General features: G+C 46.4%; 3 protein-coding genes and 1 non-coding gene across 7 annotated transcripts; 1 reads left to right on the forward strand and 3 right to left on the reverse strand.

The window, feature by feature from the left end:
* Positions 1 to 18,831: 18,831 nt before the first annotated feature.
* Positions 18,832 to 19,362, reverse strand: LOC109731751 (SKP1-like protein 1). 4 transcript variants are annotated; one of them, XM_040388573.3, is made up of 2 exons: positions 19,138 to 19,362; positions 18,832 to 19,071 (listed from the first exon to the last, which is right to left on the reverse strand). In XM_040388573.3, exons 1-2 carry the CDS (start codon positions 19,357 to 19,359, stop codon positions 18,832 to 18,834), a joined length of 462 nt encoding a protein of 153 aa, XP_040244507.1. In that variant the 5' UTR covers positions 19,360 to 19,362. The 4 variants fall into 4 exon arrangements, with proteins under 4 accessions (XP_040244507.1, XP_040244506.1, XP_040244505.1 ...); XM_040388572.3 differs by having other exon boundaries at positions 19,126 to 19,362; XM_040388571.3 differs by having other exon boundaries at positions 19,120 to 19,362.
* Positions 19,363 to 25,219: 5,857 nt separating this feature from the next.
* Positions 25,220 to 25,358, reverse strand: LOC120965705 (small nucleolar RNA Z247). Its single transcript, XR_005758732.1, has one exon. It is a non-coding gene; the product is annotated as a small nucleolar RNA Z247 (small nucleolar RNA).
* An 8,213-nt stretch (positions 25,359 to 33,571) lies between these two features.
* LOC109731750 (protein ELC) lies at positions 33,572 to 34,831 on the forward strand. The gene has a single exon (XM_020290928.4). It carries the CDS (start codon positions 33,662 to 33,664, stop codon positions 34,610 to 34,612), a length of 951 nt encoding a protein of 316 aa, XP_020146517.1. The 5' UTR covers positions 33,572 to 33,661; the 3' UTR covers positions 34,613 to 34,831.
* A 4,759-nt stretch (positions 34,832 to 39,590) lies between these two features.
* On the reverse strand, positions 39,591 to 44,048 carry LOC109731762 (calcium-dependent protein kinase 8). The gene is made up of 8 exons (XM_020290938.4): positions 42,967 to 44,048; positions 42,382 to 42,505; positions 41,932 to 42,075; positions 41,698 to 41,850; positions 41,383 to 41,498; positions 41,063 to 41,230; positions 40,737 to 40,970; positions 39,591 to 40,099 (listed from the first exon to the last, which is right to left on the reverse strand). The coding sequence occupies exons 1-8, from the start codon at positions 43,480 to 43,482 to the stop codon at positions 39,950 to 39,952; spliced, it is 1,605 nt and encodes a 534-aa protein (XP_020146527.1). The 5' UTR covers positions 43,483 to 44,048; the 3' UTR covers positions 39,591 to 39,949.
* Between the last annotated feature and the right edge of the window lie 28,041 nt (positions 44,049 to 72,089).

Consider the following 72,089-nt stretch of genomic DNA (forward strand, 5'->3'; position numbering starts at 1 on the left):
GTTCTCCAATACCTGGCAGGTTCTTTGGGAAGATGACCGGAGATATGATCCTGTGATGGTTCCTTCTCTTTGGGTGTCCACCGCCCGTGCCCCAGGAACCGCGAGTGGCCTAGATTCTTCTGTAGTATTCGATCTTTATTAGCTACCTAGCCAGTGATGTATTCGAGATTATATATATTATTCGAGACGATGTACTCGAGATTATATATCATTCGAGACGATGCATATTATGTACTATATGATTCAGTTTTTCCTTATTGATTGCATCCATGCATTGTAATTTGACTACTAAATTGTTTTATATTTCTTCTGTATTAGTTAAGTAAAAGCTATGGCGGACAATACCGACAGAGAGAGAGAAGAGGAATTGTTCGAGATCATACGCAGCCCTCGCAGGCTAGATGATCTGAATGAAGCAGATGACGGCTCCCAATATCTGAACAATACCGGGGAGGGTGATGATAATATATTCGATCTCGACGACCGAGCTGATGAAGTCATGAACTATGATTAGGATTATGATGACGCAGACAATGTTTATGATGACACAGACAATGTTGATCTTGAAATAACAAAGACTACCGGCAAGGTATATTTATATAAGCAGGCATCTCGTGATCATCACATGTTTTTTTATTTGAAGATATATTAACGAATCGATCTTTCTTCTTTCAGCCCTCCGGATCGAGCAAATCTGCTTCTACAGACAGCAGGACAAAGCGAGGCCCGGGCAAAAAGTTGAAGGAGGGTGTAAAGTACAACATCGACTCCATCAAAGCTAATGGCGAACCCCTCACGCCTAAGAACATTGCGAACAAGTGGACTCGTCAGTGCGGAGTTCTTGTGAAGGACCAACTCCCGATCTCCATTCAAGAATGGAAAGAGCCAAAAACTAAACGTCCAGATGTTACTTGGGTCGACGACAGAGCAAAACAAAATCTTTGGGAATCTCTGATGGAACATTTCACCCTACCAGATTATTTCACTGATGCAGATGTGCAGAAAGTCAAGGACGCTGCTCTTAAGAAGATGGCAATTGCATTCAACACCCACAAGAAAACTGTATGGGCCAACTACCTCGCTGCAGAAAGGAAGACTCCAGAATTCAAGGGAACACCGGAGAAGCAAAGAGAACACTGGCCCGCTTTCATGAAATTCAAGGAATCAGAATTATATAAGGAACGGTCGAGAAAAAACAAGGCCAATGCCGCAAAAAAGACACAGTTCCATAGGCTGGGGCCAGGTGGCTACGCGGTGGCAATGCCTAAGTGGGATAAGTCTGAGCAAGAGATGGAGGATGCAGGGGTCACTCCGGTATTAGGAGCTGGCCCCCCAGGTGCAGAACTTGGTTCTATGCGCATGGGGGGCGTTGGACCTGAAGACAGGCCTGGTTTCGAAGAAGGCAAGTCTAAAAGGAGCCGAACAAAAGTTACTTGACGCAATGGAAGATGCTCGAAAGGGGGTGTTCATGCCCAACAGAGAGAACGACGAGCTTATGCGCGCCCTGGGAAATCCTAAACACCCGGGAAGAACACGAGGCAAGGGCGTTATTCCCTGGTATGAGGGCTTTTCGGAATGGAACGACGACTACAGGACCCGTGCAAGAAAGAAGATGGAGGAGGAGAAGAAGAGGAAGCTGGAGGAGGAGCAGAGGAAGCAGGACGCAGAACGCCTTCAAGGCCTAGAAGCAAGGCACGCGGACTTGGCACTCAAATTCCAGCAGCAGCAGCAGATCGACTCACTTAGCCAGGAAAGGGGGTCTCAACAGCGGCAGCAGCAAGCGGATGATCGTCCAGCATTGGACAGCACTGTCCCATCCATGCCGAGAAGCAGCGTTGGTTCCGCCCCGAGCGACGCACTGCTGGATACATACCCTGTGGATGACATCATAGAGAACACTAACTGTGAGCTACACTTCAAAATGAAGAACATATCCATGAAGGTGGCGGACGCCGTTGCTTTTACAATTACCCCCGAAGCAACCTCCATTGCACCCCGATTCCAGCGGGCTATGCTCGTGTCTTGGTTGATGATGTGGTGGACCCATATTCGGGGCTACAGCTTGACATTCCTGGAGGTGACGACGAGCACACACTAGGAGAGGCCATACATCGTATCATCCTATGGAGAAAGGATTGCATCATCCTTCGAAGTCCACCGACACCGCGTCTGCCAACTCCTCCTCGAAGTCCGCCACCGAGTCAGCAGACTCCCGCTCCTCCAAGTCCACGAACGCGTGAGCCGACTCCTCCTCGAAGTCCACCACCGTGTCAGCAGACTCCCGCTCCTCCAAGTCCATGAACGCGTGAGCAGACTCCTGCTTCAAGTCCGGCACAGCGTCAGGCCACTCCTCCTATTTCAAGTCCGACACCGTGTTAGGCCACACCTCCTGCTTCAAGTCCGGCACAGCGTCAGGCCACTCCTCCTGCTCCAACTCAGCCATGTCAGCCGTCTCCGCCGCCTCAGCAATCGCAGAAGAGACACGCCGTAGCTATGGTGCATAGCGGTACGAGTCGAGGTAGTACAGGAAGTACAGGCGGAGACAAGCGATATACATATGGTCCAAGCAGCCTCGCTCCTCTTCCTCAGAGGCCTTACGACATGACCGAGGAGCAAAACAATGCCATAGTGAAGGCCAAAGTGGGCGCCCATTTTGGACCAAAACCGGCACCGCCGTCGAGGGAGAAAGTGCCTGAGGAAAAGATTGACCACTGCATTCGTATGGCTAGACCACCAGCTCCCAAGCCTGTTGACTCAGACTATGAGCGCCAAATCAGGAAGGCACATCGAGCACGGCTACAGAAAGAAGCGAGCTCGAGCTCGAGCCAACAAGCAGCTGTCAAAAAAATGCGGGAAAACCGTTCCCCAGCTGGGAGAACAGGCGGTGCAATCGATCCCCCCCCCCCCCCCGCTTGTTGTGCCAAAAACACATGAGAGTACGCGCGCCCAATATTATTGTGGGCAAACCGTTTACGTTCCCTAGCTGGGCAATGTGGTAATAACCGAGGATCATATAATGCAGGCTGAAATGCTCAAGATCACTGTTGGACAACTCCTCGATATCGAGCCCATGCCTCCGCTTAGAGAGGAGGAAATAAAACGGAAATATGTCCGGGGCCAACCTTTGGTCAAGCTAGACGAGGTCAAGAACCTCCCAACGAGAATGTATGAATTGCATCAAGGTACATGAACATTACCAGGATTTCCAATCGAGAGTCCCTCATGGTGAAAGTCGAGGAAGATCATTACTTCCATAAGCTAGCTGTATCCGTTGAGTATTCAGAACTATTTCAGTTATTCAATCAAGATGCACTCGACAAATCTCTCGTCAGTTGCTATTGTCTGTAAGTGATTTCTTTCTGTAATTTAAGTCTCAAGCTAGTTTTAGTGCTCATTGATCGATCATTAACTGTAATTATCCTCACTATATTCTTTTCTATGGTATTATGCAGGATGAAGATCTATGAAATGAAAAAAGTTGGACGCTATGGCATTGGGTTCATTGACCCAAATACCGTTAATGAATACACATGGAAATTGGAATGGTATAGACAAGATGTAGAGAATAAAATGCTAGAGTTCTTAAAGCGCCTCAATACCAATGAAGATATACTACTTCCTTACAACTTCGAGTGAGTCACACTGTCTTGTACTGCAAATTATGTTTTTGCTTACTAGCTAGATGTTAATAAGTGTATAGGGTTTAGGGTTAGTTGATTAGTGTTATGCACATGCCCGCTTAATTTATACATGCAAACGTATGCGCATGCAGGTACCACTGGATCTTGTTAGACATTAAAGTTGAAGTATTGGACTCACTACTTAAAAAAGAAAGTGACTACAGCATCGTGAAGGGGATAGTCAACATGTAATTTCAATCATTATTAACTATATCTCGGCCTATTTAGTTCATCATTTCCTGATATGAACTATTTAATAACCCCTTTATTAATTTTCTTTGCCGGCGGGCAGGGCTTGGGCAAAGTTCATCAAGGTGACTCCAGGCAAATTGCGACAAAAGCTGTTTTGGTATCGACCCAAGGTAATAATTAAGTAGTACTAGCTAGCTACCATCTCTTTAATTCTTGTTTCAATACCATTAATTAATTATCATGCTTGATTAATTATTACCTGATTAAATTCAATTCTCGTAAAGGCCCTGAAGCAGGCGCCGGGGACTGATGTGTGTGCATTCTATGTTTGCGAGAACATTCGCATGATGGCGTCCGAAAGGAGCAGATCTGATAGACAGCAATGGGTACGTTTCACAGAACACTATTCACAATTTTTACATGATTATCGATATTGATCTCCTTCTTAACAGTTCCATGACGTGCGGGAGAAGCTCCTATCAACGAAGCGCATACGAGCACTTCAAGAGGAAATAGCGGGATTTTTGTTCGACCAGGTCATAGATCCCAAAGGAGAATTCTATTACCCGCTACCGTCCCATGAACCACTTGTCATCATGCTCCGAAGGCACCAAGGCAACATGTAGGAGAAATTGTATATATATATATACATGTGTATGTGTGAATAATTAATGGTGGTGGTTGTGAGACATTCGATGATATATATTTATATATATATGTGGTTCTACGAGAAAATCTATTTATATATATGCATAACGTGTACAATATGTAGTATCGTAAAATACCAGCAAACAAAAAAGAATTAAATGGAAAACAAAAAATTAATGGAAAATAAAACCAAAACCCCCCGAAACATTTAGTATCGGTTGGTGTTACCAACCGGTACTAATGGTCTACCAGCACCCGGGCCTGGCTCATGCCACTTGGTGGCACTTTAGCGCCTGTTCGTGCCGAACCGGTAGTAAAGGGGGGGCCTTTAGTCTCCACTCTTTAGTGCCGGTTGTAGAACCGGCACTAAAGGGCCTTACGAACCGGCGCTAAAGCCCGGTTCTGCACTATACCTATATGCCGCAAAGATCATAGAACCATCATTGTTCCGCAGTACCATTCCAGTAGAAGCGCGCCCATCCTGGCTCAAAAAAGAACCATCAACAGAAAGGGCTACCCAACCAGCTGGAGGGCGAGGCCATAGTACAGGTGTTGACAACCGTTTGCTGCTAACCACACGGCCTTCATCTGAAATTGGCATCTTCCCTTTTATTATTTCTTCCGTAGTAAATTTTCTTGCCAAATGAAGCGACTTGTAATAGCTATCCAAATAGTCAACTGTAGCATGAACCGGGGTCTCACCCTTTCCAAGAGAAATGTCATTCCGTAGCTGCCATATTCGCCAAATGGTCATAATCACCAAGTCCCTAGTATGTTCTGAACACTTTAATAGCAGTTGCAAGAACCAATCCTTCCCTGATTCAATTAATAGAGCATCATCAGGTAATGGCCAAATCTTGCGTAGACCTTCCCAAACTTGCCGAGCATGCATGCATGTTATAAGGGCATGAAAGCTACTCTCTTTCTCCTTGCCACATACCGGACAACAACTACGTGTTGGTATATGGCGTTGAACCTTGCCCAGATTAGTAACTAATGCCCCGCTCGCTGCCTTCCATGCTAATACGCGCATCTTTAGAGATAACCGAGACTTCCATATAGAATTCCAAATTGTCCGGTGGCCATCCGGCCTGTTACTACTAGCACACCTGCATGAATATCATCGTCTGATTCTATAGCTAGCTTGTACGCCGATTTAACCGTGAAAATACCGTCAGGTTCAGGATACCAGCCAATGAAGTCTTATCTGTTCCTTGAAGAGGTACGGATTTTCAGAATCTCCATAACATCCATCGGCCGGAAGTGCTCCTCGATCTGATCCACCATGCATGCTCCATTTGAGTCCAAGAAATCGGACACTCGATTAAACCGGCAATTCCTCTTAGGGGTGATAGGACGAAAGTCATATCGTCGAGGAGTCCATGGATCTCTCCATGTCCTCACTGATGTACCATCCCCAATACTCCAAATAATACCCCTCTTAACAAGCTCTAGTCCATGCGCAATACCCTTCCAAATTGCCGATGAGTTTCCAGTAAATATTGTATCCAAGATGCTGCCATGAGGATAATATTTAGCTTTTAATATGCGTGCACATGACTATCGAGGAACTTAATCAGTCTTCAATGTTGCTTAGCTAGCAATGCTTGGTTAAAAGCGCGCATGTCCCAGATCCCATGGCACCCTTACTCTTCGGTAGCCTCAGTTTATCCCAACTTAGCCAAGCCATCTTCATTTTGCCTCTTTCCACACCCCACCAATATTGCCTCATCTGAAGGAAATATGCCCTAGAGACAATAATAAAGTTATTATTTATTTCCTTATATCATGATAAATGTTTATTATTCATGCTAGAATTGTATTAACCGGAAACTTAGTACATGTGTGAATACATAGACAAACATAGTGTCACTAGTATGCCTCTACTTGACTAGCTCGTTAACCGAAGATGGTTGAGTTTCCTAGCCATGGACATGAGTTGTCATTTGATTAACGGGATCACATCATTAGGAGAATGATGTGATTGACTTGACCCATTCCGTTAGCTTAGCACTTGATCGTTTAAGTATGTTGCTATTGCTTTCTTCATGACTTATACATGTTCCTATGACTATGAGATTATGCAACTCCCGTTTACCGGAGGAACACTTTGTGTGCTACCAAACATCACAACGTAACTGGGTGATTATAAAGGTGCTCTGCAGGTGTCTCCAAAGGTACTTGTTGGGTTGGCGTATTTCGAGATTAGGATTTGTCACTCCGATTATCGGAGAGGTATCTCTGGGCCCACTCGGTAATGCACATCACTTAAGCATTGCAAGCATTGCAACTAATGAGTTAGTTGCGGGATGATGTATTACGAAACGAGTAAAGAGACTTGCCGGTAACGAGATTGAACTAGGTATTGAGATACCGACGATCGAATCTCGGGCAAGTAACATACCGATGACAAAGGGAACAACGCATGTTGTTATGCGGTTTGACCGATAAAGATCTTCGTAGAATATGTGGGAGCCAATATGAGCATCCAGGTTCCACTATTGGTTATTGACCGGAGACGTGTCTCGGTCATGTCTACATTGTTCTCGAACCCGTAGGGTCCGCACGCTTAAAGTTTTGATGACGTTTATATTATGAGTTTATGTGTTTTGATGTACCGAAGATAGTTCGGAGTCCCGGATGTGATCACGGACATGACGAGGAGTCTCGAAATGGTCGAGACATGAAGATTGATATATTGGACGACTATATTCGGACACCGGAATGGTTCCGGGGGTTATCGGATATTTATCGGAGTACTGGGGGTTACCGGAACCCCCCCCCCCCCCCCCCCGGGAACTAATGGGCCTTGTTGGGCCCTAGTGGAGAGAGAGAGGGGCCGGCCAGGGCAAGAGGCGCGCCCCCTCCCCTTGAGTCTGAATAGGACAAGGAAGGGGGGGCGGCGCCCCCCTTGCCTTTCCCCTCTCCCACTCCTTCCTTCCCCCTCCTCCTTGGACTAGGAAAGGGAGGGGCAAACCTACTTGGAGTAGGTTTCCCCCTCCTAGGGAGCGCCACCCCCTTGGCCGGCCCTCTCCTCCTCCCCCCTTTATATAAGGAGGAGGGGGCACCCCATAGATACAACAATTGATCTCTTGATCTCTTAGCCGTGTGCGGTGCCCCCCCCCCTCCACCATAATCCACCTCGATAATATCGTAGCGGTGCTTAGGCGAAGCCCTGCGTCGATAGAACATCAACATCGTCACCACGCCGTCGTGCTGACGAAACTCTCCCTCAACACTCGTCTGGATCGGAGTTCGAGGGACATCATCGAGCTGAACGTGTACTGAACTCGGAGGTGCCGTGCGTTCGGTACTTGATCGGTCGGATCGTGAAGACGTACGACTACATCAACCGCGTTGTGCTAATGCTTCCGCTTTCGGTCTACGAGGGTACGTGGACAACACTCTCCCCTCTCGTTGCTATGCATCACCATGATTGTGTGTGTGCGTAGGAGAATTTTTTAAATTACTACATTCCACAACAGTGGCATCCGAGCCTGGTTTTATGCGTAGATGTAGTATGCACGAGTAGAACACAAGTGAGTTGTGGGCGATACAAGTCATACTGCTTACCAGCATGTCATACTTTGGTTCGGCGGTATTGGTGGATGAAGCGGCCCGGACCGACATTACGCGTACGCTTACGCGAGACTTGTTCTACCGACGTGCTTTGCACACAGGTGGCTGGCGGGTGTCAGTTTCTCCAACTTTAGTTGAACCGAGTGTCGCTACGCCCGGTCCTTGAGAAGGTTAAAACAACACTAACTTGACGAACTATCGTTGTGGTTTTGATGCGTAGGTAAGAACGGTTCTTGCTCAGCCCGTAGCAGCCACGTAAAACTTGCAACAACAAAGTAGAGGACGTCTAACTTGTTTTTGCAGGGCATGTTGTGATGTGATATGGTCAAGGCATGATGCTAAATTTTATTGTATGAGATGATCATGTTTTGTAACCGAGTTATCGGCAACTGGCAGGAGCCATATAGTTGTCGTTTTATTGTATGCAATGCAATCGCCCTGTAATGCTTTACTTTATCACTAAGCGGCAGCGATAGTCGTAGAAGCATAAGTTGGCGAGACGACAACGATGCTACGATGGAGATCAAGGTGTCGCGCCGATGACAATGGTGATCATGACGGTGCTTCGAAGATGGAGATCACAAGCACAAGATGATGATGGCCATATCATATCACTTATATTGATTGCATGTGATGTTTATCTTTTATGCATCTTATCTTGCTTTGATTAACGGTAGCATTATAAGATGATCTCTCACTAAATTATCAAGGTATAAGTGTTCTCCATGAGTATGCACCGCTGTGGAAGTTCTTCGTGCTGAGACACCACGTGATGATCGGGTGTGATAGGCTCTACGTTCAAATACAACGGGTGCAAAACAGTTGCACACGCGGAATACTCAGGTTAAACTTGACGAGCCTAGCATATAACAGATATGGCCTCGGAACACTGAGACCGAAAGGTCGAGCGTGAATCATATAGTAGATATGATCAACATAATGATGTTCACCATTAAAACTACTCCATCTCACGTGATGATCGGACATGGTTTAGTTGATATGGATCACGTGATCACTTAGATGATTAGAGGGATGTCTATTTAAGTGATAGTTCTTAAGTAATATGATTAATTGAATTTTAATTTATCCTGAACTTAGTCCTGGTAGTATTAGCATATCTATGTTGTAGATTAATAGCTCGCGTTTAGATCCCCTGTTTTATTTTGATATGTTCCTAGGGAAAAATAAGTTGAAAGATGTTAGTAGCAAAGATACGGACTAGCTCCGTGATCTGAGGATTTTCCTCATTGCTGCACAGAAGAATTATGTCCTTGATGCACCGCTAAGTGACAGACCTATTGCAGGAGCAGATGCAGACGTTATGAACGTTTGGCTAGCTCAATATGATGACTACTTGATAGTTTAGTGCACCATGCTTAACGGCTTAGAATCGGGACTTCAAAGACGTTTTTTGAACGTCATGGACCATATGAGATGTTCCAGGAGTTGAAGTTAATATTTCGAGCAAATACCCGAGTTGAGAGATATGAAGTATCCAACAAGTTCTATAGCTAATAGATGGAGGAGAATAGCTCAAGCAGTGAGCATGTGCTCAGATTGTCTGGGTACTACAATCGCTTGAATCAAGTGGGAGTTAATCTTCCAGATAAAATAGTGATTGACATAATTCTCTAGTCACCATCACCAAGTTAGTAGAACTTCGTGATGAACTATAGTATGCAAGGGATGACGAAAACGATTCCCGAGCTTTTCATGAGGATGAAATCGAGGAAGGTAGAAATCAAGAAAGAGCATCAAGTGTTGATGATTAACAAGACCACTAGTTTCAAGAAAAGGGCAAAGGGAAAGAAAGGGAACTTCAAGAAGAACGGCAAGCAACTTGCTGCTCAAGTGAAGAAGCCCAAGTCTGGACATAAGCCTGAGACTAAGTGCTTCTACTGAAAAGGGACTGGTCACTGGAAGCGGAACTACCCCAAGTATTTGGTGGATAAGAAGGATGGCAAAGTAAACAAAGGTATATTTGATATACATGTTATTGATGTGTACTTTACTAGTGTTTATAGCAATCCCTCAGTATTTGATACTAGTTCAGTTGCTAAGAGTAGTAACTCGAAACAGGAGTTGCAGAATGAACAGAGACTAGTTAAGGGTGAAGTGGCGATATGTATTGGAAGTGGTTCCAAGATTATTATGATCATCATCGCACACTCCCTATACTTTTGGGATTAGTGTTGAGCCTAAAATAAATGTTATTTAGTGTTTGCGTTGAGCATGAATATGATTGGATCATGTTTATTGCAATACGGTTGTTCATGTAAGCTAGAGAATAATTATTGTTCTGTTTGCATGAATAAAACCTTTATGGTCATACACCCAATGAAAATGGTCTGTTGGATCTCGATCGTGGTGATACACATATTCATAATATTGAAGCCAAAAGATGCAATGTTAATAATGACAGTGCAACTTATTTGTGGCACTGCCGTTTAGGTCATATTGGTGTAAAGCGCATGAAGAAACTCCATGCTAATGGACTTTTTGGAATCACTTGATTATGAATCACTTGATTATGAATCACTTGATTATGAATCAATTGATGCTTGCGAACCATGCCTCATGGGCAAGATGACTAAGACTCCGTTCTCCGGAACAATGGAGCGAGCAACAGATTTGTTGGAAATCATACATACTGATGTATGTGGTCCGATGAATATTGAGGCTCGCGGCGGGTATCATTATTTTCTGACCTTCACAGATGATTTGAGAAGATATGGGTATATCTACTTGATGAAACACAAGTCTGAAACATTTGAAAGGTTCAAAGAATTTCAGAGTGAAGTGGAGAATCATCGCAACAAAATAAAAGTTTCTATGATATGATCACAGAGGTAAAATATTTGAGTTACGACTTTGGCCTTCAGTTAAAACAATGTGAAATAGTTTCACTACTCATGCCACCTGGAACACCACAGTGTAATGGTGTGTTCGAACGTCGTAACCGTACTTTATTAGATATAGTGCGATCTATGATGCCTCTTACCGATCTACCACTATCGGTTTGGGGTTATGCATTAGAGACAGCTGCATTCATGTTAATTAGGGCACCATCTAAATCCGTTGAGACGACACCATATAAACTGTGGTTTGGCAAGAAACCAAAGTTGTCGTTTCTTAAAGTTTGGGGTTGCGATGCTTATGTGAAAAAATTTCATCCTGATAAGCTCAAACCCAAATCAGAAAAATGTGTCTTCATAGGATACCCAAAGGAGACTGTTGGGTACACCTTCTATCACAGATCCGAAGGCAAGACATTCGTTGCTAAGAATGGATCCTTTCTAGAGAAGGAGTTTCTCTCGAAAGAAGTGAGTGGGAGGAAAGTAAAACTTGATGAGGTAACTGTACCTGCTCCCTTATTGGAAAGTAGTTCATGACAGAAATCTGTTCCTGTGACTCCTGCACCAATTAGTGAGGAAGCTAATGATGATGATCATGTAACTTCAGATCAAGTTACTACCGAACCTCGTAGGTCAATCAGAGTGAGATCCGCATCAGAGTGGTACGGTAATCCTGTTCTGGAGGTCATGTTACTTGACCATGACGAACCTACGAACTATGAGGAAGCGATGATGAGCCCAGATTCCGTGAAATGGCTTAAAGCCATGAAATCTGAGATGGGATCCATGTATGAGAACAAAGTGTGGACTTTGGTTGACTTGCCCAATGATCGGCAAGCCATAGAAAATAAATGGATCCTCAAGAGGAAGACGGGCGCTGATAGTAGTATTACTATCTATAAATCTAGACTTGTCGAAAAAGGTTTTTTACAAAGTTAAAGATGTTGACTACGATGAGATTTTCTCACTCGTATCGATGCTTAAAGTCTGTCCGAATCATGTTAGCAATTGCCGCATTTTATGAAATCTGGCAAATGGATAACAAAACTGCAATCCTTAATGGATTTATTAAAGAAGAGTTGTATATGATGCAACCAGAAGGTTTTGTCAATCCTAAAGGTGCTAACAAAATGTGCAAGCTCCAGCGATCCATCTGTGGACTGGTGCAAGCATCTCAGAGTTGGAATATACGCTTTGATGAGTTGATTAAAGCACATAGTTTTATACAGACTTGCGGTGAAGCCTGTATTTACAAGAAAGTGAGTGGGAGCACTACAGCATTTCTGATAAGTATATGTGAATGACATATTGTTGATCGGAAATAATGTGGAATTTTCTGGAAAGCATAAAGGAGTGTTTGAAAAGAGTTTTTTTAAAAGAAAGACCTCGGTGAAGCTGCTTACATATTGAGCATCAAGATCTATAGAGATAGATCAAGACGCTTGATACGTTTTTTCAATGAGTACATACCTTGGCAAGATTTTGAAGTGGTTCAAAATGCAACAGTCAAAGAAAGAGTTCTTGCATGTGTTACAAGGTGTGAAATTGAGTAAGACTCAAAGCCCGACCACCGCAGAAAATAGAGAGAGAATGAAAGTCATTCCCTATGCCTCAGCCATAGGTTCTATAAAGTATGTCATGCTGTGTACCAGACCTATTGTATACCCTACACCGAGTTTGGCAAGGGAGTACAATAGTGATCTAGGAGTAGATCACTGGACAGCGGTCAAAATTATCCTTAGTGGAATAAGGATATGTTTCTCGATTATGGAGGTGACAAAAGGTTCGTCGTAAAGGGTTACGTCGATGCAAGTTTTGACACTGATCCAGATGACTCTAAGTCTCAATATGGATACATATTGAAAGTGGGAGCTATTAGCTAGAGTAGCTAAGTGCAGAGCATTGTAGACATAGAAATTTGCAAAATACTTACGGATCTGAATGTGACAGACCCTTTGACTAAAATTATCTCACAAGCAAAACATGATCACACCTTAGTACTCTTTGGGTGTTAATCACATAGCGATGTGAACTAGATTACTGACTCTAGTAAACCCTTTGGGTGTTGGTCACATATCGATGTGAAATATGGGTCTTAAGCACATAAAGATGTGAACTATTGATGTTAAATCACATGGCGATGTGAACTAGATAATTGACTCTAGTGCAAGTGGGAGACTGAAGGAAATATGCCCTAGAGGCAATAATAAAGTTATTATTTATTTCCTTATATCATGATAAATGTTTATTATTCATGCTAGAATTGTATTAACCGGAAACTTAGTACATGTGTGAATACATAGACAAACATAGTGTCACTAGTATGCCTCTACTTGACTACCTCGTTAATCGAAGATGGTTGAGTTTCCTAGCCATGGACATGAGTTGTCATTTGATTAACGGGATCACATCATTAGGAGAATGATGTGATTGACTTGACCCATTCCGTTATAGCTTAGCACTTGAACGTTGAAGTATGTTGCTATTGCTTTCTTCATGACTTATACATGTTCCTATGACTATGAGATTATGCAACTCCCGTTTACCGGAGGAACACTTTGTGTGCTACCAAACATCACAACGTAACTGGGTGATTATAAAGGTGCTCTGCAGGTGTCTCCAAAGGTACTTGTTGGGTTGGCGTATTTCGAGATTAGGATTTGTCACTCCGATTGTCAGAGAGGTATCTCTGGGCCCACTCGGTAATGCACATCACTTAAGCCTTGCAAGCATTGCAACTAATGAGTTAGTTGTGGGATGATGTATTATGGAACGAGTAAAGAGACTTGCCGGTAATGAGATTGAACTAGGTATTGAGATACCAACGATCGGATCTCAGGCAAGTAACATACCGATGACAAAGGGAACAACATATGTTGTTATGCGGTTTGACCGATAAAGATCTTCATAGAATATGTGGGAGCCAATATGAGCATCCAGGTTCCGCTATTGGTTATTGACCGGAGACGTGTCTCGGTCATGTCTACATTGTTCTCGAACCCGTAGGGTCCGCACGCTTAAAGTTTTGATGACGGTTATATTATGAGTTTATGTGTTTTGATGTACCGAAGATAGTTCGGAGTCCCGGATGTGATCACGGACATGACGAGGAGTCTCAAAATGGTCGAGACATGAAGATTGATATATTGGACGACTATATTCGGACACCGGAATGGTTCCGGGGGTTATTGGATATTTATCGGAGTACCGGGGGTTACTGGACCCCCCCCCCCCCGGAACTAATGGGCCTTGTTGGGCCCTAGTGGAGAGAGAGAGGGGCCGGCCAGGGAAAGAGGCGCGCCCCCTCCCCTTGAGTCCGAATAGGACAAGGGGGCCGGCGCCCCCCTTGCCTTTCCCCTCTCCCACTCCTTCCTTCCCCCTCCTCCTTGGACTAGGAAAGGGAGGCGCAAACCTACTTGGAGTAGGTTTCCCCCTCCTAGGGCGCGCCACCCCGACCCTCTCCTCCTCCCTCCCTTTATATACGGAGGAGGGGGGCACCCCATAGATACAACAATTGATCTCTTGATCTCTTAGCCGTGTGTGGTGCCCCCCTCCACCATAATCCACCTCGATAATATCGTAGCGGTGCTTAGGCGAAGCCCTGCGTCGATAGAACATCAACATCGTCACCACGCCGTCGTGCTGACGAAACTCTCCCTCAACACTTGGCTGGATTGGCGTTCGAGGGACGTCATCGAGCTGAACGTGTGCTGAACTCGGAGGTGCCGTGCGTTCGGTACTTGATCGGTCGGATCGTGAAGACGTACGACTACATCAACCGTGTTGTGCTAACGCGTCCACTTTCGGTCTACGAGGGTACATGGACAACACTCTCCCCTCTCGTTGCTATGCATCACCATGATCCTGTGTGTGCGTAGGAGAATTTTTGAAATTACTACGTTCCCCAACATCATCAACTTAGTAAGATCGTCACAAACTGATACAGGTAAGCGGAAAGCACTCATAATATATGTAGGGATTGCCTATGCCACTAATTTAATTAATATTTACTTATTACCAGAGGACAAAAACTGCTCACTCCAATCAACTAGTCTCTTCTTTAATCTTTCTTGAGTAGTTTCAAACCTTCCCTTATGCATTCTCTCTTCCGGAACAAGTAATCCTAAATATTTGGGTTCAAAAGCTTCACTTGTTATCTCCAGAATACGATTAACCTGCACCGACACCATCTCATTGCAATTACTAGAAAAGGATGGAACATTTTGAGGGGTTTATGAGTTGTCCCGTAGGTCATGCGTAAGTGCTCAAAAAACCTTTTACAATAGCTGCTTGCTGCCCAGAGGCATGAAAGAACAACAATGAATCATCGGTGAATAACAGGTGAGAGATCATAGGTGCCCGCCGACACACTTTCACTCCTTCCAGCAGCCCCTCCTCCGAAATAGCCTTGTTGATTAACAAAGACAAAGCATCAGCAACAAAGAGGAAAAGAAACGGAGACAAGGGATCACCTTGTCGGAGGCCGCGGGAGGGGATGAAGGGCTCCAATAATTTTCCATTCAGCTTCACCGAATAGTTTACCGACGTGACATACGCCATAATCCAAGAAATCTGCCGCTGTGAGAATCCCCATTACTAAGAGCCTTCTCCAGAAAAACTCAGTCCACCCGATCGTAGGCCTTTGATAGGTCTAGTTTTTATGCGCAACAAGCCGGTGAACTGGCTCCAACCTCCTGGATGAAATCCAAGCATTCAAATGCTATGATAGAATTATCTGTAATGAGCCTCCCTGGAATAAATACACTCCGGTTTTCCGAAATAAGTTCGGACAGAATAGGGCGTAGTCGGTTAACCAAGCGTTTTGAAATGATCTTATAAATCACATTACACAGACTAATCAGTCTAAAATCATTTAGTTCCTTTGGGAATTAAACTTTAGGGATCAAGACGATGGCCGTGTCATTAACACCATTAGGCATCACTCTAGTAACAAAAAACTCCATTACTTCCGCAACAATTTCCTGTTTCAATATCGACCAATTACGCTGATAAAAGCGCGCTGGAAATCCATCTATTCCGGGGGCTTTTAATGCCCTATCTGAAAAAGCGCGTCTGAAATCTCCTTCTCTGAGAACGGGACGCGTAATACATTGTTCATCTCATCCATCACTTTTTCCTCAATACATTCGATGACCTCATCAGGAGAGAGAGTTGGGTCTTTCATGTATACTTCCTGGAAGTATGACCGCGTCATCAGTTTCATCTCCGAGGGTGCAGTACACCAAGTGTCGTCCAGTTTACTTTTTGGATACACTTGTTTCTTATGCATTCATTATAATTGAAAAAATGAACTCAAAATAATCAATAATGTATGATTTTCTTTCCTTTAGTTTATTACTATTGCAGTTCTACTTCTTATAGTACACTAAAGTTTCTTGTACTTTTTGGGTGGGCTAAAGTTGTATTTACAAATTGATTTACTCTTTGGATTGGTTCCCCTCTTTATTCTTTTTTTCTGGGGGGAAACCTTCGATCCTCTCTTTTCTTTTCCGGGTGCACCCCTCTTTCTTCTTCTTCTTTTTTTGTTGGGGGGGGAGGGGGGGGGGGGGGGGGGGGGCCTTTCATCTATTCATCAACTTTGGAGGTGTGTTAGCATCCTCACAAGTGGCAGATAACTGAGCTACATGAGATAACAACTCCATGGACTGCCACTCGCTCCGCGATCCTCGCCTATGGCGACAGATCATATAGGTCAACGTTTCCTTACTTCCTTAGATGATTCGTCGTCCGAACATGACCGCCCAACAACTTAATGGCCAAATTAACGGCGACATCTAACCTTACACCCGAGCCTGAGTGAAGGACCACCAAGACTGCTGGCAATGGTCGCAACGACTATGTTAGGCCACCGCCTCAACCAGTTGGGCTCCCTGGATGGAGGATGTCGTGGGTGGCACCGTACGGACGAGGAGCGTCCAATACGGTGGACTTACACTTCTGCCATGGAATAAGGTAGTGGCTCCTATGATCTTGTCAGGAAATTGACGGCGCTGGGAGCGGCTGCATCTATTGGAGATGGCACTCCTTAATGGTGTCCATGAGCATTGATGGCAGGTGCTATGGTGCCAATCTGGCCACCCCCGCAAAGCTCTTGCTGGACCCAGCCCCGTTTGGATTGCCAGCGTCACTGATAACTCCACCTTCACAACCTCTAGCAGGTGCATGTACCTGGCCAAACGCCCCCAAAGCACCACGGGAACGGAACCCGCCGCCGCTATCAGCCGTGCGGGCAAGCCCGGCGGCGTCGACGGGAAGGCACACAGGATGGCTGCGAGAAAAGTGGATTGAGTGGCCGCCCGAGTCGCTCACGTGGACGACTGGTAACTTATATAGACTGACTGCATAAGTAAAAAAAATTAAAATTGCAAATAGGGAAAAACAAAACTACGGACTGAAGGCAGGAGGAAATGACATAGTTAAAGACTAAAAGAATATGACTGAAAAGTGAACAAAGAAGAATTAATAAGAAAACTAAACAGTAATGAGTCCAATGTAGCATGCATGCACGTAAAACCTAATGCTTGGATTAAAAGACCGAAGGAAAAAATTAACTAAAGAAAAAGACTGAAGACCTCTGATAAAAATAAATTACAAAGATGGACTGAAGAAGAATAACTAATGAACTGAACAATGACTGATTAACAAAATAAGGACTAAACACAGCAGAAAAGAAAACCTGAGGAATGAAGGACCAAACTGAAAATGGAAACTAAAATTGAAATTACTGAACTTTCTGAAAGCAATGGCACTGAACAATGAAAAAACTGAGATAATCAATTCTTTTTTGCCCTACTATAAAGAAGAAAGAACATTGAATAGAAACTTAGGGAGCCTGAACAAAAAACTGAAGAAAGAACACTTATTACTCGAGAAGAATAAAAGTACTGAGGAATAAGGTCAAACTTAAACATAAAACTTAGGGCGCCCAGAGACTTAAGAAAAAGAAACTAAGAGAGGGCTTGGTGTGTTTAGTTCTGCCAATTAAAATTAGTATGACCCAAAAAAGGTGCAACCATGGTCCATCAACAAACACTTACATGTGAAACTGAACAATCATACAGAGATGTGGCTCCAATGTGAAGGACTGCAGATGAGAAACAAGCCTGTATTATTCAGAAAAATCGAACCAAACATGTCCACAATCAATCACTCCTCCAAAGGATGTCCTTGACCAAACTTGTCACCATGTAATATCCACACTATACGTCCACTCCAACTCATGGGCATAGGTGTTCTTGGGCAGGATTTCTACCGCGGAGCGAAAACATTGGGGGGAATCGATGGCCCTCGCTCGCGAGGGGGGTGAGCAGGGATGGGACAACGTTCCCGGTGACGCTGAGCGCGGACGTCGGGGGGAGAAGGTCGTCATACCTGTCTTGCTAGGCGCTAGCAAAAACGACAAAGTGACACAAGATCTTGGGGACCTGGTCGGCGTCAAGACTAACTAGCGGAGACCTATAACCCGAAACAAAACAACAAACACGCGCCCGCTCCGCGCGATGGACAAATGCTGCTGGTGCATGTTGAGTACAAATCTTTAGCAAACCTGTAGATATAAAATCAGAAACAATATGGCTATTTCAAGATAGCCAAAAATATCTCAAATCACACGCATAAATCATAGCTAAGGATGATGTTACGAAGCAAAACGTCCACTTGACAATTAATAGTAATTCAGTTTCACAGGTAATGACCACTGGCCACGATAGGTTTCTTCTTGCAGGAATACACGATGTTTTGACTCTAGAATAATTACGACCACTAGCACTAGGACGACATAGAAAAGGCAGCGCTGATACATAGACATACGATGATACGAAGTCTAAAAAAAACACGAATACTAAGCATTCTCTTTTCTACTCAAAAGCCCACTGGTTCTCCCTGCGGATCTCCGCCTCCTCCTCGGGTGTGAAGTCATTCTTGATGTTAAAAGTCTTGCGGATCTCCTCCGGAGTCTTTCCCTTGATCATGTCTGCAACTGTCTGGCAAGTAAGGTCGAGCAATTCCTTGATGTTGAGGTAGTTTGCAGCCAGGATGAGGTCGAAGAGGGTGGCCTGGTCGACCTTGACGAACTCGGCATCAAAGCTCTTGAGGTCCTCGGCAGGGGCGGCGGCTGCAGTAGAGGTGGAGGAGCTGGCGTCGGCGGCGGCGCCGGAGTCGGCCGGTTTGGGGCTGGCCTGGACGTGCTTCTTGCAGTACTCGATGACCTTGGAGAGGATCTTGGAGTCGACGTTGGGGAGCGGGATGCCGTTGTCGGCGCAGTCGTCCTCGATCATGTGGCGGATGGTCTGCGACTCCATGGCGACCGCCTCCTCGACCTGAAATTCCTCACCGTCCGAGCTCTTGAGCGTGATCATCTTCTTCTCGCCTTCCTCGGCCGCCATCGGTCGGAGGATTGGGAGGCGAAACGAAACCCTAGCAACAAGACGCGGCGGCGGAGGAGCGAACAAAAGACACAGGGGCTTCTTTGCGTGCGTGGGCTAGGGCGTGGGGAACCAGGGATATTTATTGGGGCCGTGGAGACGGTGCCTACGGTGGACTCGGGGAGATATCTATCGTAATCGTGTCGTATTCATCGCGGATCTAGACTCGGGTTTGAATCCATCACGGCGTCATGTCCCTAAGAAACGTGTCTATACTAGTCCTATACAAAGCACAGCGCCGTGGGTTCGTCTTGAGGCGAGGGTATTATGGCACGTACAATGATTGGTAAGCCGATCTTCAACTTTTATTTTTCTTGAAGATGAAGTCTGGTACTATCTAAAACTGGACTAAATGTTTACCCTGCTGCGCAATGCCGAGAGATACCGGTAACATGATCTCACCGCTACACAGATACATGACCTTAGAATAAGGTGATCCGGGTGGTTTTGGGGACAACAAAGGAGGAGCGACTCACGACGATGGTGCTTTCCCGGTCGAGATCATGTAGTGGGCCATGATGGAGATGGAGTCGACTAATATAAACCAGATCAGTGTGGGCGTGCTGGATGGCCTATCAGTCACACGCACAAGCCCGGATGCAGAAGATGCGGCGGCGGTGGTGATGGCATTGCCGGTGTCAGGAAGCTAGGCGACGGTGGTCGCGCTGACGACGACGAGGGGATAGAGGTACTTAGGAGGAGGGTGACCAGAGCGAGGATTACACAGCTTCCTCGTCGCTCTCCTCGGTTTCTAGATTGAACTTCCCAATTCTCGTCAAGATCATATCAGCATAGAGAAAAATGAAAGATCCTTATCAATGCTTTCTGTTCATAAGTTGAAATAGAGAGAGGGAGAAATATATCACATAATCAGTTTTAGTGTTATCCTAAGTTTTAACATTAGGTCAAAAGGTGAGTATAATTCTATTACCCTTATATTTACATTTTTTTGTGAGTTACATACTAAATTTGTATGAAAATAGATGATATTCTCCCTAACTTGTAATTCTAAATTTTATATATGAATAATTTTTTTTATCAAATAAAGTTTTGTGACTTCGTTAATTTGCAAGCTTTACGTCATACGTAGACAATATTTGAGTACATATTTCGTGATGTACGCATATATGCATACACGTGGAAGATTTTTAAAATACAGATCATGCACCATTGCTTAAGGTTGCACCCTAAATAGTATTTTAAAAATGGTTAACATGTAAATAATATCATATTTAGATTCTATATATTTTTCTAATCAAATTTTACATGTATGAAATGTTAAAATTGAAGTTAGGATTTTTAAAGATATGGATATTTTTAAAAACATTTGATGTGGACTGTAGGTTGATTAACCCAAATACCAAGGGGTATTTTGCAAACATTGAAGCATCACTTAAATATGGAATGTGGACTGATTTCATGAATGGCGGGGTGTTTTCTGCAAATCACACAAAACATTTTTTACTCACTTAAATATGGGCCGTGGGTTGATTTCATGAAAGAATGTGTGTGTGTGTGGGGGGGGGGGGGGTCTGCAAATCATGCAAAACGTTTTTCTACTCACTTAAATATGGACTGTGGGTTGATTTCTTGAAATAGCAAGGGGTTTCTGCAAAACTGCACGACGGATAGGCAGAAGCATGGATCTCTTTATTAGTACGGATTGATTTGTCTTCCTCTTGAAAGATGGCTTGAAGCGTATGCCTAGCAGGGACGCGTTACGTGTTATATATAGCCATAGGCTAGGGTTTACAGGATTCGGTAGTTGGTTAGGCTTGATCCTCAAGTTAGCTATCCTACAAGATAAGGATCGAAGCTTGAACCTAACTACCAGATTACAATGTTGAACACGCACGCAACTCCAAGAGTATATACGGTTTTATATACACAACCGTATATACATACAATATATTCTAACACGCCCCCTCAATCATAACTTCACCAAGTTGAGATTGTTCTTGAACTCTTCTAACTTGCGCCATGATAAGGCTTTAGTGAAACCATCTACAACTTGATCATTAGTGGGAATGAATCGAATATCAAGAAGCTTCTTAGCTACCCTTTCTCGCACAAAGTGATAATCTACCTCGATGTGTTTTGTTCTAGCATGAAACACTGGATTTGCTGATAGATATGTGGCACCAATGTTATCACACCACAACCGTGCAACAGGAGAGTGATTAACACGAAGCTCATTCAACAAGGTTTGAACCCATATCAACTCTGCCGTGGCATTAGCCAAAGCTTTGTACTCAGCTTCTGTACTTGATCTTGACACAGTAGCTTGTTTCCGTGCACTCCATGATATAAGATTTGGTCCAAGAAAACAGCAAAGCCCCCTGTTGATCTTCTATCATCAGGGCAACCGGCCCAATCAGCATCAGAGAATGCACTCAGCAAAGTTGACATTGACCTTGTGACTTTCAACCCTGTACTCATAGTACCTCTTAAATATCTCAAGATTCTTTTCACTGCTGTCCAATGTGCAAAGGTGGGAGCATGCAAGAACTGACATACTTTATTGATAGGAAAAGATATATCAGGTCTTGTAAGTGCTAGATATTACAAAGCACCTACAACACTTCTATAATTTGTAGAATCTTCAGCACTTAAAGGCTCTCCTTCTTCCTTAGATAACTTTTCAGAAGTTGAGAGAGGCATATTTGACACTTTGCAATTCATCATACCTGCTCGTTTTAGTACATCTGACACATACTTTTCTTGACGCAAGACTATGCCATCTTTAACCCTTTTTACTTCTATTCCCAAGAAGTAGTGCAAATCACCAAGATCTTTAAGAGCAAAGTCTCTCCTTAGATCTTCAAGCAATGCTTTGGTTGCATCCTGCGATGAGCTTGCAACAATAATATCATCAACATATACTAGCATGAAAATGGTGATTTTTCCTTTTCTGTAGAAGAACAGTGATGTGTCAGCTTTGGATGGCTGAAAACCAAGTCTTTCGAGTTTCACACTCAGCCTAGAGTACCATGCTCTAGGTGCTTGTTTCAAACCATATAAAGCCTTATCAAGCTTGCATACATAATGATACTTGTCCTTTACCTCATACCCAGGTGGTTGTCTCATATACACTTCTTCCTCTAGAACGCCATGAAGAAACGCATTCTGCACATCCAATTGATGAAGACTCCAATTGTTTGATACTGCAATGGACAGAACAAGTCTAACAGTAGCTGCTTTCACAACAGGGCTAAAGGTATCTTCATAATTTATACCATATCTTTGTTTAAACCCCTTTGCAACTAGTCTAGCCTTGTATCTGTCTATTTCTCCATTTGCCTTTCTTTTAATTCTATAGACCCACTTGCAATCAATTAAGTTTCTCCCCTTTGCTGGAGGAACTAGATGCCATGTTCTATTTTTTATGAGAGCATTATATTCCTCATTCATTGCATTTTTCCAATTTTTATTTTCCAATGCCTCTACCAAAGTATTTGGTCTCCTGTGACAGCAAGACCAGCAAAACGACGCCCTTTGTCATACCTGACCGTACCGTCCGTACGTACTTTTGGTTTTAAAATACCATGCTGAGATCTTGTTCTTGGTGGCGACGCAGAAATCATCGCAGAAGGCGACTGCACAGAGGATCCGGAGCCCTGCACAGCGGATCCAGAACCTGACCCAGCCGCACCAGATCCAACACGGATCCTGTCGCCATCGCCAGCGTCCGCACCTGGGCCGGCAGCCGCAGATCCGAGGCGGATGTTGTCGCCCGCCTGCGACGCGCCTGATTGGCCCGCGTCACCATGCGGAGGGGACCGCACCACTTGGCGGGTGGAGAGCGGCGCCTCGCTGCTTGTGGGTCCACCTGACCCTGAGTGCGCGACAGCGCCTGTGCCCACAGGCCCGCAAGGGGACACGCGTCGTGGCGACGCTGGATCGCCCGCTCCCGAGGCTGATGCGGTGCGAATCCTCCCGCCGTCCGGCGCGGCAGGCGAGGGAGGATCTTCCCCGGGATCGCCGCTGGCTGGATCCGGCGCAGCACCTGAATCTGCATCGTGTTCCACACCTGTCTGCTGCATAAAATCATAGCCAAAAACAGAATTTCCACCAAAATTTACAGCAGGATTTTTATGAAGATTAACCGAAAGATCAGCTGTCTGTTCGCCCCCATGATCAAGAGGTTCAGATGGAGCAGTTTCTGCAAGAAGAAGAACTTCGGAACGAAGAGGAACGCCGGCATTTGGATTTAGTGAGGCAAATGGAAAATTTGTTTCGTCAAAGATAACATCTCGAGAGATATAGACACGTCCTTCTTTGACATCGAGACACTTGAACCCTTTATGGAGATTGCTATAGCCAAGAAAAACACATTGTTTTGAACGGAACTCAAGCTTCTTAGCATGAAAGGGTCGGAGATTTGGCCAGCACGCACAACCAAAGGTGCGTAGGGCATGGTAGTTGGGTTTTTCATGAAACAATTTTTCCAAGGGAGTGTCAAGATTAATCACTTTTCTAGGAGTATGATTGATAAGATAAGTGGCAGCTAGAAAGGCCTCGTCCCAAAATTTTAAGGGCATGGAAGCATGAGCTAAAAGTGAGAGACCCACATCCACAATATGCCTATGTTTTCTCTCGGCTGACCCATTCTGTTGATGGGCATGTGGGCATGATACGTGATGTGTGATCCCTACTTGACGAAAGAAGGAGTTGAGGCACTCATACTCACCGCCCCAATCCGTTTGCATGGTGATAATCTTGCGATCAAAAAGTCGTTCAACTAGTGCTTGAAACTCATGAAACACTTTGAAAACTTCTGATCTATGTTTGAGGATATATATCCATGTGAATTTGCTGAAATCATCGATGAAACTCACATAATAATTTTTCTTATTAATTGAATCTCGAGCAGGCCCCCATACATCAGAGAAAACTAGCTCTAAAGGAGCTTTTGAAATACTACTAGAATTTGGGTAGGGAAGTTGATGGCTCTTGCCTTGTTGGCAAGCATCACACACTCCCTCTTTATTCAACTCTTTGCTAGAAAAGGAAATTTGATTGTGTCTAAGAACATGTTGAACTATTGCCAAAGATGGATGTCCTAAACGATCGTGCCACCTTGACGGAGATATCTTGGTGGCGCCAAGTGCATGTCTGCCCGAGCTTATGGGAGCTGATGATAGGGGATAGAGCACGTTTCTACACCTGCCGTGGAGGAGGGTTTTCCTCGTTGCCTTGTCCTTGACAACGAAAAAATGAGGATGAGTTTCAAGAAACACATGATTGTCATTGGCTAGACGATGAGCAGAGATCAAGTTTTTAGTGGCTTTGGGCACATGCAGAATATTTTTGAGATGAAGATTACGAGTAGGGGTACGAACATATGCATGACCTATATGGGAAATCTTCATACCTGCGCCGTTTGGCACGTTTACTTGATCGTGCCCATTGTACTTGTCACGAACGGTGAGCTTGTCGAGCTCGCTGGTAATGTGGTCTGTTGCACCTGAGTCCACATACCAGTTTGTGTCCACCCCGTAGGAGGAGTTGGTGTTGACGGCTGCTGCAGTTTTCTCCTTGTTGAAGGAGACATCAAAGCGACGGTAGCACTCCATGGCCGTGTGATTTGGCTTGGTGCAGATTTGGCAGAAGACCTCAGGCAGATCGTTGCGGCCTCCTCCATTGCCGCGGCCGCCGTCGCGACCACGACCGCCGCCGCCATTGCCACGGCCGCCTCCATTGCGGCCACCGTTGCCACCGCGGCCACCACCACGGTTGGATCCACCGCGTCCGCCGCGAGACACGGCGTTGGCAGAGGAGTGGGAGGACTGCCCTCCGCCTTCAAACATGGCCGGTCTGCTTTCAAAGCTGATCAGCTGCGAGTAAAGCTCGCTCACCTTGATTTGCTGAGTACGAGCGCAGATCGTGGAGATGAAGGACACGTAGTCGTAGTCGAGTCCCGCCAGGATGTAGGACACCATGTCGTCGTCGGTGAGCGGCTTGCCCACCGATGCCATCTCATCACCGAGCGCCTTCATGCGCCCGATGTACTCGGACATCGTCGAGTTGCCCTTCTTGGTGGTGGAGAGGGCGATTCTAGTGTTGACGACGTGCGCCTGAGTTTGGGAGATGAAGATCTCCCTGATGGTGGCCCATGCTTCGGCCGCCGTGTCACAGTGTGCAACCTGAACCATGACAGGAGCTGAGATGGAGTTGAAGATAAAACTCAGCACCTGAGAATCTCGAGCCTTGTCGATGTCGCATGCAGGGTTGGGCACGTCCGTGGGCTTGCCGTCCTTGTCGTGGAGCTTCTGCTCCGGCTGCTCCCGATCTGGATCGAGGTAGGAGACGAGCTGCGCCCCACGGATGGCTGCCATGGCTTGCGCGCGCCATACCAGAAAGTTGGAGCGATGGAGTCAGTCGGCTATGGGGATGAGGGCAGGCGCGGCGACAGCGGAGCTTGAGGAGGCTATGGCTACGAGAGATGTGCTTTAGAGGGGATAGGCTCTGAATACCATGAAAGATGGCTTGAAGCGTATGCCTAGCAGGGACGCGTTATGTGTTATATATAGCCATAGGCTAGGGTTTACATGATTCGGTAGTTGGTTAGGCTTGATCCTCAAGTTAGCTATCCTACAAGATAAGGATCGAAGCTTGAACCTAACTACCAGATTACAATGTTGAACACGCACGCAACTCCAAGAGTATATACGGTTTTATATACACAACTGTATATACATACAATATATTCTAACACCTCTGATACTATGGATAATGTTATTCCAGTAATTAAAAATTACAATCATAGCAATAGTTATGTTCTATCCTCGCATGAGTGATCGTCTGGTTCTGATATTTTGGATGATGTTATTTCAGTAATTAGAAATTATGATAATGTGATTTTTGATTATGATATGAATGTTACTGACGGAGAATTAGTTAAAGAGGCTATGGGCATGGGAAAATTTCCAGCTATCCATGTCAACTAAGCGCCGGGTATGCTTGATTTTGGGTTTATTATCTGGATTGTATGATAGTTGAGATGGGAATCTTGAGCGGGACTGAAATAGAGAACATGGGTGTAGGCTTTTGCCTCTCTTTTTTAGAAGAACAACGCGTCGGGTGTAGTCTTTTGCCTTTGAAACCTTCTGTGTTAGGTTGTTGGCCTGTTAGACTGGATGTTTTTTTATGTAGGAGGCCCAAGGCCTCTGTTTGGACAAGCACATCATGAGAGTACGCCTTCTGATGCCTTTAGATGTGTGTTGTTTGAAACAGAAATTAGAAATTAATGTGTCATGATTAATTGTTTCATATTACTTGTCATGTTTCACTGATGAAGGTATATGGTACTCATTAGGAATATAGGAAAACTATTTGTAGTTAGTACGGTATGCACGTTTCGTATTTTGACTGAATTACCAACACATACACAAACGTATCTTGAGTATGTGTATATTTTATTGGATAAATACCCGAGTATGTGTATATTTTGATTAGGTATAACACCCACACATAAATATTTTCATTAGGTATAATACCAAACAACTACATACATGAAATATATATGGATATGCAAAATTGAAAGTACTCAATATATTTTTAGGTGTGCGCATACTCACTGTATTTTTTTATAACTACAAACCCTGATGTGAAATGCATAAGTAAATACGCCAAAAATATGTAGGTATTATATCTGCTTATTTTTTAAGTACATAGTTGCAAATAATTGGGTATGATACCCAACAATTGGTATCGCAGTCTAATAATATGTACCCAACACGTAAATATTTTCATTAGGTATAACACCACCCACAAAAATATTTATTAGGTATAATACCCACCAACTGGTATATTATCATTAGGTATATTCGGGAATATTATCATTAGGTATAATACCACGGGTATGTGTATATTTTTCATTACAAAAATACATTAGGTATGTGTACATTTTCAATACGTATAATACCAACACCAACATGTGCATATTTTGATTAGATAGAATACCCATCAATTGGCATCGCGGTCTAACAATATGTACACATGGGTGTCAAGTATGTATGTACCAACAAATGTTTTTATTATGTAAAAATAAATTGCAAACACGTACATGTATGTGTCTTAGATTCAAGTAGACAAAAATGGTACGAAATTCAATGAAACAAATGCTATTTAATTTATTGTGAATTATATGGACCATGCTAGTGGGAGAAAGCAAAAAATAGGAAGGTGTGAACTAACCTGTGGTTGGATGGTTAGAGGGACAGTGGTATCCCTAGCCCACCAGGGTTCATGTCCGGGTGCTCACATTATTCCTTGATTTATTCCGGATTTCCAGCGATGCGCTTTCAGTGGGAGCTGACGTTCCCATCGACGACGAGGTGCCTACGGTGACTTTGTAAATCTCAAGATGATATGCCAGCTTAGTCTCTTGAAGGTGCTCATAGGGGTAGGGTGTGCGTGTGTGCGTTCATATGGGTGAGTGTATGCACGTATGTATGAGCGCTTGCGTCCGTGTTGTGTTCAGAAAAAATAGGAAGGTGACCAGATGGGTGACGAATCTAATTTATTTCAATTTGGATGCGTGGAAAGTGTCGCCGTAGAGAGAGTGCAAGTAAACTAGGAAAAAGAATCAAACACTTAATGCTATCTCATATATGGATAGTCTTGCATGGAATAAATTAGGAAACAAATCAACAATGATGCACGTCACTTACATCCAAATGCATTAACGGAATGACCCTAACAAGATGCCTAGGCACCTAGGTGCCTATATAGATGTGTTGATCCCCTCTTTGGAAGGGATGAGTTTGGACTTTTGTGATATGCCTGCCGAAAAGGAAGGAGAGATAGTTAGTCTGAAAGGAAAGGGGCAAGGTAGATTTAATTGAGGAGAATGTTCGGTAATCTCTTAAGTTACTAAGCTCCCTAGGAATGAAGTCTCCTGGTGTATCGAGCTACTTTTTGCAATCATCGCCCCACATATTAGGGAGGGCCTATTCGCACATGAACGTAGCATTCTTATGGTAGATAAATAATTAAATTTGAACATTTATATTCATGAATATTTCTAGAATTTGGAGCTTCTTTTGGAATCCGTTAATATTTTAGAAATTTATGAACATTTTAACAATCTGAGAACATTTTTGAATTTTCGAAAACATTTTTGAAATTCACATTTTCTAATTGGTGAATATTTTCTAAATTTATGAATATTTTTCAAATTCATGAACATTTTCTTCAAATCCATAAACATTTTTACAAAAAAAATTAATTCATGAACCTTTTTTTGACATATTTTGGCACATTCTCTCTACCTTTTTTCAGTGTTCCTTCATCTTATTTTTTCCCTTCACTTCTTCAATGAGCCTAGGCCCAATAGGGCAACTAGCCAGCCAACCGAAGTGAGCATCCTAGGGCACGCGCATTTGGTCCTCCTTAGACGTGTTGCGCACGGAATAGGACCTCGTCTGCATCTGGCTTATTTCGTTGCCACGGAGGGAAGAACTGGTTTTTTGCTTCATGTGTTTGTGAGGGGTGGCTCCACCTTGCTGGTTCTGCATCGAGTGGTCTGGCGCTTTCTCCGTCTTCCCTGCCGGGCTCCCCAGATGGTGGATCCGCAGTAGAAGACCGACGGCGTGCTAGCGCTAGGAAAGAGCTAGAACCGGATGGCAAGTTAAGGGTGTGAGGCGACCAGTTTTGAAGTTGGAGGTTGAATGAGTGTCAAGTTGAGGAGAGGAATTTTTGGTCTATGGGGACATATACATCTTATATGAAAAAAAAATTAGTAATCCAATAAAAAGTCAAAAAATCTGAAAATATTTTTTGAAATAAACTTGACCTTACATTGTACTTGTAAGAAAAAATTCACAAAAAGAAAATCCCCCTTTGACTTCTTTTCAAAAAAGACAATATTTTGACCAAAATGATGTGAATGGTGACCTATAATAGCAAATAAAATTTGTCTTTTTCGCTGTGAAGTCAACATTGGTTTGTTTTTGTGGAAATTTATATACTAGTGCAAAAGTAAGTCAAGTTTATTCTAAAAAATTCTGAACTATTTTGATTTTTTGATTAATTATTAAAGAAAATCCCTGTATAGGGTGTATATACAACCAGGAACCAAAGGATATTTCCTGGGAAAAGTGTTGTTTTAAGCCGGCTGATAACACGCACGCATAAGCCGTCTCCACAGCCTACCACGTGTCCACGTGAGCGGGCCTACTACCGCGTCTGCTCGCGCCTGCAGGGAGACGGGCACTGGTTCAGGAATCGCACTCCCACGCGCCTCTTACATTTTGTATCTACATGCGTCCGACTTGTTTTTTTCCTGGAGTCACATTTGTTTATCCTTTATGTAGTAAATACAGTACTAGTAGTACTAGTAGTACTAGTAGTAGTAATAATAGCTAGTACTAGGTCATGTGCTCAACGAACACACTGCCGCTCGCCGGAATGGCAGCGCCCGTCGACGAACTCGGTGCTGCGACACAGAAACTCGCCCATGTCCACAGTGCTGCGGTGCAACCTTGAAGGGCGGTGCTGCTGGTGCTGCAAGTCGCCGGCGGCGGAGCTGCAATGGAGCTCTCCGGGTCATCAGAGCTCCGTCGGGGCTGCAATGAAGCGCCGCCGGAGCTGCAATGAGGCGAGCCGGAGCTGCAATGAAGCAAGCTGGAGCTGCAGTGAAGCACCGTTGGGGTCGTTGAAGCTTTCTCGGGGTTGCATTGAAGCACCGCCGGAGATGCATTGGAGCATCGTCGGGGTTACAATGAAGCACCGCCGGGCGCCGCCAGTGCTCCGCGCGGCGTGGTGCTGCCATGGGAGTAGCTGCGTTGAAGCTTATTTTGCTGCAGATGTTACAGGGTGCAGGATGGAAGAACAGAGAGAAAGGAAACGACTTCGTTTGCGGCGATCGAACGGCCACCCTCGGTCAGATCGGACGGCGGGCTAGGCGGATGATTTCTCTAGGAAATCGTCCGGCTTATCTGTAGCATGCCGCAATGCTGCAAACCCTTGTTGCGGAGGTGTATCGTGCCACTCGCGGATGATGTTGAGGACACCAGCAAATTAAAGTGCTTCGCAACATGCTTCGTGTGTGCGAAGGAGTGACAGAGCGCCGACCACAACTTTCGTCGTTCATGCTTTGTTATGAAGGGTTGCTAGAGCTGCAATGGAGCTTCGCGGAGTGTCGCCTGTGCTGTATTGAAGCACCGCCGAGGTCCCCGGGGCTGCAATGGCGGGTCGCCGGGGTCGTTTAAACTTCGCCGTCGATGCAATGGAGCGCCGCCGGGTTATTGCCGCGCTGCCGGAGCTGCAATGGAGCTTCGCCGGTGCGGCATGCCGGATGAGGTATGAGGTCGTCGGGTCACCGGTGCTACGATGTCGAAGCGGCCGATGATGCAATGAAGCCTCGTCGCCGGGCACCAATGCTACAATGAAATCTCCGTCGCCGGCCACCTGCCACCGGCGCTGCAATTAAGCCAGTCGTCGCCGGCGCTAGTTTTTGAAGCAGCTCTTGTCGCTACAGCGGGCAGCTGTCACTTCCTAGTTCCAAGGTTGCATGTTGCTGCATGGCACTACAAGCCGGAGACGCTAGTACGATGAGCACTATTAGGTGAGCATGAAACTATGAGAATGCAAACGCGAAGGGCTCTGAGGCCTGAAAGCAAAAGAACGGAGATTTTTTAATCTAACGGTCATGGTTATATTAAACGAGCTGCTGGGAAGGCGGCTTATCCCTGTGCGGGATAAGTCGGATGATTTGTAGCACTGCCCTATTTCCTGTCAAATTGAGGGCTATAATGTGGACCAAAGGCGACTCGACCGGCGCGCTGTACCCAAAACCCCATCCCCAATCGATCTGAGCAGAACCCCATCCCACGGACCTCCCCGGCGGCGGCACACGATGTGGGCGTGCCGGTCGTTTCTCCGTCGACCCAACCGTCACGACGCAAACCAGAGGACGGCTCATGGCACGAACCATCTGACTGCATCACCACGGAGGCACGTCTCGGACGCCGCCAACAGGGATCCGCATCACCCGGCGGCGGCGGCGGCGGCGACGACGAAGAGGCATCTGTACGTGGTGCTGGATGACCACAAGCACGAGTACGGCATCTACAAGCTGGACGTAGGCGGCGATCTGGACGGCGACCACGATCCTGACTCTGCCCGCCGTCTTCCTGATCCCGCGGTCATCCGCGTGGAGGTGCCAACCGCCGTAGAAGATCTAGCCGCGCGGTTTGCCGCCCTGGGAAGCTGCATCATCACCACCGGCTCCAGCCCAAACACTTACGGCCCAAGGGAAGAGCACTACGGCGTCACCTTGGTCTACGACACCCAGACGGCGGCGCTCTCGGTCGCGTGCAACGTCCCGAAAGGCCTGCGCGACGGCTTTTCGCGAGGCCGTGGCCGCCGGGGGTAGGCTGTACGCGTTCGAGGACGTGACGGAGCTGCACGACGAACTCGGCCCTGCCCGGGAGGCATGCACTGCATGACCACGGACCGCGGCAGCGACGCCGACGAGAGCCGGTGGTGCTGGCTGCCTTTCTCCGGCTCCTCGCGGTGCTTCTGGAGCGCCGACCCTGAGTCGCCCCCCTTCTTCCCCGAGGCGATGGTGGCGCACGCGGAGGCCGGGCGCGCCATCTTCGTGTCCGCGAGCGGGTTTCACGACGACGTCCGGACCTTCTCCTACGACACGACGAGCAGCACGTGGACGCGCTGCCGTTCGTAGGCCGCGCCGGCTATGACGGCGAGCTGGACGCCTGGGTGGGGCTCCACCGCAAGGGCTACGACACGGACGGGCACCTCTGTGTCTGCCGCGTTCCGGTTCCGACGAGCGACCTCGACCGGACCCCGCAACCGCAGTGGAAGGTCGGCGGGGAGAAGGTGCTCCTCGAGCACAAGGACTGGAGGCACGTCGACGCCAAGCTCGTGCACATGGTGGAGCGCGGCGAGCACTGCCTCGTCGAGCGCCTGCGACGCGAGGGGACGGACGAGACGGAGTGCCTGCCCGACGGCGACGAGTGCCTGCTCCGACTGACCACGTTTCAAGTCAAGTACGGCGACGACGGGGAGCTCATCACGACCGCGGACCGTGCGTACGCCCGCTCTTACAAGATGTCGAGGTACCGCGATGATTTCGAGGTTGCGGCGTTCTGGATATGACTTGTTCAAATGGTTGATCAGTCGTTGATTAGTACTAGCAATGTCGTTGAAAAGCTAGTGGAATTGCGAGGTTATACTCTGCACGCCGGCCGCTTTCAGTGTCACGTTCTAGCTGTCCGTAGTTTTCATTTTCAACTGTTAAAAGTTTCGATTTTGATGCAAGCTAGCTCGGACGATGACGTACGGGATGGAGGCCGTGAAGTCCTCCCCCACGCGGCAAACCTGAAGAACAGGCCATGTTCTCTTTTCTATGATACACTTTTAACTTACTCTCGGAAAAAAATAACTAGTCATGTTTAATTTTGTAACATGAGGTTCACACCACAACACCTTATCCACGTGACGGGCGGTTGACTAGTCAAAACCAATCAAACTAACCAGAAAACAGTTTGAGTGAGCCAATGTTAAAAGTTGTCTGGTCTTAAAAGTTTAAGATTATATTTTATGGGAATGGTTAGGGGTGAGTCGACCAAATTTGTTTTTTGGGTTAATCGATTGTTCTGCCATTGGATGGAAAAGCAACAAAAGAAATTGTTCATTATCTTCCTCCTCACAATCTTGATCTAAACCCTTTCTTTCTCTGGCCGCCCTCTAGCTCAGCCGTCTGCCTCCTCCGCCCGTGGCCGATGATGCTCGATCGCCCTGCCGCCCCGTCCTCCCCTCACTGTCGGGTTTGGCGTCGGCTTCGGCTCCGGCCATCCCTCTAAAGCCGGCGAACTACCCGATTTCTCTGGTAAACTTGCACCCCCAGCATCACTAAGATAGACCAAGAGGGTGCTGCTTCCCGATGAGCCGGCGGCTGCTCGTCCCCGCCATAATGCTTTGCCAGGTAAAGGAAGAACATTTTTGTAATTTTGCATCGACATGTTTCAGTGTCGCGTTCTGGCTATGACTTGTTGCAATTGTTGATTAGTACTACTAGCAATGTCGTTGAACAGTTGGCGGAATTGTGAGGCTACACCCTGCACGCCTGCCGCTTTCGGTGTCGCGTTCTACGTGTCGGTAGTTTTCCGAATCCTGACTTCTTCCCCCCAACGCGGCCGACCTGGAGAACAAACCAAAGACAATTCCAATAAGAAGAAACCGTACGTACGTGGCGGTTGCGCCGTTGCGATCCATCTATCTATTCTTGTGATCGATGGCTCCTCCCGCGCCGCCGGCGAGCGGCGCGCAGCACCAGTTCCCAGACACGGCGCTGCCCTACGCCGAGGACGTCAAGTGGCTCGTCCCCGACCACCTCGCCACGCTCGCCGAGGCCTTCCCCTCGCTCCGCCCCAGGACCGCCCTCTTCACCCACGACGACGGCCGCGCCGCGCGCCTGCTCCAGGCCGCCGGCACCATCCCGATCGTCCACGCGGGGGTCTCATATGACCTCCCCGCCGTCGTCTGGCTCCCGGAGCGCTACCCGCGGTGCCCGCCCCTCGTGTTCCTCTCGCCGGCCCGCGGCACGGTCCTCAGAACCGACCACCCCCTCGTCGACCGTTCGGGCCTCGTCGCCGCCGCCGCCGCCCCGTACCTCCGCTCCTGGGCGTTCCCGTCCTCCAACCTCCGGGACCTCGTCCGGTCCCTCTCCCACGCCTTCGGCATCGACCCGCCCCTCCTCCCCGCCGAGGTCGCCTACAGGCGCGAGGCCCTCGCCGCCATGGCCTGCGCCGACGTGGCCGCCCTGCGCGCCGCGAGCGAGGCCGAGATGGACGCTCTGTTCGCCGTGCAGGCCGAGCTGCGCGGGCGGGGCAGGGCGGCGGACGGCCTGGTGCGCCGGGCGGGGGAGGAGGTGGACGCGCTGGAGCGCCGGCTGCAGGACGTGACGGTGGCCGCGTACACCCTGGAGGCCTGGGTCGCGGCGAACCGGACGACGGTGGCCGCGCACGGCGACGCGCAGGCGGGGGCGGCAGTTCAGCCCGCGGACGCGCTCTCGGTGCAGAGGCTCGAGTGCGCGGCCATGGATCTGGCGCTGGAGGACAGCATGTACGCGCTGGACGAGGCGGTGCAGCAAGGGGTCGTGCCGTTCAGCGGCTACCTCCGGAGCGTGCGCGCGCTGGCGCGGGAGCAGTTCTTCCAGCGTGCCCTCTGGACCAAACTTTGCTAGGAAGGTTTTTTTTGTCCATGGAAGCAAACTTCAAGTCTTATCTTTTTTTTTCCGAGAGTACGCCAAAAGCGTACCTTATCTTTATAGAAGGGAGAAAGACAGTTTACAAGATTCATGCAATCGATGCGAACATCCATCGCCCGAGCACCCACTCACACCCACCTACAAACCTCCAGTCTTATCTTCAGATACAGAAAAATTCAGAGACCTGGTTTTTTTCGATGTACTCTACTCTCAAAACACATAGCTTTGCTCACATGCTCGGTTAATGAGGAAAACAGTCGTATAGCCACTGGTGTAGCTGAAGGTGGCTAGGAGTGTTCTTTTCTTCCCAAATGATAAGCGCCACACGTGTGGCACGAAGCACTTCGGTTCCGATATTTTTTTACTGCTAATGTTGCCATTTGAAAAGAAAAAAACTAACCTAAAAAAAAACTAAAACTTGCCATCCGAAAATAAGTTGCCATCATCGCGTCATTAAAATTGTCATCAGAAACGTTCGGAGTTGCCATGTGTTCGTGCCACACTTATATCACTTATCAGGGTCCCGGCAATAGCTTTCTGCTCGGCTGGAGCCTCTAGATGTAGCTTGTTGAGGAGGGCCTGGTGAGCACATCCTAGAGGAACTCAAAACTCTGGAAAGAGGCAGGAGCCATGAAGAATGTCGTTGTTGAGAGCAATCTGATTTGAAACTCAAAACTCTGGAAAGAGGCAGGAGCCATGGAGAATGTCGTTATTGAGAGCAATCTGATTTTAGTCCATGTATAAACCTTTTGCTCTCCTTGTATACAAATAGGATGCGTCATGAGTGTACTAAGAGCAACTCTAACTGATACCTTAACAAAGGCGTATTGGAAAATAACCGCCATTTTAGTGTTTTGGAGCAAAAAAGTTAACCAGATCAGATACCGTAAACTACCCCTCCCCCCTATGGTGCAACGGCCCCCTCCCTTGTGATCCTTGAGATCTTGAGGCACCCGAGCCTGAAGGATTGGTTGAAGAGAAATTACTCTGAGATAATGGGAAGGAAGAGGACGAGACTGATGATGGTGTCCTATACCCTCCCAGGCTCCATGATGAAGTCTCATGGCATTTTTTTTGGTATGGCAGATTTGCCATGCTTTCTTAGAAATCAATTTTGTTGTAAACCTTGCCATTGTAAAAAATAATATCATGGCAATTTATGAAATAGTTTGGTCCAACTCGGATGGCAATTTTTTGGAATTTTCATTTGTTATATAAGTATCATGCTATTGTTTTACTAAATGGATGTAATATAGTCACATGGGCATTTTTTTCTTCTGTTAGTCCTTTTTATGCCTTTTTGGCCTTTTTAAAGTCCTTCTACTGTATGTGCTCAAATATGGGCCTTTTTTTGGCTCGTCTTTTCTTTTCCTTAGCGCTAAGTTTTCTCGATTGTGGGGAAACATATCGTTTAGGCTGGGAGGTTCTCCAGATCGAACGAAATCGTTCGATCGGTACCTAGTCACCTACCGAACAATAAGTTCGGGCGGATGGTTCTCGAGACCGAACATTTGGCTGTTATTGACGTATATTTATTTAAAAAAGTGCACTAGTTTACACTTGTTCTTGCACAATACCGAATTGTGCAAATTTTGCATATTTTTGTGCAAGTTTTAAATACATTCTGAATCCTCTTTATTAGAATTTTTTTTAACAACAAGTCCTTATGATTGTCCATGTTAGGCATATTTGCATGATACCCCTTCCTTTTCTTTTTACTACCCACATTTGTTTTGTCTTGCGCCAAACTTTATAAAATTATATCGAGCCTATAGAAAAGAATATTGACATTCTTAATACCAAGTTTTCTTTCATTTTCTTTCCTATTTGGGGTAATAGCAATGTACCTTATTCATTCTTCCTTGGAAAAATTCTATTTTTTTAAGTTTTTTTTTTTACTAGTAACAAATTTTCTCTGCCCAACTCATCGTAATGATCTTAATTCGCCACCTTAAAGCCCATGGTGTAAGAATATTGTTTAAATCCAATATGACCAATGTAATTTATGATGTGATTTTAATTAAAATTTTAGCATAATGGTTGCTAAAATAGAAGACTAGAATTGATGCTTAATTCCAACGTTTTTGTGCAAGTTTACACTTGTTCCTGCACTAGTTTACACATGTCATTGCATAATATCGAATTGTGGAAGTTTTGCATATTTTGTGTGCAAGTTTAAAAGAATGATATGAATCCTATTTGGAAGAAAAAAGTTAGACAACAAAACTTTATGATTGTCCATTTAGGCATATTTGCATAATACTACTTCCTTTTATTTTTGCTACACATATTATTATTATTATTTTGCGGGTTACACATATTATTTTTGTCTAAAGTAAAATAATAATTATATCAAGGTTATAGAAAAGAATATCGACATTCATGATGACAAGTTTTTTTTCATTTTCTTTCTTCTTTAGGGTAATTACCAATGACCCTAATTTATTCTACTTTTTCTTGTTCTTATTTTTTATTTGTTTAAGTTTAAGTTTTTACTTCAACGAATTTTTTTAACCAGCTTGTTGTGTTGATCTTAATTCCACGCATTAAAACCCGTAGTGTAAGAATATTGTGGGAATCCGATATGACCAATATAATTTGTTGTTTCATTTTAATTAAAAACAGAATAATGGTGCTAAAATAAAAAAACTAAAATCGGTGTTTTAATTCCCTCTTTTCTCCTCCCATTATTTTGTAGAGGTACAGTGTATTTGTGTGCAAGCAAATATAATTATTAAGAAAAAAATTGTGTACATGACAGTGATTGTACACAGTGATTTACATGCATAGTGTGGGTGCATGCATAAAGGACAAATGTTAGCAAGTTTTTCAGCCTATGAACAGGGGACAATTTGACTGAAACCAGAAATATTTTCACGCACCTGTCGCATAGGTGCCCCATATTTCACACCCCGAAAATTCTTGTTTTGTGGGATTACTTAGTGCAACACTAACCCTTACAAATTGATTTACTTAGAAAATCAACAAATCAGATTTATTATTTTCTAGTATTCATGTGATGTATTGAAAGATGTCCAATTAGGTATAATAAATAAGATAAAATGCCGTTGAAAGTTGGTGGAATTAAGGTTACACTGGATGGCTAGTCTGACGAAGCTAGAAAAACCTTTTGATGGCCCTTACTCCAGGAGGTTGTCCGATTGGTAACTAGAAACCCTATGATTTTTCCGGGCAATCAGTCTACCTATAATCATGTTCAAAGTTTTAAAAAAAAGGAGCGACTAGTGCTCGGTCGACTATCGTCAGCCATCGGGTGTTGTTTGTTTCATCTCTCTGCGATCTTCCTCTACACTTCCAACTAAAAAAACAAGATGCTTTTCAGTTATATTTAAGAACAGAAAAGGAAGAAAAGCAACCATTGGATTTCTCTGCTCCCAGTGCTTAATGCGAAAAGCTCGACATAATCCCAAGGATGGGAAACCGCTGCTAAACCAGGATCTCCATATCTTTGAATAAAAGCCAGCCTACGAGCATCTTCGGTACTATAATGAAGGACGTTGACACTATCCCATTCTACGTAGCAGGGGTAATTCCAAAAACATCTTATCTAAAAATTATTCTTGCTATTGTTTTTCTATGTGTGTTTGTAGCTGAGCTAGGTTTCATTTTTGTCACTGTGGTTGGATTGTGTCACTTTTTTTACTAGGATTGCCGGTTTATTGTAACTTGGGCTCTATAATTGGTTGTCTGTAGTTAGCAGTGACTACAACAACTGAAGAACAAATCACGGGAACCTATACCCCCCCCCCCCCCCCCCCCCCTTTTTTACCAAAAGATAAATCAGTTGCACGTTAAGTCACACATGGTGTTCAATATGCAAATAAACAAAAATGCCATAGTTGCACATTTAGGGGCCGTTCGGAAACTCTTCGCTCCTAACTCTGCTGCAGGAGCGGAGCGGCATCTAGTGTAATTTGAGGGAGCAGCCAAATGGGCGCTCCGCTCCCTGGCGAGGAGCGGAGTATTACCGAACACGGCCTTAGTAAACTTAGTTGCACACAGTTTTTGGATGTGTCATGTAAATGATGTGGTGGTAAACATGAAGCAGTTGCGCATATACTAAACCTCCCGTTGCACAGGGTTTTCAGACGTGCAGCTGATGCAACGTTGAATGTGCAAGTACACCAAAAGGCCTCGGTTGCATATTCAGTAAAGGAAATCACAGTTGCACATGGTCTTACGAAGGGCAGCCGAGGCAATGTGCCGATGTGGATGGGCTGCCTCCATAGCTCATGCAAATGGTCCATGCTGGACTATTTGGCATGCCATGTCATCTCTGGCGGTCCAGCTCGGCTTGTGCTGCTGCAAGAGCAAAGCGGGCTCTTGCAGAAGAACCCACTTTCCCTTGACAGAAAGTTTGCATTCTCTTAATAAAAAGATTAAACAAAAAAAAGTCCGATACTTGCTACTTTTCAACTAAAGGAGCAACCTGTTGGTTCACCAAACCCCGACCCAGTATCACACGTTCTCCAGGTCCGAAGGGGTCCAGTGCCCAACCACCGACTCCTCCCGGAATTGCGTTATCGGAGGCAAGCCAGGAGTAGTCAGCCTTACTTCTGGATTTGAAATCACTGCTTATAAAAGGTATTGGGCATACAAGAACATTCTGCAGTATTAGCAAGAGGAGGAAGGGTTATTTCGCAAACTAAGCATAGGCCAGATGGCTAGGCTCCATGTTCATTCAGATTTAAGTGCTCACAGCGATGATGATGATGATGACGATGATAGGTGCGCTCACAGTGATGATGAATTCTGTACTGTGTTTCTGAAGAATTCCCATGCACGACCAAATAACCTGTCACGGCAGAAACTTGCATCTATTTGCCGTGTCGTCCGACAAACCGGAACCTCTGCGTTCCACAGGTTCGACTAAGAAAAACCGTCAGCACTCAGCAGCAAAGGTGAAAAGCCAAAGCTTCAGCGCACAGGGTGATGAGTGCAAGACCAAGACTCCTCTGTTAAGCATTTCCCATGCTACCTTTGTACATTTTACACTGCAAACGATTTTACTTACAAGCTACGATCTTCTTTACAAACAACAAACGCCAAGAATCGAGTGGTAGCTGCATTTACCGTGTGAAAGAAACAAAGAACCGGAGAAAGAAACGAGCTGGTGAAATCTGACGACAAAACCCCGACAACAAAACCCCAGCACAGCGAAACAACATGACACTCGATGGTCAATATATACCCCGCCCGTGCTCGGGGCGATCACGATCAGTAGTTCTGCTCGACAGAGCACTCGATGTGAGAAACAGAGCACCCCTTCTGTTTCTTACACCTCTGCTCGGTCTACTTCTGGTCGTCGCTGATGGACCCGTCCTTGTGCAGCTTCAGGCTGAGGTTGCTGAACCTCTGCCTCGAGTACTGCCGGGACGCCTTCCTCCAGTCCGTCCCCGCCTTCATCATCGCCGCAAACTCGTCGTAGCTTATCTTCCCGTCCTGTAATGTCCAAAGATCACGACACGGACATCGATGTCAGGGTTGAACTTAGGGGGTTTGAGCAAGTCAAGCTTGCAGCTTTCAATCGCAAATTACATATTACATCATATCATTATTATATTTATCCTTGTGACCTGGTCTGGCTGGTATGTCGTTTACTTTGCAATGTCTAGTACTGTACTATTCTTGACTGTCTGGTATGCCTTTGATCCTCAGGGAGGCTGAACAAGTCATACATGTTGCTACTTTCAACTGCTATTTTCAATATATCAAATCCTGTTAGGTTAAACGTTATCCTTGTCTGGTTGGTATGTCGCTTATTTTATGGCGTCCAGTACTACCATTGACTGTCAGGTATGACTTTGATTTTACAAAATCATTATTATAGGTGCAATGATAGCAATTGCCAATAATTTAGGGAATCCTTTAAAAGAACAAGCCTTGCAGCAACGTTTGAATCCTGAACCACCGGCATGGGTCATGCATGTGGAATCATTCCAGAAACTAATATTCAAATCAGTTTTCGGTAGTAGGTTGGTTTCAGTTTTCAGTAGTAGATGAGTCATTAGCATATGTTCTGAGTTCTGAGAAAGATGTTGTACAGTTTAGTGGGTTGTTAAGGTATGAGAGGGCTGACCTTGTCTGTATCTACATCATGAATGATGCCATTGATAATGTCTTCATCGCAAGCTCCATCCACCTCATCCGTCAAAGCCACTCTAAGCTCTTCGATCTCTATGTACCCACTCTTATCTTGGTCGAAGTATGAGAAAGCCTTTTGGATATGTTCATCGTTGCCTATTTTTCTCACATGGATAGACACCGCAACGAATTCTCCATAATCAAGGGTGCCGTTTTTATCAACATCAGCCTGCAAAAGCAAAGTGAGTAACTACCTTCAGACCTCTCAAAAACCAGACTATTTTTTTTATATGTAGTAGAAAATTTTGTTTTGTAACTCACAGCATCCATCAACATCTGAAGATCTGAATCATGCATTTTGTTTCCGAGTTTACGAAGTCCAGCCTTGAACTCCTCAAAGGTTAGTTGGCCCTTATTGTTTACGTCCATGCTATCAAACATTTTCTTTATGTCAGCTACTTCTTCTAAAGACAAATGCTCAGCAATCACCTGCAAAGGTTAAAACATATAAGTTGATTTAACTAGAGAAATCCATTTGAAATGTGACTTTTATTTGATGACATTAATTCTGCATAAATGTTTTTGTTCAGTGAGGATACTGATGTAGTTGGAACTTGGAACTAACATGTAATGAGTCTTACCCTTAAGGCTTTCTTCTTTAATTTGTTCATTGCAGAAAATTGCTGCAGTCTTGCTCGGACAGTATCGCCGAGTTGAATGTCAGGATTCTTTTTGGAATCGTGTAACCATGGATGTTCTGCACATGCAACCAACAACGTCACAAAAGAAATAGGGAAATTGTCTGATAGAAGCAATTGGTATAACCATGTCAGTTCATATTCATCAACTGCTCACGGCCAAGACATAAAACAGGCATATCACCGTATAAGATACAAACACAATTCACCATTATGTATGCTGTTATGCAATGGAAAAGGAAAAGCCATAATGCTCACCAAGTACTTGTGCTGCAGTAAGCCGTGCGATTGGATTTGGATCCAGCATCCGCCTGACAAGGTCTTTAGCAGGCTCGGACACTCTGGGCCACGGGTCTCTTTTGAAATCTACCACAGAGCGTATAATTGCCTGTGCTACTCCCTGTTCAGTTTCTGCACAACATGGCAGGAATTTGTAAGGTGATTTATAAATTTTCCCGCAACATACATTCAGCCTAATCCTCAGTTAAGTACCTGCCCAAAATGGTGGCACACCACAAAGAAGTATGTAAAGTATAACTCCTGCACTCCAGACATCGATTTCGGGGCCATAATTGCGCTTCAAAACCTCTGGGGCCATGTAGTATGGACTGCCTACGATTTCACTGAACCGTTCACCTGCATACAGAAGCCATCATCGATGATGAGTAACCCTTCAGTTCTGCTGCCAAAACATTGTACATATATTCTCAATAAACTGTATCAATGGAAGTTAAATCCATCTTGCAGGGATGGAAAATCAAGCAAAATACAGTGGATCTATCATATAATTTAATAAGAGTTTCCGTATTTGCTGTGAGTGGCTTGAAATTACGACATAAATCAGAGAAGAAAAATGGGAAGATCGACACCGCTTATTTTAGCAAATCTAGATCATAAGGTGCAAAGGTATGTTACTGAGCACCAGGTGTCTGCTGAGCATACCAGGCCTGAAGAACACAGATAGCCCAAAATCAATTGCCTTCAGAGGAGAACTCTCCTTCTTGTTTGCATATAAGAAGTTTTCTGGTTTGAGGTCCCGATGGATGACCCCATTTCTGTGGCACATCTGTCACCATATAATAGCAAAGCAAGAGTACATGTCAGATTGTCAGAGGTCACAAAACAATCCAATAGTGCAAGAAACTGATGCAAACCCATGATGCAGAGCCTGCATGAACATATACTTAGAAATCGGGATACTCCTTAAAAGCAATTTCACTAATTGCCAGTTCGGTTAAACATTTAACACAAACGAAACCAATCCCCAAGGTTTACCAGGTTATCGATCCGGAACAACTGAACAATTAAATTAAGTTCTGAAGCTCAGCTAAGCTGAAAGCTAACATGAGTTCCTCTTCTTTACTAGTCTATGCTAAATTCATGAACACAAAGCTGCCAGTGGTAGCAACTACAACTATTAACATAGCTTGAGCAATAGCCAACAATTCTTCTCATAACTGAACTAATATATGGCATAGCAAGCAGTACTGGTGCTTAGCAAGCAAGAGAAGCAAGCTGCCTTGTTACCTGGACGACCTCGACGATGGTGCGGGTGACGGCGGCGGCGGCGCGCTCGGTGTAGTGTCCCCGGGCGACGATCCTGTCGAAGAGCTCGCCGCCCTCGCAGAGCTCCATGACGAGGTGCACGGCGTCCTCGTCCTCGTAGGCGGCGCTGAGGCTGACGATGTTGGGGTGCGGCGGCATGTGGCGCATGATCTCCACCTCGCGGCGCACGTCCTCGACGTCGACGGGGGTGCGCAGCTTGCGCTTGGAGATGGACTTGCAGGCCATCCGCGCGCCCGTGGCGGCCTCGGTGCAGAGGTAGGTGACGCCGAACTCGCCGCGGCCCAGCTCGCCGCCCAGCACGTACTTGTCGTCCAGGTCCCGGCCCGTGGGGTCCCGCAGCACCACCAGCCCCGCCCGCGCCGGCGGCGCCGCCGCGCCGCGGTTGTACGCGACGGTGTAGGGGTTCGCCTTGGGCTTCCGACGGTTCTTCCCCCGGCCGCCCCCCTGCGTCGACGGCGCGCCGCAGCAGTTCCCCATGGCGCCTAGCTACGGCCGCGGAGCGGGGTGATTTGGGGGCGGACGGCCGGCGGCGAGAGCTAGATTCAGCGGAGGAGGCGGCGGCGACGGGTATGTTGAAAAAGAAAAGGGAAATCGAGGGAGAAATTCCTGCGCGGTTTGTATGTAGCGCTGCTGCGTGGGAGGGGGCTGGCTGGCGTGTGGGCTGGGGCGGGGAGTCCGCGGACTCCGGCCGGCTGGATGCGTTCTGCTACTTTCTAGAAGCCAGCCATTAACAGCAGCGCACCGCGACCTTTACCACCAAGCAAAGATGAAATCTTTGCGGTTCACTGGGGATGGCAATGATGGTGGTATGAGGATCCAGCCTTTAGGGTGGAGATTTTGTGCGAATTTGAGAGGGATTAAGTTAACCAGCAGCAGGGGGGTGGTGAGGAGGATGATGGGGCAGTTGGTGCCGTGTTTCTAGAAGTTGGGCAGTTATTGTCCGGGAAATGGCACGGCCGCCGATCCATCATCCCTCGTTTCGGTTTCAAAAGTCCACACGCATGGGATTTCCATGCCTTATTCTCATGTCTTCACACTATAGTAATGCTAGCTTTAGTGGTTTATAGCTACAAAATGTCGGCTAAAACGATACCCCTACCTGTAGAAATCTCTCTTTAAAAAAGAGAACCTTTTGGAATGGTGTCAGATTAGTATAGGATTAGCGAGGGAATTTCCTGGTGCTGTTTTATACGACTGCCATTTTGTACTAATTCGATTGGTGGTTAGCTGGCAGAGACGCATTGGACTTGAAGGATAAAGTAAAGCATGCTGTAGGTGTGAAGGGGGCGGGCCTAGTATGGGAGTAGAAAAATGGGAGGGAGACTTTTTCTGCAGCTGGACCAGACGACGACAAGTGGCGAAGAAAACGGGCGTGGAAGTTTCAGGAGGAGGGGGTTCGGTGAGCGCGATAGCGAGATCGATCCTCCTGATGAAGTGATGAGCCTGCCCCGTTCGTTACGCAGTTGGCGGATAAAAATCTTATTACGGACGAGTCGTCTGATTATTCTAGCGCTAGTTTAATCTCATCCCCGGTCGTCCTCTGACCGGGAGGGAGGGAGGGGGCGGCGCTGCTTGACGAGATCAACGGTCGACGAGTGAGTAGGTAAACGGAAGGTGGGGCCGACTTCAAGTTCAGACTTGACTCCACAACGGCCGCGGGAAAAAAATCAGGTAGGTAGGTAGTGAGTTTATGCTTAGAGGCTCTCTTCACTCTCCGGAGATGGAAAAGGAAAAGACCATTTTCGTGGTTTAGTTCACTTGTGTTTGCGAGTACTGTGATCCGAGTTCGTTCGGTTGCATACCGTAATAGAGCAACTATAATAAGGTGATGTGGCGAGCTGTAAAATTTAAAATAATATATTGTTGCTGAGTTGGCAGAGAGAGAAGAGAAACGGACTACTAACAGCCGGCTGTAGCACGTGCTACTGAACACTTTATGAGAGAAGACGATGGGCCATGTATCAAGAAGTAGTACTACTTAGAGCATCTCACTATTATACTTGCCGGCTATAAACTTTGCTATAGATGATGTGGCAACATCTTATAGCCCAGCAGCCGGCTATACTATGCTCAGGCTAGTCATAGTGGGGAGTAACATACACTAGTGTCATGCATATGGCACTAGTCTATGTTATTATCTTCATAGTGGGGAGTAACATAGAAGTAGTGTCATAAGCGGTTGTATTTATTAGCTTATAGACTCATCTTACCTTAGGAAGTGTTATGTGATGGTAACATATTATGTTACTCTAAACACCTCTTTTCTCATTAATTACATGCCACATAGGCAAATATATATTGAGGTGTGTTATGTACTAGCTAAGTTACTCCCCCTATACTATGACCAGCCTCATAGTAATACTAGTCCACAACAATTAATGACATGCTGGTACTAGTCGGTGTTTTCATAATTTTCTTGAAAGGGAACCTCCGGCTCTTGCTTCTTCCGTTTTTCTTCTTCTGTCCTGGCGGCGAACGAACTGGCCGGCCAGCCGGTCAGCTACGGTGCACGTACGTAGGAAGGGTAGGAATGTAGCATGCCAACGCGCCGCTGATGTCCAAATGGCGGGAGAGCTTAATCTTGCACGGGTACATATTGAGATGGACTGCCAAGCAGTGGTACGAAAGTTGCAAAGTGCAAATGATGATCTCTCCACGTTCGGGCCAATGATTAAGGAGGTTAAAAATCTGCTAGCAACGCCGGAGTGGAAGGTGACATGGGTTCGAAGGACGGCCAATGGAGCTGCGCATCTTCTAGCTAAGGAAGGAGTAGCGAGTAATCAGAGTATGGTATGGGTGCACGATCCCCCAGAATGTATTTTGCAGTTGCTTTTCGCAGAAATCCCTGCCCCTTATAACTGAATAAAGTTGAAGTGAACTTAAAAAAAAACGCGCCGCTGATGTCTTTTTCCGGTGTCTGGGCTAGACGTGGCGAGTTCACGAGCCGACAGAGCACGTCGACCAAACGGCCAGGCGCGCGCAGTTGGTTGGATCGGGTGGAGATCCACCGCCGTTGGCTCGTGGAGACGGAAGATGCGAAAATGGAAAATCCAACGGCCACGGAAGTCCCCGGAGACACGTACGGTAGATATGGCTGACGCTATCTACATTGATGCTGCTGCAGTTTCAAGATTTTTTTTTCAAAATTATGACGTATTTTATAACAAATTCGGAAACTATAGCATGATGTAGAGAAAAATCAAAACTAGCACCCCGTCGGCCACGCGTCGACCGAAAAGGGTGTTTTCGGCCACCTATTGGCCGAAACGGTGCGGACCTGGCCGAAAAGGGTATTTTCGGCCACCTCTTGGCCGAAATATACTTTTTGGTCAAGTGTAGGCCGAAAAGTCCTTTTTGGTCTAGTGTAGGCCGAAAAGTCCCTTGGGTCCACCTTTTCCCGTTAACGGTTGGCCGAAGTTGCATGGCTCCACTCTTTGGCTTACATTAGGCCGAAATGTATTTTTCTGCCACCCGTTTCCCGCCATATGTTCCAGCCAACCCTTTCCCACCATACCGCAGTCATTCTTTCCCTTCATTTTCTCCTCTCTACCTATAAAACCCCCTTCATGCGGAGGTAGATAAGCATTCCAGTGTAGTGTAGTCGAGATGTCCCATTATCCTTTCGATCGTAGTTTTCACCCTGAGATGAGCAGGACTCTTATGAGTCTAGCTACCGATTTCAGGATGGACAATATGATAGTTCCATGGGACGAACTCACCGGTAGTGACACCATAATGAATGAGTTGGCTCACGAATTACGTAGGTCTGGGTGGCCTGAAAGGACCTATGAGGAGGTACGTAAAGAACTTCTTAGGTTGCATGAAAGGTGGAAGAAGGCAGTGGAGCCGAAGAGTGAAACTTTCAGAAGGACTGCAGCAAAGAATACGTTTTTATGGACTAAGGAGAGCGAGGACGAAGATGATATCTTCATGCCGCCGCTTCCGGGTTCTGCATCGTCGAAGGGCAAGATGTAACGCCCACGATGCGGCTATATCTCCCACGTGTCGAGGCACGACTTAGAGGCATAACCGCATTGTAGGAATTGTCGCAAGAAGGGTCATCTTCACACAATCCCATGTAATGAACAAGAATGGGATAACGAGAGTTGGCTTACAATCGCCACTTCACACAATACATAAATTAAATCATACATCATCCAAAATCCACACATAGACCGACTACGGTCAAATCCAAATGAAAATAAGATAACCCCAAATGCTAGATCCCCGATCGTCCCAACTGGGGCTCCACTACTGATCATCAGGAAAAGAAACATAGTAACGACCACGTTCCTCGTCGAACTCCCACTTGAGCTCGGTTGTGTCATCTGCACTGGCATCGTCGGCACCTGCAACTGTTTTGGTAGAATCTGTGAGTCACGAGGACTCAGCAATCTCACACCCGCGAGATCAAGACTATTTAAGCTTATAGGAAAGGATGATGTAATGAGGTGGAGCTGCATCAAGCACTAAGCATATATGATGGCTAACATACGCAAATGAGAGCGAGAAGAGAAGCAACGCAACGGTCGCGAAGCTAGAAATGATCAAGAAGTGATTCTGAAACTACTTACGTTCATGCATAACTCAAACCGTGTTCACTTCCCGGACTCCGCCGAGAAAAGACCATCACGGCTACACACACGGTTGATGTATTTTAATTAAGTCAAGTGACAAGTTCTCTACAACCGGACATTAACAAATTCCCATCTGCCTCATAACCGCGGGCACGGCTTTCGAAAGATAATACCCTGCAGGGGTGTCCCAACTTAGCCCATCATAAGCTCTCACGGTCAACGAAGGATAAACCTTCTCCCGGAAAGACCCGATCAGTCTCGAAATCCCTGTTTACAAGACATTTCGACAATGGTAAAACAAGACCAGCAAAGCCACCCGAATGTGCCGACAAATACCGTTAGGAGCTGCACATATCTCGTTCTCAGGGCACACCGGATGGGCAAGACGTCGGGTTGGCATAGACCCTGGTTGCCCAGGGGGCGCCGGACATCGCCCAGTTTGGGCCAGCACTCGAAGGAGCACTAGTCCGGGGTTTAAATAAAGATGACCCTCGGGCTCGCGAAAACCCAAGGGAAAAAGGCTTTGGTGGCAAATGGTAAAACCAAGGTTGGGCCTTGCTGGAGGAGTTTTATTCAAGGCGAACTGTCAAGGGGATCCCATAAATCATCCAACCGCGTAAGGAACGCAAACTCAAGGAACATAATACCGGTATGACGGAAACTAGGGCGGCAAGAGTGGAACAAAACACCAGGCATAAGGCCGAGCCTTCCACCCTTTACCAAATATATAGATCCATTATTTAAATAAGAGATATTGTGATATTCCAGAAATATCCATGTTCCAACATGGAACCAACTTCAATTTCACCTGCAACAAGCAACGCTATAAGAAGGGCTGAGCAAAAGCGGTAACTTAGCCAAACAACGGTTTGCTAGGAAAGGATGGTTAGAGGCTTGACATGGCAATTTGGGAGGCATGATATAGCAAGTGGTAGGTAGCGCAGTATAGCAATAGAACGAACAACTAGCAAAGCAAAGATAGAAGTGATTTCGAGGGTATGGTCATCTTGTCTGCAAGGTTCTCAGAGTTGTCGAAAGCTTGATCCTCGTAAGCATACTCAACAGGTTCCTCGTTCACGAACTCGTCTCCCGGCTCTACCCACAGCAAGAACACAAGCAATGGAACCACAATCAAACACGGGAAATGCACAAGCAACATGATGCAAAACCTGCATGATATGCGATGCATATGCGTGCTCTGGAAGAAAAATGATGAACAAGGCAGTAACTTGGCAAACCAAGTATGCCACTGGAAAGATGAGATGATTTCGGTCTAAATCGATATAAAGATCACCGGAAACGGATGCACGGTTTGCAAATGGCAAGCAAAACAAGAATGACATGATTCTGCGATTAACAACATGATAGCACTTGGAATACATCAAGTAACTATGCTATCGCACCCCACCATAGCAACAAAGCATATGGCAGTAATCTACCGGAGATTCTTGACAAAATATGAACACTGAGCTACGGCTAGATCACAAAATACAGGTTCAAACAAGCATGGCAAAAGTGCAAAAGATATCAGGTTCACAGACTTGGTGAAATTACTGGACATGGCAGAAACAGCATCAGGTAGCAATGTTCAGAGCAAGCAATCAACATGCTACAGGAACTAAACATAGTAAAACAAGGCATGGCATGAAACTACTAATTCATAAAACAAAAGTCCCTTACTGACCATGAGCCAAAAAGGATCAGAAGATATGATGGCACCCATGTAAACATAGCAAGTTTCGTTAACAGGTTTCAGACAGCAGAAAACAGAACATGGCAAAAACAGAATTATGAAGGCATCTTGGTGAGCTTGATTCACTCATCACAAAGCAATGCATGACAAAACAAGCACACCTACGGCAATATGGCATGTTTATGAAGCTAACCATGGCAATAGCAAATACATAGAATGTATGGATCAACTACAACAACCTTGGCAAAATTGAATATCATGTTAACATTCTGCCAGAAATATTTTATAGCAAAAGTAGAGCAAGATTAAGACATGTTAGGGCACTCCATAATTGCAAACAGGGACATGGATGGATAGAGCAGAACTATATCTACAAAACATCCTTACTGAACATGCCCAAAAGAAGCATGGATCTCTCTGTATACACATGGATACATGGCAGCAAAATAACAGCAGTCACAGACTTGGCAAAATTCTAAGTCCCTGAAAACAGAAACATCACGAAGCCTAGTTTGCATGCTTGTGCTAGTCACCACATAGATCACACAAATACATGGCATACACCCCTGTAAATATGGCATGGCATAGATCAAAACACCTGTAGAGCTCATGCCCATAAGATGCACACATTAAATGCAACAAAAATAACAAAACACCAAGTTCTGTTAAGTAACAGCAGTAAACATCATATAGCACTCTTGCACCAGAAATTTGGGAATCAAGATGGACTCAAACGAGCAAGGCACAATGGAACAAAATGAAGAGCATCGCGAGACGAACATTTCGATATATTACACGCATGAAACGGAGCAGTATGCACGGAGTTATGATGGGATGAACAGAACAATAATATGTGAAAACTTCGGGACTTAGCAGAAAATGAGGGGGGAAAGTCAACCTCGCGAGATCTAGGGTTCGGTGGGCACGGACGCCGAGGCAGCGGCTCACCGGAGCTCGAGGACGGGTGGCCGGAGTGAGCTCGGGAGAGGGAGGAAGCCGGCCGGGAGGAGGAGCTCGGGCGCGGGAGGCGCGACGGCGGCGGGGTCGACGACGGCGGGTGCGGGCGGCGGCGCTGGCACGGGCGAGGTGGCGGAGGTCGGCGGCCGCGGAGGAGCGGAGACGGCGGGCGGCGGCGGGAGCCGCGCAGGGCGCGGGAGGCGCGCCGGCTCGGGCGCGCGGGCTGGGAGGGCCCGATCCGGGTCCCGGCGGGCCTGCGGCGGCGGGGAGCGGGCAGGGCGACGTGGCGCGCGCCCGTTGGCTCGGGGCGGCGGCAGCGTTTCGTCTGGCTCGGGCCGAACGTGTCCGGCGGCGCGAGGGAAGGGGAGACTAGGGTTTGGACCCGAAATTTTGGAGGGGGAGGTGTTTATATAGGCATAGGGAGCTAGGAGAGTCCAAATGAGGCACGGTTTTTGCCCACACGATCATGATCGAACGCCCGAGAGCATGGCGGGGACTTAGATGGGTTATTGGGCTGTTTGGAGGGGGGTTTTGCTGCAAGACACAAAAGGACTTTGCGGTTACCCGGTTAACCGTTGGAGCTTCAAACGACCTCCAAATGGAACGAAACTTGACAGGTGGTCTACCGGTGGTGTACCAAGGCCACTTGGCAAACCTCGGTCCATTCCGAGAACGTTTAACACCCGCTCATGAAAAGAGACAAGAGGGGTGTGCCGGTGCATGTGGGAGTGCCGGATTGCAAAACGGACAACGGGGAAAATGCTCGGATGCATGAGACGAACACGTATGCAAATGAGATGCACAAGATGACATGATGTGAGATGCATGACATGAACAAAATGCAAAACAAAAAACAAAACCCAACCACGGAGGGAATATCATAACACATAGCCGAAAATGGCAAGAGTTGGAGTTACAAATGTGGAAAGTTACATCCGGGGTGTTACACAAGAGTTCTGCATCGTCCAAGGGAAAGAGTTCTGCATCCTCGAAGGGCAAGAGTTCTGCATCGACGGAGGGCAAGAGGACCGCATCGTCGAAGGGCAAGAGGGCTGCATCAACGGAGGATGACGATGATGACTTCATGTAGTATGTAAGCTGTATTCCAGTTCTATCGTTTCATTCAGACGTACTTGCATTATTAGTTTGTACTATATTATTGTAGGGCGTTATGTTCTATCTGAATTTCATTTTGTAGTATGTAAGATGTATTTATTAAGTTCAGCAGCACCGTTTAATTCAGATGTACTTGTATCTTAATTATCGGTTCTAGTCTCTTTGGAAATGTAACTGGAATAAGAATGCGAATTAATAGTAATATGTCTCTCGCATACATAAAACAATATATGTCTCCTGATCAGATAGAAGCAAGTGCTATAGTAACACATACATGAAGCATGTCTCATACATAAATACTGACTCACAGCTGCGAATAGTCTGAAACTAACATAGATAATGACTCATACATAGATAGATAAGCATATCACTACGGGGGACGACGACGAGTCTAGGTCTTCCTCGGGCGAGGACCGAAGGCGATAATGTTGGGTAACGTAGCAATAGTTCAAAATTTTCCTACGTGTCACCAAGATCAATCTAGGAGATTCTAGCAACGAGAGAGAGGGAGTGCATCTTCATACCCTTGAAGATCGCTAAGCGGAAGCGTTACAAGAACGCGGTTGATGGAGTTGTACTCGCGGCGATTCAAATAGCGGAAGATCCGATCTAGCGCTGAACGGACGGCGCCTCCGCGTTCAACACACGTACAGCCCGGGGACGTCTCCTCCTTCTTGATCCAGCAAGGGGAGAGGAGAAGTTGAGGGAGAACTCCAGCAGCACGACGGCGTGGTGGCGATGGAGCTCGTGGTTCTCCGACAGAGCTTCGCTAAGCACTACGGAGGAGGAGGAGGAGTTGGAGGAGGAGAGGGCTGCGCCAGGCTAGGGGTGCGACTGCCCTCTCTCTCTCCCTCACTATATATAGGGGGAAGGGGGTGGAGGAGGCGCCCTAGGGTTCCCTAGGGGAGGGGCGGCGGCCACAGGGGAAACCCTATATGGGTTTGGGCGCCCCCACCCCTGGGAAACTTGCCCCCCAAGCCGGGAGGGGTGGCTGCCCTAGGGGAGGCGCCCCCACCTCTCCACGTTACGTGAGAGGGGTTGGGAGGGGCGCACAGCCCCTTAGTGGGCTGGTGTGCCCCCTCCCCTTGGCACATAAGGCCCCCCAACGCTTGCCGGGGCCTTCGAAACACCTTTCGGTCACGCTGGTCGTCACCCGGTACTCCCAGAACAATTCCGGACTCCCATACCCTTCGTCCAATATATCGATCTTCACCTCCGGACCACTCCGGAGTTCCTCATCACGTCCGGGATCTCATCCGGGACTCCGAACAACCTTCGGTAACCACATACTATTTCCCATAACAACTCTAGCGTCACCGAATCTTAAGTGTGTAGACCCTACGGGTTCGGGAACCATGCAGACATGACCGAGACACCTCTCCGGCCAATAACCAATAGCGGGATCTAGATACCCATATTGGCTCCCACATGTTCCATGATGATCTCATCGGATGAACCACGATGTCGGGGATTCAATCAATCCCGTATACAATTCCCTTTGTCCACCGGTATGTTACTTGCCCGAGATTCGATCATCGGTATCCCAATACCTCGTTCAATCTCGTTACCGGCAAGTCTCTTTACTCGTTCCGTAACGCATGATCCCGTGGCTAACTCATTAGTCACATTGAGCTCATTATGATGATGCATTACCAAGTGGGCCCAGAGATACCTCTCCGTCATACGGAGTGACAAATCCCAGTCTCGATTCGTGCCAACCCAACAGACACTTTCGGAGATACCTGTAGTGCACCTTTATAGCCACCCAGTTACGTTGTGACGTTTGGTACACCCAAAGCATTCCTACGGTATCCGGGAGTTGCACAATCTCATGGTCTAAGGAAATGATACTTGACATTAGAAAAGCTCTTAGCAAACGAACTACACGATCTTGTGCTATGCTTAGGATTGGGTCTTGTCCATCACATCATTCTCCTAATGATGTGATCCCGTTATCAATGACATCCAATGTCCATGGTCAGGAAACCATAACCATCTATTGATCAACGAGCTAGTCAACTAGAGGCTCACTAGGGACATGTTGTGGTCTATGTATTCACACATGTATTACGGTTTCCAGTTAATACAATTATAGCATGAACAATAGACAATTATCATGAACAAGGAAATACAATAATAACCATTTTATTATTGCCTCTAGGGCATATTTCCAACAATCTCCCACTTGCACTAGAGTCAATAATCTAGTTCACATCACTATGTGATTGTAATGAATCCAACACCCATGGGGTTTGTTCATATCTCACTTGTGAGAGAGGTTATTAGTCAACGGGTCTGAACCTTTCAGATCCGTGTATGCTTTACAAATCTCTATGTCATCTTGTAGATGCAGCTACCACGCGCTACTTGGAGCTATTCCAAATAACTTCTCTACTATACAAATCCGGTTTACTACTCAGAGTCATCCGGATTAGTGTCAAAGTTTGCATCGACGTAACCCTTTACGACGAACTCTTTTACCACCTCCATAATCGAGAAAATTCCTTAGTCCGCTAGTTACTAAGGATAAGTTCGACCGCTGTCATGTGATCCATTCTTGGATCACTCTTGTACCCCTTGACTAACTCATGGCAAGGCACACTTCAGGTGCGGCACACAGCATAGCATACTGTAGAGCCTACGTCTAAAGCATAGGGGACGACCTTCGTCCTTTCTCTCTCTTCTGCCGTGGTCAGGTCTTGAGTCTTACTCAATACTCACACCTTGTAACACAGCCAAGAACTCCTTCTTTGCTGATCTATTTTGAACTCCTTCAAAATCTTGTCACGGTATGTATTCATTTGAAAGTATATTAAGCGTTTTTGATCTATCCTTATAGATCTTGATGCTCAATGTTCAAGTAGCTTAATCCAGGTTTTCCATTGAAAAACACTTTTCAAATAACCGTGTATGCTTTCCAAAAATTCTACATCATTTCTGATCAACAATATGTTAACAACATATACTCATCAAAAAATTCTACAGTGCTCCCACTCACTTATTTGGAAATACAAGTTTCTCATAAACTTTGTAAAAACCCAAAATCTTTGATCATCTCATCAAAGCGTACATTCCAACTCCGAGATGCTTACTCCAGTCCTTAGAAGGATTGCTGGAGCTTTGCATACTTGTTAGCATCTTTCAGGATTGACAAAACCTTTTGGTTGTATCACATACAACCTTTCCTCAAGAAAATCGTCGAGGAAACAATGTTTTTTGACATCCTATCTGCAAGATTTCATAAATAATGCAGTAACTGCTAATATAATTCCAACAGACTCTTAGCATCGCTACAAGTGAGAAAATCTCATCGTAGTCAACTCCTTGAACTTGTCGAAAAACATCTTAACGACAAGTCGAGCTTTCTTAATGGTGACACTTACCATCATTGTCCGTCTTCCTTTTAAAATCCATCTGCACCCAACAGCCTTACGACCATCAAGTAGTTCTTCCAAAGTCTATAGTTTGTTTTTATACATGGATCCTCTCTCGGATTTTATGGCCTCGAGCCATTCGTCGGAATCTGGGCCCACCATCGCTTCTCCATAGCTCGTAGGTTCATTGTTGTCTAGCAACATGACTTCCAAGACAGGATTACGTACCACTCTGAAGTAGTACGCATCCTTGTCGACCTACGAAGTTTCGTAGTGACTTGATCCGAAGTTTCATGATCACTATCATAAGCTTCCACTTCAATTGGTGTAGGTGCCACAGGAACAACTTCCTGTGCCCTGCTACACACTAGTTGAAGTGACGGTTCTAACCTCATCAAGTCTCCACCATCCTCCCACTCAATTCTTTCGAGAGAAACTTTTCCTCGAGAAAGGACCCGTTTCTAGAAACAATCACTTTTGCTTCCGGATCTGAAATAGGAGGTATACCCAACTGTTTTGGGTGTTCTATGAAGATGCATTTATCCGCTTTGGGTTCGAGTTTATCAGCCTGAAACTTTTCCGCATAAGCGTCGCAGCCCCAAACTTTTAAGAAACGACAGCTTAGGTTTCTCTAAACCATAGTTCGTACGGTGTCATCTCAACGGAATTGCGTGGTGCCCTATTTAAAGTGAATGCGGTTGTCTCTAATGCCTAACCCATAAATGATAGTGGTAATTCGATAAGACACATCATGGTATGCACCATATCCAATAGGGTGCAGTTATGATGTTCGGACACACCATCACACTATGGTGTTCCAGGCGGTATTAGTTGTGAAACAATTTCCACAATGTCTTAATTGTGTGCCAAACTCGTAACTCAGATATTCATCTCTATGATCATATCATAGACATTTTATCCTCTTGTCACGACGATCTTCAACTTCACTCTGAAATTACTTGAACCTTTCAATAATTCAGACTTGTGTTTCATCAAGTAAATATACTTAGAATCTACTCAAATCATCTGTGAAGTAAGAGCATAACGATATTCACTACGTGCCTCGGCACTCATTGGATTGCACACATCAAATGTATCACTTCCAACAAGTTGCTCTCTTGTTTCATCTCACTGAAAATGAGGCCTTTCAGTCATCTTGCCCATGTGGTATGATTTGCATGTCTCAAGTGATTCAAAATCAAGTGAGTCCAAACGATCCATCTGCATGGAGTTTCTTCATGCGTATAAACCAATAGACATGGTTCGCATGTCTCAAACTTTTCAAAAAATGAGTGAGTCCAAAGATCCATCAATTTGGAGCTTCTTCATGCGTTTTATACCAATATGACTCAAATGGCAGTGCCACAAGTATGTGGTACTATCATTACTATCTTATATCTTTTGGCATGAACATGTGTATCACTACGATCGAGATTCAATGAACCATTCATTTTAGGTGCAAGACCATTGAAGGTATTATTCAAATAAACAGAGTAGCCATTATTATCCTTAAATGAATAACCGTATTGTGATAAACATAATCCAATCATGTCTATGCTCAACGCAAACACCAAATAACAATTATTTAGGTTTAACACCAATCTTGATGGTAGAGGGAGCATGCGATGCTTGATCACATCAACCTTGGAAACACTTCCAACACATATCGTCATCTCACCTTTAGCTAGTCTCCGTTTATTCCGCAGCTTTTATTTCGAGTTACTAACACTTAGCAACCAAACCGGTATCTAATACCCTCGTGCTACTAGGAGTACTAGTAAAGTACACATTAATATAATGTATATCCAATATACTTCTGTTGACCTTGCCTGCCTTCTCATCTTCCAAGTATCTAGGGTAGTTCTGCTTCAGTGACCGTTCCCCTCATTACAGAAGCACTTAGTCTCGGGTTTGGGTTCAACCTTGGGTTTCTTCACTAGAGCAGCAACTGATTTGCCGTTTCATGAAGTATCCCTTCTTTCCCTTGCCCTTCTTGAAACTAGTGGTTTTACTAACCATCAACAATTGATGCTCCTACTTGATTTCTACTTTCGCGGTGTCAAACATCGCGAGTTGCTCAAAGATCATCATGTCTATCCCTGATATGTTATAGTTCATCACGAAGCTCTAATAGCTTGGTGGCAGTGACTATGGAGAACCATCACTATCTCATCTGGAAGATTAACTCCCACTCGATTCAAGCTTGTAGTACTCAGACAATCTGAGCACATGCTCAACGATTGAGCTTTTCTCCCTTAGTTTGCAGGCTTAAGAAACTTGTCAGAGGTCTCATACCTCTTGACGTGGGCACTAGTCTGAAATCCCAATTTCAGTCTTTGGAACATCTCATATGTTCTGCGACGTTTCAAAAACGTCTTTGGCGCCTCAATTCTAAACCGTTAGCATTACGCACTGAACTATCACGTAGTCATCAAAACGTGTATGTCAGATGTTCGCAACATCCACAGACGACGCTCGAGGTTCACACACCGAGCGGTGGATTAAGGACATAAGCCTTCTGCGCAGCAATGAGGATAATCCTCAGTTTACGGACCCAGTCCGCATAATTTCTACTATCAACTTTCAACTAAATTTTATCTAGGAACATATCTTAAACAGTAGAACCAAAGCGTAAGCTACGACATAATTTGCAAAGACCTTTTGACTATGTTCATGATAATTAAGTTCATCTGATTATTTAATGAACTCCCACTTAGATAGACATCCCTCTAGTCATCTAAGTGATACATGATCCGAATCGACTAGACCGTGTCCGATCATCACGTGAGACGGACTAGTCATCAACGGTGAACATCTCCATGTTGATCGTATCTACTATACGACTCATGTTCGACCTTTCGGTCTCTTGTGTTCCGAGGCCATGTCTGTACATGCTAGGCTCGTCAAGTCAACCTAAGTGTTTCGCATGTGTAAATCTGGCTTACACCCGTTGTATGCGAACGTTAGAATCTATCACACCCGATCATTACGTGGTGCTTCGAAACAACGAACCTTCGCAACGGTGCACAGTTAGGCGGAATACATCTCTTGAAATTTTAGTGAGGGATCATCTTATTTATGCTACCGTCGTTCTAAGCAAATAAGATGTAAACATGACAAACATCACATGCAAATCATAAAGTGACATGATATGGCCAATATCATCTTGCGCCTTTGATCTCCATCTTCGAGGCGCGGCATGATCACCTTCGTCACCGGCATGACACCATGATCTCCATCATCATGATCTCCATCATCGTGTCTTCATGAAGTTGTCTTGCCAACTATTACTTCTACTACTATGGCTAACGGTTAGCAATAAAGTAAAGTAATTACATGGCGTTTTTCATTGACACGCAGGTCATACAATAAATTAAGACAACTCCTATGGCTCCTGCCGGTTGTCATACTCATCGACATGCAAGTCGTGATTCCTATTACAAGAACATGACCAATCTCATACATCACATATATATATAATTCATCACATCCTTTTGGCCATATCACATCACATAGCATACCCTGCAAAAACAAGTTAGATGTCCTCTAATTGTTGTTGCATGTTTTACGTGGCTGCTATGGGTTTCTAGCAAGAACGTTTCTTACCTACGCAAAAGCCACAACGGTGATATGCCAATTGCTATTTACCCTTCATAAGGACCCTCTTCTTCGAATCCGATCCGACTAAAGTGGGAGAGACAGACACCCGCTAGCCACCTTATGCATCAAGTGCATGTCACTCGGTGGAACCTGTCTCACGTAAGAGTACGTGTAAGGTCGGTCTGGGCCGCTTCATCCCACAATGCCGCCGAATCAAGATAAGACTAGTAACGGTAAGCAAATTGAACAAATCATCGCCCACAACTACTTTGTGTTCTACTCGTGCATAGAATCTACGCATAGACCTAGCTCATGATGTCACTGTTGGGTAACGTAGCAATAATTCAAAATTTTCCTACGTGTCACCAAGATCAATCTAGGAGATGCTAGCAACGAGAGAGAGGGAGTGCATCTTCATACCCTTGAAGATCGCTAAGCGGAAGCGTTACAAGAACGCGGTTGATGGAGTCGTACTCGCGGCAATTCAAATAGCAGAAGATCTGATCTAGCGCCGAACGGACGGCGCCTCTGCGTTCAACACACGTACAGCCTGGGGACGTCTCCTCCTTCTTGATCCAGCAAGGGAAGAGGAGAAGTTCAGGGAGAACTCCAGCAGCACGACGGCGTGGTGGCGATGGAGCTCGTGGTTCTCCGGCAGAGCTTCGCTAAGCACTACGGAGGAGGAGGAGTTGGAGGAGGAGAGGGCTGCGCCAGGCCAGGGGTGCGACTGCCCTCTCTCTCCCTCACTATATATAGGGGGAAGAGGGTGGAGGAGGTGCCCTAGGGTTCCCTAGGGGAGGGGCGGCGGCCACAGGGGAAACCCTAGATGGGTTTGGGCGCCCCCACCCGTGGGAAACTTGCCCCCCAAGCCGGGAGGGGTGGCTGCCCTAGGGGAGGCGCCCCCTGTTGGAAATATGCCCTAGAGGCAATAATAAAATGGTTATTATTATATTTCCTTGTTCATGATAATTGTCTATTGTTCATGCTATAATTGTGCTATCCGGAAATCGTAATACATGTGTGAATACATAGACCACAACATGTCCATAGTGAGCCTCTAGTTGACTAGCTCGTTGATCAACAGATAGTCATGGTTTCCTGACTATGGACATTGGATGTCATTGATAACGGGATCACATCATTAGGAGAATGATGTGATGGACAAGACCCAATCCTAAGCATAGCACAAGATCGTGTAGTTCGTTTGCTAGAGCTTTTCCAAATGTCAAGTATCATTTCCTTAGACCATGAGATTGTGCAACTCCCGGATACCATAGGAGTACTTTGGGTGTGCCAAACGTCAAGACATAACTGGGTGGCTATAAAGGTGCACTACGGGTATCTCCGAAAGTGTCTATTGGGTTGGCACGAATCGAGACTGGGATTTGTCACTCCGTATGACGGAGAGGTATCTTTGGGCCCACTCGGTAATGCATCATCATAATGAGCTCAATGTGACCAAGTGTTTGGTCACGGGATCATGCATTACGGTACGAGTAAAGTGACTTGCCGGTAACGAGATTGAACAAGGTATTGGGATACCGACGATCAAATCTCGGGCAAGTAACGTACCGATTGAGAAAGGGAATTGTATACGGGATTGATTGAATCCTCGACATCGCGGTTCATCCGATGAGATCATCGTGGAACATGTGGGAGCCAACATGGGTATCCAGATCCCGCTGTTGGTTATTGACCGGAGAGTCGTCTCGGTCATGTCTGCATGTCTCCCGAACCCGTAGGGTCTACACACTTAAGGTTCGGTGACGCTAGGGTTGTAGAGATACTAGTATGCGGTAACCATAAAGTTGTTCGGAGTCCCAGCTGAGACCCCGGACGTCACGAGGAGTTCCGGAATGGTCCGTAGGTGAAGAATTATATATAGGAAGTCCAGTTTCGGCCACCGGGAAGGTTTCGGGGGTCACCGGTATTGTACCGGGACCACCGGAAGGGTCCCGGGGGTCCACCGGGTGGGACCACCTATCCCGGAGGGCCCCATGGGCTGAAGTGGGGAAGGGAACCAGCCCCCGGTGGGCTGGTGCGCCCTCCTTGGGCCTCCCCTGCGCCTAGGGTTGGAAACCCTAGGGGTGGGGGGGCGCCCCACTTGACTTGGGGGGCAAGTTCCCCCCTTGGCCGCCGCCCCCCTTGGAGATGGGATCTCCTAGGGCCGGCGCCCCCCAGGGGCCCTATATATAGAGGGGGAGGGAGGGCAGCAGCACCCAAGCCCCTGGCGCCTCCCTCTCCCTCCCGTGACACCTCTCCCTCTCGCTGTGCTTGGCGAAGCCCTGCCGAGATCCCCGCTACTTCCACCACCACGCCGTCGTGCTGCTAGATCTCCATCAACCTCTCCTTCACCCTTGCTGGATCAAGGAGGAGACGTCTTCCCAACCGTACGTGTGTTGAACGCGGAGGTGCCGTCCGTTCGGCGCTCGGTCATCGGTGATTTGGATCACGACGAGTACGACTCCATCACCCCGTTCACTTGAATGCTTCCGCTCGCGATCTACAAGGGTATGTAGATGCACTCCTCTCTCTCGTTGCTAGATGACTCCATAGATTGATCTTGGTGATGCGTATAATTTTTTTAATTTCTGCAACGATCCCCAACAGTGGTATCAGAGCTAGGTCTATGCGTAGTTTCTATGCACGAGTAGAACACAAACTTGTTGTGGGCGTAGATGTTGTCAATTTTCTTGCCACTACTAGTCTTATCTTGTTTCGGCGGCATCGTGGGATGAAGCGGCCGGACCGACCTTACACGTACGCTTACGTGAGACAGGTTCCTCCGACTGACATGCACTAGTTGCATAAGGTGGCTAGCGGGTGTCTGTCTCTCCCACTTTAGTCAGAACGAATTCGATGAAAAGGGTCCTTATGAAGGGTAAATAGAAATTGGCATATCACGTTGTGGTTTTGGCGTAGGTAAGAAACGTTCTTGCTAAGAAACCTATAGCAGCCACGTAAAAACTTGTAACAATAATTAGAGGACGTCTAACTTGTTTTTGCAGCATATGCCGTGTGATGTGATATGGCCAAAAGGATGTGATGAATGATATATGTGATGTATGAGATTGATCATGTTCTTGTAATAGGAATCACGACTTGCATGTCGATGAGTATGACAACCGGCAGGAGCCATAGGAGTTGTCTTTATTTTTGTATGACCTGCGTGTCATTGAACAACGCCATGTAAATTACTTTACTTTATTGCTAAACACGTTAGCCATAGAAGTAGAAGTAATCATTGGCGTGACAACTTCATGAAGACACGATGATGGAGATCATGGTGTCATGCCGGTGACGAAGATGATCATGGCGCCCCGAAGATGGAGATCAAAAGGAGCAAAATGATATTGGCCATATCATGTCACTATTTGATTGCATGTGATGTTTATCATATTTTACATCTTATTTGCTTAGAACGACGGTAGCTTAAATAAGATGATCCCTCGCAATAATTTCAAGAAAGTGTTCCCCCTAACTGTGCACCGTTGCGAAGGTTCGTTGTTTCGAAGCACCACGTGATGATCGGGTGTGATAGATTCTGACGTTTGAATACAACGGGTGTAATCCAGATTTACACACGCAATACACTTAGGTTGACTTGATGAGCCTAGCATGTACAGGCATGGCCTCGGAACACGGAAGACCGAAAGGTCGAGCATGAGTCGTATAGAAGATACGATCAACATGAAGATGTTCACCGATGTTGACTAGTCCGTCTCACGTGATGATCGGACACGGCCTAGTTGTCTCGGATCATGTTTCACTTAGATGACTAGAGGGATGTCTATCTGAGTGGGAGTTCATTGAATAATTTGATTAGATGAACTTAATTATCATGAACCTAGTCTAAAATCTTTACAATATGTCTTGTAGATCAAATGGCCCACGCTAATGTTGCCCTCAACTTCAACGCGTTCCTAGAGAAAACCAAGCTGAAAGATGATGGCAGCAACTATACGGACTGGGTCCGGAACCTGAGGATCATCCTCATAGCTGCCAAGAAAGATTATGTCCTAGAAGCACCGCTAGGTGAAGCACCCATCCCAGAGAACCAAGACGTTATGAACGCTTGGCAGCAGCGTGCTGATGATTACTCCCTCGTTCAGTGCGGCATGCTTTACAGCTTAGAACCGGGGCTCCAAAAACGTTTTGAGCAACACAGAGCATATGAGATGTTCGAAGAGCTGAAAATGGTTTTCCAAGCTCACGCCCGGGTCGAGAGATATGAAGTCTCCGACAAGTTCTTCAGTTGTAAGATGGAGGAAAATAGTTCTGTCAGTGAGCACATACTCAAAATGTCTGGTTTACACAACCGCTTGTCTCAGCTGGGAGTTAATCTCCCGGATGACGCGGTCATTGACAGAATCCTTTAGTCGCTTCCACCGAGCTACAAGAGCTTTGTGATGAACTTCAATATGCAGGGGATGGAAAAGACCATTCCTGAGGTATATTCAATGCTGAAATCAGCGGAGGTGGAGATCAAAAAGGAACATCAAGTGTTGATGGTGAATAAAACCACTAAGTTCAAGAAAGGCAAGGGTAAGAAGAACTTCAAGAAGGACGGCAAGGGAGTTGCCGCGCCCGGTAAGCCAGTTGCCGGGAAGAAGCCAAAGAATGGACCCAAGCCTGAGACTAAGTGCTTTTATTGCAAGGGAAGTGGTCACTGGAAGCGGAACTGCCCCAAGTACTTAGCGGACAAGAAGGCCGGCAACACCAAAGGTATATGTGATATACATGTTATTGATGTGTACCTTACCAGCACTCGTAGTAGCTCCTGGGTATTTGATACCGGTGCGGTTGCTCATATTTGTAACTCAAAGCAGGAGCTGCGGAATAAACGGAGACTGGCAAAGGACGAGGTGACGATGCGCGTCGGGAATGGTTCCAAGGTCGATGTGATCGCCGTCGGCACGCTACCTCTACATTTACCTACGGGATTAGTTTTAAACCTCAATAATTGTTATTTAGTGCCAGCTTTGAGCATGAACATTGTATCTGGATCTCGTTTAATGCGAGATGGCTACTCATTTAAATCCGAGAATAATGGTTGCTCTATTTATATGAGAGATATGTTTTATGGTCATGCCCCGCTGGTCAATGGTTTATTCTTAATGAATCTCGAACGTGATGTTACACATATTCATAGTGTGAATACCAAAAGATGTAAAGTTGATAACGATAGTCCCACATACTTGTGGCACTGCCGCCTTGGTCACATTGGTGTCAAGCGCATGAAGAAGCTCCATGCTGATGGACTTTTAGAGTCTCTCGATTATGAATCATTTGACACATGCGAACCATGCCTCATGGGCAAAATGACCAAGACTCCGTTCTCCGGAACAATGGAGCGAGCAACCAACTTATTAGAAATCATACATACTGATGTGTGCGGTCCAATGAGTGTTGAGGCTCGCGGAGGCTATCGTTATGTTCTCACTCTCACTGATGACTTGAGTAGATATGGGTATGTCTACCTAATGAAACACAAGTCTGAGACCTTTGAAAAGTTCAAGGAATTTCAGAGTGACGTTGAGAATCAACGTGACAGGAAAATAAAATTGTTACGATCAGATCGTGGAGGGGAATATTTGAGTCATGAATTTGGCACACACTTAAGGAAATGTGGAATAGTTTCACAACTCACGCTGCCTGGAACACCTCAGCGAAATGGTGTGTCCGAACGTCGTAATCGCACTCTATTGGATATGGTGCGATCTATGATGTCTCTTACCGATCTACCGCTCTCATTTGGGGCTATGGTTTAGAGACTGCCGCATTCACTTTAAATAGGGCTCCATCGAAATCCGTTGAGACGACACCATATGAATTATGGTTTGGGAAGAAACCTAAGCTGTCGTTTCTAAAAGTTTGGGGATGCGATGCTTATGTCAAGAAACTTCAACCTGAAAAGCTCGAACCCAAGTCGGAAAAATGCGTCTTCATAGGATACCCTAAGGAAACCATTGGGTATACCTTCTACCTCAGATCCGAAGGCAAGATCTTTGTTGCCAAGAACGGGTCCTTTCTGGAGAAAGAGTTTCTCTCGAAAGAAGTGAGTGGGAGGAAAGTGGAACTTGTTGAGGTGATAGTCACCCCTTCCGAACCGGAAAGTAGCGCAACGCGGGAAGATGTTCCTGTGGTGCCTGCACCGACTGGGGAGGAAGTTAATGATGATGATCATGAAGCTTCAGATCAAGTTACTGCTAAACTTCGTAGGTCCACAAGGACACGTTCCGCACCAGAGTGGTACGGCAACCCTGTCATGGAAATCATGTTGTTAGACAACGGTGAACCTTCGAACTATGAAGAAGCGATGGCGGGCCCGGATTCCAACAAATGGCTTGAAGCCATGCAATCCGAGATAGGATCCATGTATGAAAACGAAGTATGGACTTTGACTGACTTGCCCGATGATCGGCGAGCCATAGAAAATAAATGGATCTTTAAGAAGAAGACAGACGCGGATGGTAATGTGACCATCTATAAGGCTCGACTTGTCGCTAAGGGTTATCGACAAGTTCAAGGGGTTGACTACGATGAGACTTTCTCACCCGTAGCGAAGCTGAAGTCCGTCCGAATCATGTTAGCAATTGCCGCATTCTATGATTATGTGATATGGCAAATGGACGTCAAAATGGCATTCCTTAACGGCTTTCTTAAGGAAGAATTGTATATGATACAGCCGGAAGGTTTTGTCGATCCTTAGAATGCTAACAAGGTATGCAAGCTCCAGCGCTCCATCTATGGGCTGGTGCAAGCATCTCGGAGTTGGAACATTCGATTTGATGAGATGATCAAAGTGTTTGGGTTTACACAGACTTATGGAGAAGCCTGTGTTTACAAGAAAGTGAGTGGGAGCTCTGTAGCATTTCTCATATTATATGTGGATGACATACTGTTGATGGGAAATGATATAGAATTCTTGGGAAGCATAAAGGCCTACTTGAACAAGTGTTTTTCAATGAAGGACCTTGGAGAAGCTGCTTATATATTAGGCATCAAGATCTATAGAGATAGATCAAGACGCCTCATTGGTCTTTCACAAAGTACGTACCTTGACAAGATATTGAAGAAGTTCAATATGGATCAGTCCAAGAAGGGGTTCTTGCCTGTATTGCAAGGTGTGCAATTGAGCACGGCTCAATGCCCGACCACAGCAGAAGATAGAGAAAAGATGAGTGTCATCCCCTATGCCTCGGCCATAGGGTATATTTTGTATGCCATGCTGTGTACCAGACCTGATGTAAACCTTGCCGTAAGTTTGGTAGGAAGGTACCAAAGTAATCCCGACATGGAACACTGGACAGCGGTCAAGAATATCCTGAAGTACCTGAAGAGGACTAAGGATATGTTTCTCATTTATGGAGGTGACGAAGAGCTCGTCGTAAAGGGTTACGTCGATGCTAGCTTCGACACAGATCTGGATGACTCTAAGTCACAAACCAGATACGTGTATATTTTGAATGGTGGGGCAGTAAGCTGGTGCAGTTGCAAGCAAAGCGTTGTGGCGGGATCTACATGTGAAGCGGAATACATGGCGGCCTCAGAGGCAGCACAAGAAGCAATCTGGGTGAAGGAGTTCATTACCGACCTAGGAGTTATTCCCAATGCGTCGGGCCCGATGACTCTCTTTTGTGACAACACTGGAGCTATTGCCCTTGCCAAGGAGCCCAGGTTTCACAGGAAGACCAGGCATATCAAGCGTCGCTTCAACTCCATTCGTGAAAGTGTTCAAAATGGAGACATAGATATTTGTAAAGTACATACGGACCTGAATGTAGCAGATCCGTTGACTAAACCTCTCCCTAGAGCAAAACATGATCAACACCAGAACTCTATGGGTATTCGATTCATCACAATGTAACTAGATTATTGACTCTAGTGCAAGTGGGAGGCTGTTAAAAATATGCCCTAGAGGCAATAATAAAATGGTTATTATTATATTTCCTTGTTCATGATAATTGTCTATTGTTCATGCTATAATTGTGTTATCCGGAAATCGTAATACATGTGTGAATACATAGACCACAACATGTCCCTAGTGAGCCTCTAGTTGACTAGCTCGTTGATCAACATATAGTCATGGTTTCCCGACTATGGACATTGGATGTCATTGATAATGGGATCACATCATTAGGAGAATGATGTGATGGACAAGACCCAATCCTAAGCATAGCACAAGATCGTGTAGTTCGTTTGCTAGAGCTTTTCCAAATGTCAAGTATCATTTCCTTAGACCATGAGATTGTGCAACTCCCGGATACCGTAGGAGTGCTTTGGGTGTGCCAAACGTCACAACGTAACTGGGTGGCTATAAAGGTGCACTACGGGTATCTCCGAAAGTGTCTGTTGGGTTGGCACGAATCGAGACTGGGATTTGTCACTCCGTATGACGGAGAGGTATCTCTGGGCCCACTCGGTAATGCATCATCATAATGAGCTCAATGTGACCAAGTGTTTGGTCACGTGATCATGCATTACGGTACGAGTAAAGTGACTTGCGGTAACGAGATTGAACAAGGTATTGGGATACCGACGATCGAATCTCGGGCAAGTAACGTACCGATTGACAAAGGGAATTGAATACGGGATTGATTGAATCCTTGACGTCGTGGTTCATCCGATGAGATCATCGTGGAACATGTGGGAGCCAACATGGGTATCCAGATCCCGCTGTTGGTTATTGACCGGAGAGTCGTCTCGGTCATGTCTGCATGTCTCCCGAACCCGTAGGGTCTACACACTTAAGGTTCGGTGACGCTAGGGTTGTAGAGATACTAGTATGCGGTAACCCGAAAGTTGTTTGGAGTCCCGGATGAGATCCCGGACGTCACGAGGAGTTCCGGAATGGTCTGGAGGTGAAGAATTATATATAGGAAGTCCAGTTTCGGCCACCGGGAAGGTTTCGGGGGTCACCGGTATTGTACCGGGACCACCGGAAGGGTCCCGGGGGTCCACCGGGTGGGGCCACCTATCCCGGAGGGCCCCATGGGCTGAAGTGGGGAAGGGAACCAGCCCCTGGTGGGCTGGTGCGCCCCCCTTGGCCTCCCCTGCGCCTAGGGTTGGAAACCCTAGGGGTGGGGGGGCGCCCCACTTGACTTGGGGGGCAAGTCCCCCCTTGGCCGCCGCCCCCCATTGGAGATAGGATGTCCTAGGGCCGGCGCCCCCCCATGGGCCCTATATATAGAGGGGGGAGGGAGGGCAGCAGCACCCAAGCCTTGGCGCCTCCCTCTCCCTCCCGTGACACATCTCCCTCCTCCCGCAGCGCTTGGCGAAGCCCTGTTGGAATCCCCGCTACTTCCACCACCACGCCGTCGTGCTGCTGGATCTCCATCAACCTCTCCTTCCCCGTTGCTGGATCAAGAAGGAGGAGACGTCTTCCCAGCCGTACGTGTGTTGAACGCGGAGGTGCCGTCCGTTCGGCGCTCGGTCATCGGTGATTTGGATCACGACGAGTACGACTCCATCAACCCCGTTCACTTGAATGCTTCCGCTCGCGATCTACAAGGGTATGTAGATGCACTCCTCTCTCTCGTTGCTAGATGACTCCATAGATTGATCTTGGTGATGCGTAGAAATTTTTTAATTTCTGCAACGATCCCCAACAAACGAAGCCTGCAGCAACCTGTTGACAGGTTTCGAGGTAAATAATGTAGAAAGAGAAAAACCCCATGTAGACAGTAGCCCCTGAGACACTGTATGGTGTTCGGCGAGAAGAACCGGACAGAGGATCAATCCTTTGTTATAGGGGACTAACTTAATATGTATGAATAAGCAGGCGTCGCTGTTGGCCGCAACCTTGCATGCTGCCGAAGTCTCTGAACTAAAGCAGCGGCTGGAGCGGACCGAGAACGAGCTCGGCGAGGTGAAGATTCGGCTCCAGGAGAAGCAAGGTGAGTGACGACTTGATGTGTGTTCGGAAAGAATACGCGCTGTATATTGACCGTAGTGTCGTAATATGTGCAGGAGCCGCGATCGAGGTCGAGGCCCTAAAAAGGTCCCTGGGTGAAGCCGAGGGGAAGGCCGTCCAGCAGCAAGCCGCCCGTAAAAAGGTCAAGGCCCGGGTCAAGGAGGTCCAGAAGGAGCTTCAGGACGCGGTGAAAAAGTGTGAAGCCTTGGAGCGCGAGGCGTCGGTTCAAGAGACCGAACTTACCAAAGCTCGCCAGAGTGCGGAGGCCGCACAAAATGAATCCCGGGCGCTCTCCGGGAGATCCAGGAGGCCAAGAAGATCGCAGCGGGTAAGGCATTTAACATGCAAAGCAAGTATGCGGAGAGGAAGTACCTTTTACTAACCCGGATTCGGAGTTGCCCAGGGGCGTTTGCGGATCTACCACGCAGCGTGTCCGATGCTGCGGAGTTCTTCCGAGCCAGAGAAGGGAGCTCCACGGAGAAGCTGTTCTGGTCGCAGTACGCTGTGCCAGAGCATCCGGTTCCCTTTACCGACCAGCTGAAACAGTTGGTGGAGCTGCATAGGGTGGTCAAACTAGCCATGAAGGATTTGATGATCCGGCTGTGGCTAGCCGAAGCTATGCCTGGCAGCTACTTCGGACTCGTGAGGAGGCTGGTGGAAGCCTGTCCGTGGCTGGACACCGTCAAGCGATCAGTCTGCATCGAAGGTGCCTGCATGGCCTTCGCCCGTTGCAAGATGTGGTGGGTGAAGATGGACGCCGTTGAAGTGGCCAGAGGGCCGCCAAAGGGCAAGGAGCACCGCACACCCGAGCGATATTTTGCAGATGTCCTAGAAGGATCTCGACTTGTAGCAGCACAGTGCAGGCAGGACATCATTTTCGAACGAATACATTCGTGTTGTCTTTGCTTTGTATGATTGAAACAAAGTCGGTTTGTAATATAATGTTTGTTATGTTTTGATTGTTTCCTCCTGTGCGGCCGTGGTGTATGGAATTTTGAGGGTTGGCCAGTCGTCGGCTTCTGGCCTCACGTAGGTAGTACGGAGGTGTTCGGGATGGAATCTAAACAATCTTGATCCAATTATATGGTCCTTGAAGGAGTTGTTTAGCGCAACGAACCAGGCAATCAGACTATGCGGCTTAAACGCCCTCACTTAGCCATAGGAGTTTTATAATAAAACATGGGCGCAGCCGCTGGTATACGAACCAGGGTGTTGTCAGCGTCTGATCGGGAAGTACCGATCCTTCGCATAATGCGGAAAAAACCTCCAGCGATTTGTAACCCTCGAACAGCTGACCGGCTCTCGCCGCATCATGACAGTCAGTTTTCGGCTTTCTCTACTGAGGTGCTCATCCGGTTTAGACCAGGGCACAATCGCAGTAGTTCTCCCTTTACTACCCTAGCCGATGTAGCGGAACGTAGGGTAGCAAGCACAGGAGCCGGGCAACCCAACTATTGACCAAAGACATGATTCGGAGCCAATGCATATAATGCTAAATTCGGGGTGCCAAATTTTTCTATAAGAAGTGTTCGGACTTTGTTGCCGTGTTATGGGGCGATGAGGAGCCCCTGGCGAATATGAAACGTACCAGAAATGTACGGATGCTAGAAAATAAGTAATTAAAGGAAAACAGAAAGAGAACAGAGATAGTATCTGGGGCATTTGAACTTGGACCATGAACTGTTTCCATTATAGTTGGATTAATGCGTCAAAGCACATTGATACAAAATAGTGTAATAGGCAACCGACTATTTGACATGCCACAACCAAAGGAGAGCTGCAGTTGGGTACTGAAAGAAAGAGGTAGAGTGATTGCTGGATTGTCCTCTAGGGCTTCCCCGGTATACCTATGCTCTGTGCCCATCTGGTGTACTTATCCTTTGATAGACCAGTAATCAGGCCGTCGAAGGGGGCCTGTATAAAAGAAACCTGAAAAAAGGGAAAAGGAAATAATGAAGTTATATGTGAGCCTGGGATCGGTCTAGCCGAACTGTGGGTCACGAGCTAGCTGTGCCTCCGTCGATGCCTATGGAATTTCGAGTGCGTAATTATGTACGCGTGGTACGAATGCCCCTACCTCATTGGGACTGGAACGGAGGCCGAATTGCTAATCAAGCTCTCAACGAGCCGAGCTGTCCTGTTGCAGTGTGGTCCGGACTCTCTTACTGATGTCCAGGGGCTCGGCAGCCAGATTTCGGTTCTACTTGAGAAGGCCACTCTGTACCTCTGCTGCTAGGGCGGCTGTGTGCTCCTCCGTTCGGAGGGAGCGTTCAGTGTTGCCATTGACTGTTATGACACCGCGTGGACCAGGCATCTTGAGCTTGAGATAAGCATAGTGTGGCACTGCGTTGAATCTAGCAAACGCGGTTCGTCCGAGCAGTGCATGGTAGCCGCTGCGGAAAGGGACGATATCGAAGATTAACTCTTCGCTTCGGAAGTTATCCGGAGAACCAAAAACCACCTCCAGCGTGATTGAGCCCGTACAACGGGCCTCTACGCCTGGTATGACTCCTTTAAAGGTAGTCTTTGTGGGTTTGATTCGTGAGGGATTAATGCCCATCTTCCGCACTGTATCCTGATAGAGCAGGTTGAGGCTGCTACCACCGTCCATTAGGACTCGTGTTAGGTGAAATCCGTCGATGATTGGGTCGAGGACCAGTGCGGCCGAACTGCCATGGCGGATACTAGTTGGGTGATCTCGACGATCGAAGGTGATCGGGAATGACGACCACGGATTGAATTTTGGGTTGACTGGCTCTACCGCATAGACGTCCCTGAGTGCTCGCTTGCTCTCCCTTTCGGGGATGTGTGTAGCGTATATCATGTTCACCATTTTGACTTGAGGGGGAAATTTCTTCTGCCCCCCAATGTTCGGCTGCCGGGGCTCTTCGTCCTCGTCCTCACTTGGTGATCCCTTTTCTTTGTTTTTGGCATTTAACTTGCCAGCCTATTTGAAAACCCAACAATCTCTGTTGGTATGATTGGCTTGTTTGTCTGGGGTGCCATGTATCTGGCACGGACGATCGAGTATGCGGTCCAAGCTAGATGGTCCCTCATTGTTCCTTTTGTAGGGCTTCTTTCGCTGGCCGGACTTGGAGCCGCTGAATCCGGCGTGAACTGTCGTGTCATCGGTGTTATCGCCATTACTTCGGCGTTTGTGTTTATTGCACCGGAGCTTGCCGGCGCTGTTTTTGGCCTCAGAGGGGCCTGCCTCGTTGGCTGTGTTTGTACTATGAGCCAGCCAACTATCCTCACCCGCGCAGAAGCGGGTCATGAGTGCCGTGAGGGCCGCCATAGACTTCGGCTTTTCTTGGCCGAGGTGGCGGGCAAGCCATTCGTCGCGGATGCTGTGTTTGAAGGCTGCTAGGGCTTCGACATCCGGATAGTCAACGATCTGGTTTTTTTTGGTTAGGAACCTAGTCCAGAATTTTCTGGCTGATTCTCCAGGTTGTTGGACTATATGACTTAAGTCATCGACATCTGGTGGCCGGACATAAGTGCCTTGGAACTTGTCGAGAAAAGCTTCTTCCAAGTCCTCCCAGCTGCCGATAGAATTTTTAGGCAGGCTATTCAGCCAGTGTCTAGCTGGCCCTTTTAATTTTAGTGGGAGGTATTTGATGGCGTGGAGGTCGTCTCCTCGGGCCATATGGATGTTGAGAATAAAATCTTCAATCCACACTGCGGGATCGGTTGTGCCGTCGTATGATTCAATGTTGACGGGCTTGAGCCCCTCGGGGAATTCGTGATCCAGTACTTCATCTGTGAAGCAGAGAGGGTGTGCGGCGCCTCTATATCGGGCCGTGTCACAGCGCACCTCCGATGAAGTCCGTCTGCAATTATCGGCCCGGGCG

The sequence above is a fragment of the Aegilops tauschii genome, chromosome 5, assembly GCF_002575655.3.
Source record: "Aegilops tauschii subsp. strangulata cultivar AL8/78 chromosome 5, Aet v6.0, whole genome shotgun sequence".
In the NCBI taxonomy this organism is placed as follows: Eukaryota; Viridiplantae; Streptophyta; class Magnoliopsida; order Poales; family Poaceae; genus Aegilops; species Aegilops tauschii.

Coding starts and splice junctions, on each gene's coding strand:
- LOC109731750 (XM_020290928.4), top strand. CDS start 33,662: ATGGCTCCTCCCGCGCCGCCGGCGAGCGGCGCGCAGCACCAGTTCCCA.
- LOC109731751 (XM_020290929.4), bottom strand. CDS start 19,359: ATGGCGGCCGAGGAAGGCGAGAAGAAGATGATCACGCTCAAGAGCTCG.
- LOC109731762 (XM_020290938.4), bottom strand. CDS start 43,482: ATGGGGAACTGCTGCGGCGCGCCGTCGACGCAGGGGGGCGGCCGGGGG. Junction 41,499..41,697: donor TACTGCAGCACAAGTACTTG/GTGAGCATTATG, acceptor TTGCATGTGCAG/AACATCCATGGTTACACGAT. Junction 40,971..41,062: donor TTCAGATGTTGATGGATGCT/GTGAGTTACAAA, acceptor TTGCTTTTGCAG/GCTGATGTTGATAAAAACGG.